General features: G+C 43.1%; 3 protein-coding genes across 4 annotated transcripts; all 3 read right to left on the bottom strand.

The window, feature by feature from the left end:
- Positions 1-7,172: 7,172 nt before the first annotated feature.
- On the bottom strand, positions 7,173-22,603 carry VXN (vexin). Its single transcript, XM_052703872.1, has 6 exons — positions 22,537-22,603; positions 19,094-19,149; positions 13,583-13,727; positions 9,728-9,789; positions 8,434-8,516; positions 7,173-8,195 (listed from the first exon to the last, which is right to left on the bottom strand). Exons 1-6 carry the CDS (start codon positions 22,601-22,603, stop codon positions 8,009-8,011), a joined length of 600 nt encoding a protein of 199 aa, XP_052559832.1. The 3' UTR covers positions 7,173-8,008.
- Positions 22,604-33,270: 10,667 nt separating this feature from the next.
- On the bottom strand, positions 33,271-49,598 carry ADHFE1 (alcohol dehydrogenase iron containing 1). 2 transcript variants are annotated; one of them, XM_052704109.1, is made up of 15 exons: positions 49,488-49,598; positions 49,240-49,277; positions 46,198-46,241; positions 45,972-46,025; positions 45,514-45,668; positions 45,157-45,353; positions 44,478-44,555; positions 43,283-43,388; positions 42,612-42,764; positions 41,485-41,583; positions 40,490-40,568; positions 40,237-40,333; positions 36,929-37,086; positions 35,005-35,131; positions 33,271-34,412 (listed from the first exon to the last, which is right to left on the bottom strand). In XM_052704109.1, exons 1-14 carry the CDS (start codon positions 49,541-49,543, stop codon positions 35,048-35,050), a joined length of 1,398 nt encoding a protein of 465 aa, XP_052560069.1. In that variant the 5' UTR covers positions 49,544-49,598; the 3' UTR covers positions 33,271-34,412; positions 35,005-35,047. The 2 variants fall into 2 exon arrangements, with proteins under 2 accessions (XP_052560069.1, XP_052560068.1); XM_052704108.1 differs by lacking the exon at positions 33,271-34,412 and having other exon boundaries at positions 34,698-35,131.
- A 958-nt stretch (positions 49,599-50,556) lies between these two features.
- Positions 50,557-51,830, bottom strand: RRS1 (ribosome biogenesis regulator 1 homolog). The gene has a single exon (XM_052703932.1). It carries the CDS (start codon positions 51,762-51,764, stop codon positions 50,694-50,696), a length of 1,071 nt encoding a protein of 356 aa, XP_052559892.1. The 5' UTR covers positions 51,765-51,830; the 3' UTR covers positions 50,557-50,693.
- Between the last annotated feature and the right edge of the window lie 15,163 nt (positions 51,831-66,993).

Genomic DNA, 66,993 nt, shown 5'->3' with positions numbered 1-66,993 from the left:
TGCACCCAGTCCTGACAGCAGCTTGGTTTACCAGTGGGTCCATTGGCCTGCAGCAGTTCTGGCCCCCTGCATCTGCCCCATTCAGACTCCTGGAGACAGACAGCATTCACAGCAAAGGCATGTGCTGCAGAGTTGCTTGGAGCCAGCTTAAGTAGTCAGGAATTAAAATAATATAAGAAGCTGAAGAAAAAATACAATGAGCATGTAAGGTAATAGGATGGGAAAAAGGATAATATTAATTTAAGTCTGCAGAGTTAAATGAGCAAAGTCAGTGGCATACTTTGATGCTGGTGTCACTGTATAGCTCCAAAATGCTGCTAGCTGCAAGGGCATGGATCTGCCTGCTGGGGAGAGTTCTTAGGTTTGAAGCCAAATCTATGTACACCGGCCCACCAGACTCAGGTGGTGGCTGGTCATGAGTACTTTCTGTTGTCCCCTGGTATCTTTTCCACCTTTGACTAGCGTTTTATGTTGAGAACTCAGTGAGGGTACTTGGGAGATATGTGTTGCAGCTCAGAACAGAACATTTGCAGACAGTGCTTGTTGTGAGATTTAGGTTTGCAAAGCGATAGATAGACAGGATGGAAGTGATTGTGTTGCAGTATGGATTTTGGGCCTTGGTGTTTCTCCTGTGAATAGCCTCAGAATACACTCTTTGCTGAATGTGAATAAAGCTGTTGATTTACTTAAGCAGTATGAGGGCTGCAAAGCAGACCCCAAAATCTGCTAACTGTGGCCACCTGGCAAGCTTGGCTATATAGCACCAGCCTGCATTGGGTGGGATGGCTGCCAGTCACGTTGCTGCTCAGGACTGCCTGGCTGTGGCAATGTCTCATCTTTCCCCCAAAGCCCAACCCTTTTTACCAAGTAATACTCAGACAGTGATGCTGAAAACCTCTGTTTAGGCCTGAGATAAGTGGAAAAAGTGAGGGATCCATAAGAGCAGGCATGAGCAGAACAGTGAAAGGGGGAAGTTCTTTACAGAGAGAGTGGTGAGGTGCTGGAACAGGCTGCCAGAGAGGTTGTGGATGCCCCGTCCCTGGAGGTGTTCAGGGCCAGGTTGGATGGGGCCCTGGGCAGCCTGGTCTGGTATTGAATGTGGAGGTTGGTGGCCCTGCATGTGGCAGGGGGGTTGGAGCTTCATGATCCTTGAGGTATCTTCCAACCTTGGCCATTCTGTGATTCTGTAACACACCAAGGGCTTGGGAGCTCAGTCTTCCCCTGGCCACCAGCGCTGGGACTTGTCTGCGTTTTTCCCTCTCCTGTGGCACTGGTGATGTCAAGGCTCCCATGGCCTTGCGTGAGCTGTGTGTGGCTGAGCTGGGTAGCACCACTGACAAGGAGAGCACTTTCCTGCTTCACTTTGGGTGGTGTGGAGTAGTATTTGTCCAGGTGTCCAGCTGGGACGTGTATGGAACAGTTGTAGTGTAATGCCCTTTGGATGCTTTGCATGACTATTTCTGTGGAGAGCCATTTTGTTTCAGGACCCCTATTGCTGTGTCCGTTACCAGAGTGTGGTACAACTTGACAGCTGTGTGAGTCTGCTCTGACTGGATGGACATCAACATGCTTTCTTGTGGTAAATAAAGGGAAATACAGTAACGACATTTGCAGTGTATGGTGGTGACTGGGTGATAGGATCGATCAGGGTGCCCCAGCTGTGACAGGGTTTGTGCATGTGCTGCTTTCCAAAACGCTCTGCTTAAAACAGCGCTGCATAACTAGATGTGAGGGAGCTGAGCTGCGAGTTTTCCCTCCATTGTGGGGCCTGTGGGAAAACCTGTGAAGGGATTCTTGCTGCCAACCTGATGCCTGAGGTTTCTAGAGACAAAAGTGGCCACAGTAGCCATCTGACCTGGCACCGTGGCCTAATTTATGTTTAGCTTCACCATACACTTCTCTTACATGCTTCATTCAAACGCATGGAAAAGAAGATTGGAAAGCAGAGGGTGTGGCTCCTTTGCACGTCAGATGCTGGAGGAAGGATGTGTCCAAGTCATCTTGAGGTTCCTCCAAAACCACTGCATTTCATGGAAAGTTGCAGATGTCTTTTTTTCTGGCACTGACTGTAGTTACATGCCTGCTGTGCACAAGCGGTGGGCACCAGGAACTTTGTGTTAGCATTTATACCCAGGATTTTGAATTTGCCTTTTCTCTGTCTGTTATTAATAGTCATCATTGGGTCCTGAGTGAATGGCCTCTGTTCTGGCCAGCAGGTAGGATGGAGTTGGGACAGTTTAGGTGCTGGTGCAGCAGCAATCTGCAAACTGCTTTGCAAGATGTGGCTTGGTGAGTCCTCAATCACACTGGAGGAGTTCATTTTACATCCTTAGGAGAGAAAAGGCATCTCCTGAGGTGCTGCGTGGCCTCTGTGCATCTTTGCTTCCCACTTGGTGGTGAGCACCCCATCAGAGACACAGCCACCTTAGTGTGCTGCTAGCACAAGGAGTGGAAATTTTCCCAAACTTCTTGTCTGTCTATTAGTAAAATCCTGGGGAGACTTTGTCTTTTCTGCCAAAGGGCCTGCCCATTGAGGAGAATATTAGAGGCTTATTTCTTAATTTTTCTTTTCTGTTATATTTCTGTCTTTTCCACTATTGAGATAACCCACCTCAAACATGCTGTAGTCAGCTAAATAGCTTGACATTTCTATTTATGACACAAATTAATAAAAGTAAAGCTTTGATATTAGCTGTCACCATCTCAATTAAAACAGGCACTGAAAGAGCCAGAGCACTGGTCAGCACCATTTTTAAGGGTTCATTATAAACAAATCTTCCACCAACTTGCTTCAAATCTGGTTGGTAAATCTACTTGCATCCTAGCTTACAGAGACAAATGCCAGATATACAGTGTCAACAGAACTCTGGGCAGGAGTTACAGAGGAGCAGAGCTGCAGTTTTCACAGGAAAGGCTGTCTTTACTCCAAAAAGTCCCTTGCAGGGCTTTGTGCCGTCTGACAATTGTGGATAGCCTTGCTATGATTAGTGCAGAACTTCAGGCTGAAGTACCTTGAGATTGAGGCAGTTTTTGCTTTGTAATTTTGTTTTGTTTGACAGCCTTTGTTGCTGGGACGACTGCTTTGATGACGGCATCGTTGCTTCCTGACCCCTGCCTCGCCCTCCATGGCACAGAGCAGCAGCAGCAGCAGGCTCTGCAGCTCAGGGTTTTGCAGCGTCAGCTCTCAGCACGACTGCGCCTGAGCGGGTATGACTGTGCTGAGGGCTGGCTTTACCCAAAAGTGCCCGCTCAGTTGCACAGGGAGGCACCGGGCACGTTGCAGGGCCTTTTGCATGTCTTTTCTGCTTTATGGTCCAGTGCGTGCCCCTCACACAAAGGGGAGCATCAGGCAAACTGACTACATGCTGTCTTTTGCTATTTCACCGCTATGCAAAACGTGACTGTGCAAGTAGGAAAACGTTGGTCTAAAATAAAACAGAGTAAGCTGTGAGGCAGGTGGGTTTTTGGGTGTGGGGCTGGGCCCCATGTGCAGAGTGCCTGGCCTAGGTTGGCGTCAGTGGGGTGTCAGGGCCCCTTCTCTGCCTTTGCATCAGTCTTATTTGTAAGGCTGCTAAAAATGTTGCTGGAGGGGGAGCCAGCCTGACCTCTGAAAGGAGGGACATCCAGTTCATGCTGATTTGTTCTTGTTTGAGCTCAGCTGCTAGCTTTATTCTTCTGGGCCTTCAACTAACTTTATTAAACATTCAGCTCTCTTTTCCTTCTAAACTCTAAGCTCTGTTTTTAATTTTAGCAATCTATGTACCCATTCATTTAAATGATAGTTCTGCCACTTAAAAAGAAAAGAAAGAAAAATGAATTATAGAGTTGTGCTGCTCACTTGCGAATATCTACAGAGTTCATGTTGAGTTTTTAAAAATCTCTCATAAAATATGTATGGTTATTTGGCATCTGTATCATTTATGGAGTTTGCATAGAGCTTTGTGAGCTGGGATTTCGTCTGAGAAATCTGATTTGTTCCATTTTTGTTTGTGTGTGAGAGTCGAGATGTCGTAACTCTTTTGGCTGGCTAACTTAGAGATGTGAAGTTTGTCATGCAAATACCAGTGTTCCATTTAAAAATGTTTTCTGTAAAAAGTGTATCCCCTAAATCAAAGACGTCTGTGAGTGGCACTTCTGGTAAATCCCTTTGCTACACAGTCTGAAGAGTGAATGCAAAAGGGGAAGGAAGGCAGGCAAAGTATATCTGAGATTTTTTTATGCATCAGTAAGAATTATTGTATATAGTAGCCTCGCTTTAAATTCACTACAGTTTATTTAAATGAAGTGGTATGCAAATAATTGATGGATATTTTAAGGAGTAGCTCTGTCGCAAAGATGTTTTTGAAGCGGTGAGCAGAAATTAGAAGCTATTTTTGGAAATGAAATACAAATTACTGCAAGCATGATGCTAAATGTAGTGGGCTATCCTCATGCTATTTTAGTCATATGCATGCCCCAGTTTGAATCTCTGCAGTGCTGGGGAACCAAAAAAATTGTGAAATGACAAGAAACGTGTCTGAAAAATGCATCCTCCCATAGATGTTGTGAAGTGTGACAGCATGCATATGCCAGGCAGTGCCAGCAGCCATGCCCTGAGCTGCTTTTCTGTCTTTGGGCAAAATGGCACGGTTTGCTTACTTCATGATCACTATTTCCCATTTTTCTTATGATGTGCTGGAGCTCATCCAACATTGTTTTCTGTATGGGTTCATCTGGAAATGACACTGCCCTGCCCACATCCCGTACCCACTACATATCCTGTGCCCTGCTCATGCTGCTGGTTTTATAGGCTGACAGAGTGTCCAAAGTCCAGGTTGGTGAACGATGCCAATCCCATGCATTTTCTTTTCCTACTGTTTCGTGAGGTCTTTCCCTTCACAGGCTTGAGTCAGCTCCTCCAGCCTGAGCTCTGGTGCCCCTGTGTCACCCACCTCATCTTGGGCCTTGTATTTTCCGAGGTGCAGTGTATGATTTCCAAATGCTGTGCTCCAAGGTAAGCTGAGTGAATTTGCTGAAAATAGAGAGCACTTGGTTTTAGTTTCTACTAGAGCCTTAAATACCCTTGAAGAGAGTCTCTTCTGATGCTTTCATCTAATGGGAGGCAGGTGATGCTGCTCACCTCCCATTGCCATGGAAACTAGGAAACTAGAGGAAACTACATACCATGTCCATGGTGCACTTGGATCATATGAGCAAATGTCTGTGTAATCACAGAGTTACAGGAGTTGGAAGGGACTTCAAGAGACCATTGAGTCCAACCCCCCTGCTAGCATAGGTACCCTACAATAGGTTGCACAGGTAGGCATCCAGCCAGGTCTTGAATATCTCCATAAAAGAAGACTCCACAACCTCCTTGGGCAATCTGTTCCAATGCTCCATCACCCTTACCATAAAGAAGTTCTGCATGTAACATCTAACTCTAGGCAGCGCCAGGGCTGTTCTCTGAGTATCTAATAAAGAATGATGACTTCTCCACTAGTACAATACTGGATCTGTTCACAAATGCACACTTTTGGGCTCTTCCTTGGGAGGAATGAATTTTGCATTCTTTGCCATGAGCTGTGTGTGTTCCTCAGTATCACAAAACCTGCCTTTATTTCCAACTAAACCCTTCCCAATAATCATTGAGACACATATGTTACCTTTTTGGTTTTATTGTTTGTTTGTTTTGTATGAACAGGACATATTTTATTTAAATCAATAAAATAGTAGCTATTACAATGCATGAAATCTTCACAGCAGTTCCTGCAATACAGAGAAATTTTGTCCTGTAAAATCTTTCTTCCACTTGCAGACCCAAGTTATAAATTAAATAAATAAGGAAACCATAAATACACATGTCAAGATACAGCAAGTGTGACATAGAAACATCAATTATTTCTTCTCCATCATTGTACTACTTAACGCTATTAATTAACAGGATGAACTACTAAGATACAGTTCTCAGCAGACAAAACTCTTGCTGCCCTGGACTATGCTCTTCAGGTCACGTTAGCTACATGGGCAGGTATCACGAATGCTTAATCTTAACTATCCCAAATACAGCGAATGGGCACTTCCCTCTGTCTGCTTTTTAGTTTTGCTTTGCTTGGGGAATGAGACCAGTTATTACCATCTTCCTTACTCCTTGTCTATAGTGTCTATAGTGCTGTGCAAGTGAATAGTCCCACTGAATTTACTCAGCTTACCTGTTCACATTAAAAATAGTAGGTGCCTACAGGCTGCTGACAGGATTTCAGGTTGATATTTATAAAAGACATTTCAGGAAAATCTTGGGGTGGCTGCAGCGCTGTTCAGCTGTGGAGGGCTTGATGTTGGCAGGGTTACACATTCCAGACTATTGCACAGGGGCAGTGGGTCGGGCTCCAAGGTAAAGGTGTGGTGAACCCCTGTGATGGGATAATTGTAGTTAAAGAGGAGCTGCGTGCTGCTCTGCTCCCAGGAGAATGCAAGGAAGCAGGAGAGGAGCTCATCGCTCTGGGCTGTCTCTGTCAGGCTGCTGGGCCAGAGCAGGACTTCTGCCTTTGGTAAGAAGAAGGGGAGAGGTGGTGTGCCTTCTAGCCATGGTGCTGTCTGATGGGCAGCTGACGTAGTTTATGAAAGCCTAATTCCTCACTCCTCTTGGCAACCTTTAGACTGAGAGACTGGAGCTGGCATGGTATGTTGTTAAACAAAGCCTTCTTGCCTGTCCCAGTACCTTTTCCAGCATATGCCTGCTGGGTGTGTGTGCTCTCTAAGGCAACCTGGGTACCAGACTGCTGCAGTTGCATTCACATCACACAGACTTTGCTTTCTTAGGTTATCAAGCTGTGAACCTTTCCTGTGCACCTCTCCCCACTACACAGAATAAAGCCAATGGACCTGGTTGCTTTTGCAGCCTTTTCTTCCTGCCCAGGCTGCAACCTCTGGTTTGGTGGCCCCTGGCTGTGGATCCCTGTAAAAGTCTGTAGGCTTAGGCAAACCAAAATCCTGTGCACTAAGTGCAGGGGAGCACTCGTGGGACAAGTATTGTTCCTGACTAATATAATATTGTCTGTAGTACTGGTGAAATCGTTTTATATGATCTTCTTTTGAAAGAAAAAAAAAAACCACGGAACTGTAATCAGTAATTTCTAAATTAAAAAAAAAAGAAAAAAAAAGGATGAGATTGAAATTCTATTAAATCCACCAGTTCATAAACAAAGATCTCCTATGAGCAAATATTTCATATTTCATATGTAGTTGTTTAGTTGCATCATTTATGTATTTTCTACCATCATTTGTGCACTTTTAGAAATACTCGGTACCACACAGACAGTAAGTTGCTGATTTAGTATATGTGTTCTATGGAAGAATGTATTTGTTGAGGTTATTCAGTTCTCATAGTTTGATCTGGTAGGGCACTAAAACACCAATCTCTGGCCATGTAGATAAGTTTGGTAAGTGCAAACTTACTCAGTTCTGACTCACCCATTCTTTTAAAATTTTTCCATCTTTTACTCCTTGAAACATCAAAACTGAAGGAAAAATATGTTTAGCATATGTTGTTGATCCAAGCATATCGTGTTTTTTATCTCATATCTCTAAAGAGTGGATATGTGAAGGGGAAGGAGGACTAAAGTGGTACACAGTGAGCAAAGCCCTGGCACTTAGTGGCACTCAATAACAAAAAGAGAACTGCAACCTTACAGAAGAACACAAACATCTTGGTTGGCTTCTCTTGTGTGTCTGAGACGATTCAGACAGGATGCATACAATAGGTCAGCAATAGTTTCAGCATCGCTGAGTCGAGATGTGAATGTGGTGAGATATTTGGGATTCTAGTGTATTGTAACAAAGAAAGGCTGACACTTTGCATCATACTCACCGTTTTGACTTAATTAGCCTTTCTTTCTCCTACCATTCTGAGGCAGTGGCATCAAGTAATGAAAAGGATAGGGAGCTGTGCTGAGTCTGTTCCTTCATCAATCCTAGAGCACCTCGTCCTAGCTAAAGGAACTTTTGTCTTTTTGAGTGATGCTGAGACTTATCAGTCTGCCTCAAAGGCACTGTTTGTTGCCCCCAGGTACTCCGACTTCTTCTTGTGCTTCATCCACATCTTCCTCAGCAAGCTGGGTGTCCCATACAGGCTGCCTCCCGTCAGTGGCAGAGAAGCTTCTGCTCCTGGTGTCATGTTCAAGTCATACTCTGCCATCTTCCTCAAGCGCTGCCTACGGCTGGCAAATAAAGCACAGGAGGCTGGCATAAACCATTTATCTCCGTGGCTTGTGCCCATCTTTACAATCATCAACCACTGAAACACAATGGTTATCACTGTCCCTGTGACACTGTCGCAATGAGTTCAAATGTCACCCAGACCCACTCCTGAGTTAACTGTCTACTGATGAGATGCATTTACACTATGGTCAAACTGTCCCTTAATTACGTTTTAGAGAGAAAATGGCATGGACTCACTCTTCTGCAAGTGGGTGGTCATCCGTGCTTGATCCTATGAGAGCCGGCTTCGCTGTGATGGGGAGGGCTAGCGATGTCGGAGGCTGCTGGAGGGAAAAGCAACAGCACTGATGAGTGGAAAACCAGCATTAGTCTGAGGAAAGAGGCTGTTTTTTACAACAGTGAACAAATACTGTACATCTCTTAGCAGGAGAGCAAAGATTAGATCCTGACTGCTGTACCCTTGTCCACACAAACACTGTTTGCTCATGTGAATGGTCACCGCAGCTTCGACACAGTGCTTGTATGAGCATGAATTTCTCCTACCAGAATACAGTGGGAGCCTTGCAGAGATTTATATTCCTTATTTTTTATGCCCGGGTTCCTGAGGAACTGAGGCTTTCATACGGTTCTCTAGGGCTGGGCAGGAAGCAGCTTTCCCAGCCATCACCATTTCTTGAGCCGTAATGGACATTTCCCCTGAACTGGATACTTTTCGGTGTGCTCTGTAAGTATTTCAGGACTTCAAGATATTTGAAATCACTATTGCAAACATCCTTGGAAATTTGACCAGGATGATTGTTGTGAGGTGCAATTAGTTTAATTGCACAGAATGCTGTTAATTTTGACCATCCTACAATATTGAACAGCCATTTTCCTTGTGCATAGCCAGCTACAGGCTAGCTCATACATTGTAACCATCTGAAAGGGCATTTTAAGGCATAAACTTTCTATAGTTGGTCAGAAACTTTTCAGAAGACTATTTTCTGCTTGAAAATCTGTGTTTTGTTTTTAAATGAGGGCTTTTGAAAATTGTTTCTGTAAGGAAAAGAGGAGGGGAGGAAAATATTTTACTGAAGCTGAGTCATTCTGAGCCAAAACATTTTCTCATTACTAAAAAACAAATTTTCAGATTTTGTACAATGATTTTCCCATTGATGTTTTCAATTGGTCTGTTCATCTTTTCAGCATTACATTCTGCAGAGTATGAATTGTTTGATACTTCTCCATCCTAGAAATCCATGTTGTCCCAATTCATGTGATTCCCTGAGAAGCAAGAAGCTGATTCCTCCCAGGTCTTGCAGGTGGCTAGGCATGCAGCAAGGCAGCCTGCCTGCTCCCCCCCCACAGGGCAGCTGTCCTGCTCCCAGCTGTGCAGCCCCTGGCATCAGTCACCTTTCAAGGCTGTAAAGAAGTCGGGGAAACCTGCAAGTGCTGATGTAAACCAACACACCGTTACTGTCGGACGTGTTAACAGGTGTTAGGCTTTAAGATCCATCAGACAGTGGTATTTCACATTGCTATATTTACTTACCAAAGGTTTCCCATTTGACTGGTGATTACAAGGTTTGGATGTTTCTCGTTCAGTTATTCCCACTGTCAAACATAAGAAGCAGGGTATTATCAGTATATCAGTAAGTATCCCATTGGCACAGCTGGTATTAAAAGCATCCTTCCACGTACTTATGTCAAGCATGAAAACAGCCAAGATTCAGATTATAGTCCGACCAGATTTGATTATAGCCAAAGGTGCAAAAATTTTCTTTTTTTCTGATCATGTACTGTGATGTCAAAATGAGTGATATTGAAACTGCTTAGTAATTACAGAAAATCATTTAGCTGCCCCTAGACTTTTCAAATGAGACAAGGAACTGTGCTTAGACCAATTGGAAGCTCTCCCCTGCTGCTAACACTTAATGTATGTTGCATATGTATGTGTACACATATGTATGTATTGGACTCAATGTTCTTTAAGGTCTTTTCCAACCTCAGTGATTCTATGATTCTATGATTCTGTGTATGCACTTTTTTACATATGTATATATAAAGTGTGCACTGTGAAGCTCCTCACCAGGTTGTCCTGTGTAGGAGCAAGGGGTCATTCTCCTTTCTGAATTGATCCAAGCAGTCACAGACAGCAGGCTGTGTTACATCCAGCACATCACGGGGAGGGATTTTAACCTCTCTGTCTGCCTGTTGCTGAGCGGGAAATCTCTGCTGTCCTCAAGCCTGGAGGTTAACTTGCTGTCAGAGCGAGCACCCAGCCAAGAACTTATCCACGTGGAAATGTTCACTGCTATTCCTGCTAGTTGTGCCAAGGAAATAAATCAAGGAGGGATTCCAGACTTCTTCCCGTGGAGCCAAATTCTCCCACGTGGCTGTGGGACTGTGGATTGCTTTTTTTCTCCTCTTTTTTTCTATTCCTGGCCATTTTGAGTTGTCTGCTCTTTTTTAAAAATAGTATTCAAGTAAGAAAAGAGTGGGGATTTTCAGAAACACCAGGATTCACCAAGACAGACAATGCAATGAGACTCACATTTGCTGCTACCAATGGAGTATAAACAATGACTGGAAGCATGAGAAATAATAAAGATGATGCTTATAGCACTGTCCCCAGCATGACTTAACAGTCACAATTGTCTTGTCCTTCCGGGGGCAATAGTTGACTGTGATAAACATCTTAGCTAACCTTTCTCCTCCCACTTTCCCCCACCAGTAATTCCATTAGGTACCTAATTCCATTAGGTACCGTATCCCTCACATCAAATTTTAATTCAATAGCTTCCTCTCATCTTGTGTATTGGGTACTAACAGTATTCAGAAAGTGGCTCCAGGCATCAGTGCTCCAGCTTTTTGTTTATTTGTTTTATATTATCTGATTCTTCCCCTCAGCATTTCATTTTTATTAGACCCAGAAAAATGTCCTGGCCAAGTTTTGCAAAATATTTAAGCAAAAGTAAAGCCTTGTGGCTTCTGTTTGGTAAGTGCTCATCAGGACAGTGGTGGCGGGGTGCATTGTGAATGCCACTTCCAGAAGGTGCTATGGAAAGCCAAAGCACGGGACGAGGGATTTCCACCACTTCTACTCTGACTTTGCTCTATATTTCCAAGATGAGCACCGGTACAAAACAGAGTGTTTTTTCCCTGTAAAACAAATGCATGTAAACACATATGTAATTATTTAATCAATAACCATGTGAAGTAAAGCACAGCTTTGGGTCCTGTAAGGAGTTTATTGTTCTGGCCTTCTACTCTTGGCTTCCTGCATGCTAGAATAGAGTGTCCTTCTGCTTTTATTTTTGTATGTTGTTACTAATGCTAGCAACAAGCATGCTGGTGTTCTCATCTGTGCTGTTTGCACATTTCTCACTTACCGTGAAAAACTGTTCACTCTATTACCCAGATATCAATTTGTACTTCACTAAGTCTGAAGTCTCCTTATATTCAATACTCTCTATTTTGGGACCAGAAGCCATCTTTCCACAGACATTCTGCCTCATCCAGTGCATCGTACAGTGTTCACTCAGAAAGTAGCTAGTTATCCTTGGCCTTTTTCATTGCTCAACACACAGTCCTATACCTTGTTTCTCCACTAGTGAATCTCCAAGGGCAGGACAAGTAATATTTTCATGGGCTTTTCTGTATTGCAGGCCATTGTGGCCATCATCTTCACCAGTATTAAAACAAACAAACATACAAACAACCACAGAGAACTGTTTTGTAGCCTCCTGGAGGATAAAAGGTTGTAGTTGGGGAAACAGAATACTGAGTTTAAGGTTAGAAATTCCCAGGATGAAGCTTTCAGAAGACTACTGTGGGATGCAGCCCTTCTTCCACACAGTTTTTGTGGCAGCTAGAAATGAGTGCTTCTGGGTGTCACAATCTGAATTGTGAAATGGGCACCCAGAAAAAAGGATATGTCAGCTGTACCAGCTGTATGTGCATCACTGGGGATGGTGACGGACAGAGCTTAAGGAGCTAGTACAGGAACCTGGAGATTCACTGCTGAGTTCCCTGAGTACCTTCTGGGCCAGGATCCTACAACTAACTACAGTATGCTACACACACTTAGGGAGACCTGGAGGAGCTCTCGTGCCTTGAGCTCCTGATGAAATTGTCTTATCCCATGCTCCTTGCTTCCTTCTTCCACTCCTCCAGCAAACCTCTTTGCCTCCCTTTTGTTCTCAGATCTCTTTTGCTGAACACAGTCTAACTTATTTTCAGATTCTTCCCATTTCATGTTTGGTATCCCAGTTTCTTTGCCCAGTCACAACTTTCTCCTATTATGAGAACTGTTTCCTTAATTTTTCACTTTTATTTTTTGATCCCTCCATCCTTTCTCCCATTGGTGCCTATCTGTCACCTATTCCCCGTTGCTTCCCCTCACAACAGACAACTTCTTCCTCCCTCGGTACCTCTCTGCCACCTGCTGCTCCTCAGGCACTCCTTCTCCACCCCCACCCTCTCTCCCCTCACCCCAGGTTGTTGTTCAGTCACATTTAGGCTCTGTTCCTGGTTTCAAATCTTTCTCCATGGTTCCAAACTCAGTTTGTTCCTTCGCAGTCATGCAGGCCCTGCTCATGTCTACTCTGTTCAGAGCAAGTGCCTTACAAGCATGGTGGATGCTTATCTGTGGTGTGAAGACTGTGCTCATTCATGGTAGAATCTGTTCTACACATTTAGCAACTTTTAACAGACAAACCAAACTTCCTATATCTCTACCGAACACATGCTATATGGGATTTTTCAAAGATTTATGGTTTAATTGCAGCTGGGTGGTTTTTCATGGGAGAAAAAAAGGTGTGGTTTTGATTAAAAGACCATCCCATGCCAAACTCCATGTCCTTGCTTGAGTTTCTCCTTCCAAGCATAACACATCAGCTTTGAGCATACTGAACAAGCAGCCTGTGTTTGTTCATTTCCTTGTTTTTGCATTGGCAAATCCTATTTTTTCTTTCACAGGTTCTCACAGATATGATGAACAAGTTTTGGTTGAAAAAACCAAATCATGTCTGTGGCTGACATCCAGAATCTAAAAATTCATCTCAAATAATTATGTTCTGGCAAATTTTAAGTATCTGATCAGGAATCTTAAATAAAAAGATGAGTCAGGCAAGCCCAGTTATAAGCAGTCTATCATCTCTACAATACTGTCAGCTCTTAGAAAGGGAGAGTTTATGCATTTGAATAAAGCAAGCACTGCTTTATTAGCTTGCTTTTGCAGGCAGCAGGGCTCTGCAATGCCATGGTCTTAAATTCCACTGAGCGTTTTAAGCATGGAAATATTTTTCTATACGTAACAAGTCTGCTTTGATGCAGACCAGAAGACTGCAATATCTAAAATTGTTCTGAAGCAGTGCAGACCGCAAAGCCATCACTGAGGACTTACCGTGCTTGGGGCTGCAGGGTCCCTGCTGCCCACCCTGGCCCAAGCTGTGCACCTCTTCTTCTCTGTAGAGCACCTGGAAGAGGTCGCCGTGGTGGGGCTGCAGCTTGTCTGGCCGGTGGGGGCGACAGTCAGACACTGCTACCACCTGTGGTGAAGATGCAAAACCATCTTGTTACAGCTGGCCAGGGAGCAGGCCGCAAGCTGTCATTGTTAAAGGCACCTGGAGTCAACCCGGGTGAGAGCAGTGCAACACTTGTTCTTCTGATTGCTTTCCAGTCACTTGAGGGGAGTTTGTTGCTTGGGATTCATTGGGTGCACGTATGTCAACATTAGGCTCTGTGTAACTTGAACAGCATTCCTGAAAATGAGTCTGAACAAAATCAGATACTTTTCTACGTTGTTGAGTGCAGTGCCCCAGGTAATGAATGGGGGAGGCTGGAGCTAACGTGATCGTAAGGAAAACAGGGTAGTCACCAAGCAGATGGACCCACTGGTGACTGTTATCCAAGATGGTCCACAAACAACTTTCTCGAGAAGATTAAAGTCCTTAAATCAGTGAAAGAGAGGTTTAAGCTTTGTTTCTTACATCCTTCCCTGAAGACCTGCTGCTGTCATTCAGAGAAGTTAAAGGAAGCAAAGATCCAAAGCTGTGAGGAAACAAGATGCATGGCAAACCTTCAGACTGGTATCAGATGTGCACCTGCTGACTGATAGTTGCCCTATACCTGTTTTATGTATAAATACAGTTATTTTGTTTTTATGACGACTTAGACCAGCAAATTTACCAGCTTGCTACTGACAAGGAGCAGAAGGCCTTGTTCCATCTACTGGTCTGCCTTCTAATATTCACTCGAGATAAAAACAAAACTGCATTCCGCTATGTCACCTTGCGTTCATAAAATTGTTCATTTTCTTCAAATAAGTTTGAATTCAGTTTACTATCAATGTGCCACATTCTGTGCATGATTTTCCAGGCAGATTTAAAAACTCATGCAAACAGATGTTTCCCAAAGTAGGAAAAAAAGCCCAAATCCGATGATATTTTACTTTTTTGATTCCACGTGTGCTTAGGAGCCTGGAAACCACCTATCTAGATCCCACCAACTGTCAGGACAAGGAGCAGGAAGGGCTCAACAGAAGGCAAAAATGCTGCTGAAAAGGTGTGGTGAGGTAACCAAAGCCTAATCTGAGCCCTAAGAGGGGTTTTCTTCCAGTTCGGCGAATCTTGGCACACAGCCTAACGCAGCGCTTTCTCTGTAAGCTACTTAAGGATGTGCCCAATGTTAAGTTAAAGGCAAAGGCACCGCTGATGTCCTTGAAGATGAACATGTGCGAGAGGTGGGCCCAGCTCTACTGACTGTGAATCTGGCGATGCTAGATAGGGCCAGGCTTCAGCCCTTCACTGGTCTTTCAGGAAGGAGGGGATGCTGGTGGTGGGAGGCCTGCAGGAGGCCAGGGAGGTGGCACCTGCACAAGCTCCCCATACAGCTCCTGTGCTGGGGTCTGGTCAGCAGCCCTCTGCATTGCCAAACCTTGTGAGCTGCTTAGCAGGGGCATCTCTCTGACACCACAGTGTCAGCAGTGGAGACACCTGTCCTCATTACAGGTATGGTGTGGCCATGACCAGAGGGGCGTTTTTCATGACGGCCCCACTGCCAGAAAGGCTGCCTGTGGAACCAAGCTCTTCTGGCTTTCAAGGAATGCTGCAAAGCTCAGCTTTCCCACCAACTCTGGAAACACATGCAGTACTTTTGCTCACACTCAATTTCCTTTGGCACATGATGGAAAAGTCTGCAGCCTTCTCCTAGCAAAATACAAGCTTTTGCTTGCATGGAAAGAGAATTTTTGGTAAGTAGGATGCTGGCAGCCGTATTCTCTATTCCTAAAAGTGCTTATTTGATTAGCATAAACCACTGATTTGAAACCTACCAATCTGCCTGTGCATTGCGAAGGATAACATTTAGTTTGAACTCTGTTACTTGCAGAATTATTTAGGCACATTATCTGTGTTTCTCCAGGTGTCTTGTTACATACCATTCACCTTCCAGCAAATTTCAATGCCATTTGCCATTACGGTCATGGACAGCAGCCCCATCTCCACAGCACATCTTCAGTTCACATTTCTGTTTGCAGCATTTGGCAGTAGTACACTTTGGGAGTTATTTATCTCCTAAGTCAAGACTTCACCGTGACTTTGACCACCTCACACATTACTATAATACATAAAGACTTATCTAGGTCAGGAATCTAAACCTGCTGCAGCACAGTTTTGATCTAAAGTAGAGCTGACATTTCTCTAGGGTACCTGGGGTGAGGCAGAAGGATCAGCGGGGAGTCACTTTTCTTTTCTAAATGTACCAGGAAATTCAAATCTTGTGTGAGTGGCAGAGTCATCCAAACTCTGCAGAATTAGAGAACTACTCTTAAAATAATTATCTGTTTAAATCTGTAAGTTGTTCATTCTGTTTGCAGGATGCTTATTCTGAATTCAGAGCTCAATGAAATATATTTTTATTTTCCAGTGCAGGACAGCGCAGAGGCTGCTCCAGCAACCCCATCAGCACTCCTGGAATCAAAGCCCCAGGAAGGTGACAATTAAACATCTCAATTTGGGTAAAACTGGGAAGCTTAGAGGCTGGACAGTGAGGTCATTTTCTTATTAATGGAGGAAATGTCAGATTTTTGGAGTTAGGCTCCTTCTGATGGGCTAATGCTAATCTCATTTTTAATGTGGCTGCACTGGGACCTGTAGAGGTATTTGCCAGTTTTCTGCAAAGCTTCCCTGTACTCGTGACAAAAGTGGTTTTAAAGTTCCAGCCATTGATTTGGAGGATAAGAGTGCAAGGAAATAAAAAGGAAGGATCTACTGGCGCTGGGAATAACTTTTTATAGGACAGTAGGAGCTGCAAATATCAATATTGGTGAAACAGTTTTTAAAAAGGTTTCCCCCTTTCACAGGCATGATTGTGCTCTTGGAATGGATTTTCAAATGTCATGGAAGTTACCTCCCAATGTCAGTCATTTGAATGTTAAATCACTTAATGCTACACCACTTGAGTATTTCTGTTGTGAAAAAAGCCTGGCAGATGTCCATGTTGCTAACTATTTCTGCCCTTCTCCAGGATTAAAGTCAAGTCCATTGCAGTCGCCAAAGCTCTCAAAGCAGAAGCTGAGGCATTTCTACAACACTGACTGCAGGTGCAAAAGTAAAAGTGAAAAATAAATAATCATTCTGCTACTCCAGTGATTTCTAGACCCACCAGTGTGGGTCTAGAAATTGGCAATCCCAATTTCCTTACAGGCATGTATATATTCCAGTATATGCAATTTATCTGAATGGTTGCACATTAGCTGCAAGCAGCTGTAAGCACTGAAAAAATAGAATGCACTCGGCAAAGAGTTGACTGTGCAAATTATGTTGGTTTGCAAGCCTTGTCTAGTTGGGTCTGCAAACCATTCCTTAGGCTTGGTGCTTCTGCTGCTAATAGGATGCTGTGTGCATCATGACTAAGGGCCAATCAAAGGATATCTGTAATTGAGGTCAGGAAAGCCCCAAAGGTAAAAAAAAATCACATCAAAATGCAGCAACAAAATGGGGACTTTCCTCTCTTATTTTCTTAGATCTTTGTGAGCATAGTGCTGCTACACTGATCCAACCCAATAAATATTACAGACTCCCACATGATGGAGAGAACTTTCTAAACATAACAGACCTATGGTTGTCCTAGCTTTTGATGAGAGCTAGCTGAGCTAGCTGAAGAATTTCCACCTGAACAGGATTATGAGAAAGTTCTGATTAGAAATCTGGTCATTTGGTTGTAAAAGTACTTTTTTTCTTTATAAAAATTTTTAAAAAAAAAGTTGGGGAGGGGGGAGGGAAAGAAGTCCTTATCTAAGCATTCTGTTTTATTTAGTCGTAATTGTTCTTTTTTTCTTTTGCATTCTTATGCTATTTTTACATTACGTGACAAAACATATTGAGGACATAGCAAATAAAAAAGGAGTATCTCAAAGTGGCTTATTTTGAGCATCACAAAGACATTAAATTTTGTCCTCTTTTGGGATGAAGAGTCATGTTGAAACCTCTGCTTGAGTGATGAAAATAAGATTCTCACAAACCGAGAAAATACATACATGTATGTTTTTCACTCAAACACCAGAGGTCTGTTACTGATTCTTCCGAGGTGCACTTGAGGCATTCTGAATTATCCTGTGATTTGCTTTGTTACCCAGGAGATGGGATTGAATATGGTAAGGTTTTTCCCAGTGCGCAGGTAAGTGTGATAAGCAGAGGGACCTACTGTGCCAAAGGGAGATTAGGGAATCTGGACTGTGAAGAGGAGTGTGTCTACAAATGGGGATCAGGCAGGGAATCAGAGCATGGGAAGAGGAAAGACCATGGAACAAAGTATTTCAACAAAGTGCTGGAGAACTGCCTGTGTCTGTAGGGAGAATACTTTGACAGAAGGGTCTTTCTGAAAGGTTTAAGAATTCTTGGAGAGGTGCATGGAGGTCTAAGAGGTATAAGAGTGCTTTGAGGTTATGAACGTGCAAGAAGTGTGGCTATCATACCTGTAAGATAGAGCTGTGATAAAAGGATCGTGGAATGAGTTGTATGTAGGCTAAATGCATTTAAGGAGGAAAAAATGGCTCTGAAGACAAGAAAACTTGAACTAAACTAACGTGTATGAATATCTAAACTTGGAGAATGTTTTCTCACTCTGTTCAGCTCTTTTTGTATTGCTGTTGTTGTCACATAATAATTATGCCCAGAAGATGTAATCAGGGGCAAAAAATATTTACAAACCTATTGGAAAGAAACATTCAGTGAAGGGAAAGTGGAGAAGAAAAAAGCTGGGATTGCATGGCAGAGGGCTGCAGGAAACGTTCAGCTGGTTTCCTTTCTTAGGCAGGAGTGAGCACTGTGCTGAGTGGTGGGTTGGAGAGACAGGAGAGGACCATATGCAGCTGCATGTTGCTGAGCTGCATAGGTGCCAGGTTATCCCTGTGCCACCAGGATCAAGGGGCAAGAATCCTCCTGTTGCTCTCTCAGAGCCATTTCTCTGGGAGGAGATTACAGCTCATTGCTTGCTGTTTTCCTCCCATATTCCCTGGGAAATGTGGTACTGGCTCCTTGATTGCATGTGCATTGCTACAATTTGCTTGCTGTCCCTCTGGCAGTGTTATTAGTGCTTTGTGGATAAGAATTAAGTCTGTGAGTCCCTCAGATGACCCGTGTTGATAAGCTATGTTCATTTTTACTAGCTCTGCACAAAGACCTTATTTTTTTAAGAGTTTCAAAGCGCTCGTGTGATAATCTGTAAGTACAGACTGAATCATCTGTAGCTGTACAGGAACTGCCCTTTCTGTTTCTCACCCCACTCCCTACACCAGATGCTGCAGCGTTTCTTTGCCCTGAAAGATCTGCTTCCCATTTCTCCATAGCATTTTGAAGGATAAGCTTAACCAACTAGAAAGAAAACAAAAGAGTGGGAGGGAAATTTTTCTTACGCTCTTTGTCAGGATGTGATGCGCGCTTTTGGCTCTCCTTCGGGCAGGACTACATGCTGTGAAAAGAACAACAGAAACATGGTCAGGGTTGGGCAGAAGTGGACAAACTCAAATAGCAACCAGAGCAGTGTCCATTGAAGGTAATGGGGAAGATCTTGCTGGTTTGTGGTGCTGGAAGACCAGTAGCAGGCTTTCCTGTCCTGCTGCAGGAGGGAATACAATGGGGAAGAGCCTTCAGAGAGGATCCTGGTGTCAGGCACTTGCTGGAGGCCCTGCACATGAGCCTGCTGGCTCTTCTGTTAGCTCCCATGAAGCCTGTGCTGGGTGGCAGAGAAAAGGTGAGGGCTGGAGACAGCTAGTGTGGGATAAATAATTGCTATTAAAAAAAACCAAGATACATTTCAGTATTTTTAAGCTGTTTCTCATTACTTTGAGATGCTGTAGCTGTGCTATAGTGGTAAGATTATGTCAAGTATGTCTCTGAAATGCTTCCATGGGGATTTATTGAGGGCGTGGTGGGAAGAAAGGAAGGATTTAAGGGAAATTCGAGCTGAAACAACCCAAAAGAAAGTCTTTTTCTTAATGTTACTTCAGAAATGATCTTCTGGCTATACAATAGACATTTGTGGGCATGGGGAAAGAGCCTTCCTGAAGTTCCTGTGCTTCTCCTATGGGTGTCCAGGAGGAATCTGCCATTTCCTACCTGAGGCTGTGACCGTGCCTCCTGCCTGATGGATGGGAGTCTTTGGTGGAAAGCTTCTCTTCCATCCAGTCAGCTTAGACCATGACTTGTACCTGCATTAACTTTGGAGAGACCAACCACTGTATCTAGATACAGACTTCCAGTAATATCAGACTGCTTCATTGTGTTATTCCAGATTGCTGCACTGTGTCCAAGGCACAACACACTTCATCCACTCCTTTTTTTCACTTGTCAGAATATCCCATTCACTTCATTAACTTTATGAGGCATTTTCCTTGAAGCTTTTTCTCAACTTTATTTCTTAAATCCATGAAGACACCAAAATCCCAGGCAAAACAGAAAGACTAGCTACAAGACACATGAGATACCTGGATCATAAGCCAGGTTTTTGACTGGACATTGCATTCAGACTGAAGTGATTGGTTTTGGATGATCATTTTTGGACACAGCAAGGGCTGATTAAACATTCTTCCAGTTTGACTTGAAAATTATTCTCCCAGCTCTCATTATATCTTACTCTTTGCGCTTTAAAATTAATTACCCTTCCTGTATGCAGAATACAGGTGTTATGACTATGGGATTTAGCAGCTGGTTACAAAAAACAACCTGCAAAAAAACCTACAAAATTTAGTTGTGTTTAATTCCAATTCTAAATGCTGACCCCGAGGGCAAGGCGTGTGAAGGGAGGCTTCCCTTTCAGGCTGTATTTATAGCCCACAGGCACTGAAGAGTCAGGAAAATGACTGTTGCTCTCTAAGTGAGTTTTCCTTTACATTTTTGGGATCCAGGAGCTGCCATGCTTAGTACTGCCATGCGTTAATATCTGTGAAGACTTTTGGAAATGTGGAAACAGCTGGATAGACTGAAGCTTCTCATTACTGCAGCTGCAGTGAAGCTGCAGAGAATTCCTGCCTTGAGATCTGAAGTTCTGAAGGACCTAGGTCTGCTGATCCTGCTATTCCTGCTACCTCTGGGGCATGGATGAGTGGTGGCAGTGGTGGCCTCCCCCATGCTAAGTACTGCTGCCCATGTCACAGCCTCTGTAATGGTGTGAAGAACAACTTCAGATGCCACAGTGAGGATGCAAGTACTGAGCAGTAGGACCCCATCAGACAGAAACAGAGTCTTGGCCAAGCTCTGCCGGTGAAGCAGGAAGTAACAGGAGGTGCCAGGTCTTGTCCAAGTCTCCTGCTGAAGTACAGTGTTTCCACACGTATCACAAGTGAGTTATTTGCCCTCACAAAGCTAGAGAATGTGCTAAGCTGTCAGCTTGATCGCAGTCTGCTCTGGGAGGTGACTCAAGGATCCTCAAGGATCCCCAGTGCCTTCTCCTGCATGAGCAGTTTTATATTTTAGAGCACTGCAAGTGTGGGGTTAAAACCATACAAACACGATGAAAGTTGTTTTCTGCAAATGTGTTCTATCTTGCTTTTGAAGCTGCCACAATGACTTTACTGGTGGTATTGCACTGTGTGCAGGCTAATATCACTAATTGTTCACGAGCACTTTAATTAAATCCAAGTGTAGAAAAGTTCAGTGACACAAAGGATCATCTTAATGATTTATGTATTTTACTGGTTAACGCGTGGAGCTCAGTTTCTGCATATTGTTACCAAAAGCAAGTGCTGTTGTGCTGCTATTGGCACCCAGGCTGGTGCACGACAAACTGTATATTAATGTGCCTAATGGCAATAAATGTTCATCTTTTCAGAGTACATACAATCCACAGACTGACTCACAGCTTGTCATCCACCAGCGTACGTGGTGAATGGCTTACATGGGCTGAAGAAAGGGAAGGCATCAAAGGGAAGTCACAGCACCAGCAAACACGCAATTACTTGAATAGCCATTGAAAGAAGAGTGAATCGCGGAGGTAGATGTAAGTGACCCACTTGCACAGGAATACAAAGGCAACAATGAAATCAGTGGGGTTGCAGGGCTCTCCCTGCAAACATGATTTTTCTGCAGGGAGTGGGAAGGCAAGGCTGAATTCTTGCAGATGCTGTTTCTGGATTTGCCTGCAAGAGGCTGTTTGTGTGTGCAGTCCAGATTTCAGGCAACAAAAACGATTACGGTGAGGGTTCACTTTGTCATTTCCACTTATATTCTGAAATTAAGCAGCTGAGAGTGCAGGCTTGCAGCTTGCAAGAAGAGATCTGATCTGCCCCCACAATTTGTTTTCCCTGCTTTTACCTGCTTTCTTCTTGTTGCTGAAATACGCAGCTATTGAGTTTAAACTAATTTGCTCAATCAAATGCAGACCGGACTTTGTCCGGTTCTTACTCTTCATTACAAGCAATTAATGTTAATCATGCATTCATTTTGAGGGCATGGCTTTGGAAATGTTCCACTTACTGAGCCAGCAGACTTAAATTCCACATTCATGCGGTTCACCCAGTTCATCCGAGCTGCTAACTGCTCCCAGAACTTCATTTTCTTTTCTATCACATAGAATAGCCACGCAGTTGCAAGCTGTCACTTTAGCAATTACCTCATAGGTGTGCGAACGCTGATTCCAAATCTCCCAGTTTTGTCTGTGCAAAGATTTTGCACAGCCACAATGTGGAGGCACCTGCACGGCTCAGCTCCAGCGAGAAGCAGGGAGCGCCGAGCTGGCAGCACAACGCAGCACAGAGAGCAGACAGATGAGCTGCTCCTTTAAAGGTTTCGCTAAGGATAACGCGCCCCGTCCATCCAAAAGACAACACCATCCCCGTTATTGCAGTTCTGATGTACTCACATTTGGATGAAATCACGGTGGTGAAAACTTCTAAATTTTCGTCGCTGCAGCTGTAAATCTGGTGCATTTTCCACCTCTCTCTCCTGACTGCCTTTCAGCTTCACGCAACTGCTCTGAACTTCTGGTAAATAGGTTTCACTAATCCAATCTGGCTCTGTGATCATTGTCCAGATCTACAAAGGACAGACTGATGCTGTGATCTCATCTCATTCCATATTCTTCATCGCAACATTTTCTGCTCCCATCTGCCTTTGTATGAATACTGTGAATGCAAAGATTTAATTTAGCTGTTACTTAAATCTCTGCCCAGATAGGAACATTTTGTCCTTTTACGGGTTTGGAGAATCCTCTGCAATAAACGGCTAATAACAAAGTCTGCTCTGTGCAGCCAGTGTATGGCAAGGAGACTTTATAGCAGTGCTGCAAGGAATTTTAAAACAAGTTGGGATACATTTGGTATAGTTCAACACATTTAGCATGAAATGTGGCTATTCCTATGTAATGAGGACTTGATTCTGTGTGTATTAAGGAAGGTGTTTTGTGCTCCACCTATAAGTTCATAAACTTGTACCTAAATACTGGGCATGTCAGTGTTAAATTTCAAACACAGATGTCTAAAGGAGGGCACATCAGGCAGGCATCCATAGGGCTGCACGAACATCCCTTGTGCTTTAATAGTTCTGGAGAGATGGCAGGTGGCCCAGTCATGGACTGGTTCCTATATAACTTGAAGGATTTGGGCCTCGTTCTACATTTATGCACTTCTAGAGGGGCTCCTGTCCAAGGGTTTCAAGTGCATTCCCTCATGCTGTCATCAGAAATTGTCCTTTTCCACATCTGTGGAAATGAGTCCCTTCAAGCTCTGCTGGCTTACTGCTGCCATGGGCATCTGAGCTCCAACATGTTGGCTTGCAGGCTTCGGCAACAGATGTAGCAGAAACACTTTTCAAGTGCTAACAATGATATTAAATTATATCAGCCCAATGAATAGCCATCATTACGAGCATGTGTGTGTAATTAGCACAAAAACCAGTGCTGTCTTCTCCCATAGAAGACTGCCACCAAGTCCCAGATGGACCGTGCCAGCAGACATGTGCTGTCACTGACATGTTTGTGTCATGTTTCTTTGAACAAATAAATATTGGTCAAATACGCATACTGAGCCTAGAAGTATTTTTCTTTCTTTTGGTTCTGTGGAAAGCGTCACTGTTTCAAGAAATAACTGACTGAAGAGAGGCTGCTATCACTTGTTACATCGCAGGGCAGCCTCCTGCTGTCCAAGGGCAGGAAATCTATTGCGGGGCCAGGGCATTGTTCCAGGAAGCCATGCAGTGCGTAGAATGGGCAGTGGGACAGCAATATAATCAAGCAAAAGTTCAATTAGTTTTTGATTTATTGTGCCACATGTTCTGCTTGTATGACTGATGTCATTAACATCAGGCTTGGCTGCCGTGTTCATCTGTCTCTGCCCAGCTCCCCAAACGTGCACGTGCTCAACAGATGGGGAGTTTCATGGGCTTGAATGGAATTGCTTATGCCACTATTGTTCTTGTGTCAAGCAATCAAACCAAATCCATTACCCACCAATAAAAAGATCAGCGCACCGTCCATTCAGTGGTGAATAGAGCAGAGGCGGTTATGCAGGGAGGATTTAATGCTTTAAAAAGGATAAAAAAAATAATGAAGAGCAACACTGAATAGTAGGAGGGAAAAAAAAAAAAAGTATAACACATCTAACCCTCCCCTTATCACACCTTTGGCTATTCAGACTTCTTATAAGAAGTACTCTGGATCTGGGTCATTCCTTTTCTGGTTGTAGGTATGATCTAGGGATAATTTTAAACCTCAGCTAGGGGTTAGCGTTAGAACCAGTGTTCAGCATTTCATTATGTTGAGGGGTGGCATGGATGTGGAAATTGAAGTGAGATTTAAGAGTAAAAATCTGGTCACTGCTTTACAGGCTAGGGTTTGAATAGGTAGCTTTGAACAACTGCCTCTGCAAGGGTGCTCTTGCTCTGGGAATAAGTCTGTACAGAGGGCTGAGAAAAGGTGCTTACAGCCCTTCCATACAGAAAACAGGACTGTGGAGGGCCAACATACTGCGTGTTTCATCTGAGATCATCACCTGGGAATGGATTTTCCTTATTTATGAAATGGAGCTGGGCATTTCATTCTGCCCAACAGGTAGTCAAGCAAGTGAATGCCTTGGGTTTTGCAGGATATCTTAATGTGTCATCAAGAAAAGGACCACAGCGCATCCTGAGTGACATTCTTCTAGCTCTTTGGGGATTATTCTGGACAAATTATCTTGGTTCATACAGCTGCAACAGACAAAATCTTTTGAAGAATAGCATGGCAGTAATTTAGACTTGGAGAAGACACCCATAACCCCAGTGTCCAACCTAAGAAGTGCATGTAGACTTACATCAGACAATTTCACACTACCTCCCTTTAACTCCTGGTGGACTTAGAAAGAGCTCAGTCTGTAGTGGGAGCAGAAAACCAAATGTGCCTACTGATTCTGTAGATCCTTTTTCTTTATCTCATTGACTTATATAAAATATCTAGAAACTAGGCTAAAATTTAGTTTCGCATTTGAGTGTCTCTCTGACTGAAGACTCCCATGCTGGCATTTGGAATCCAAGTGGTTCAAATTCCTGACTGTGGGCTGTGGTACATCTCTGTTTACCAAATACCTCAAATCCCAGCATTGTCAGCTCATGACAAAAACGTGCTGGTGGAAGAACCTGGTGACCAAAGGTGAGTGAGGACAACTGAAGAGGAGGAGGAGGAAGACACCTCAGGACATATCAACAGACATATGGCATCTGCCTAAACATCCACCTTACCTAATCTGCAGTCCTGAAACAGGGAAGGCATTTGATATTAGGATGTGGGCAAAAAGGAGGGCGCTGTCGGTAAGTCGAAGAGCCATGTGCTGAGGCAGAAACAATTAGTAATAACAACGTAAGCAGAAAATCCCATGGTGACACAGACGGTGTTGAAATGTCATGCTGGGGAAGCAGAAGGGTGCTTCTCCCAAGGACTGGATCTATTCAGGCACATCTAGAAGAAACAAGTGTAGATGCTTCTCCTGTTCACCAAGTTTGCTGTAGCTGGAAAACTTCAAACTAATAGAACAAAACTAATTTTTAATTAAAGTCACCAAAAAATTAATTAAAACTTGGAGTGATTTAAGACAAGTATTGAAACCTCTAGGCCTTACTTACACAGGCCTCTGAAAACAAACGAATGCCTTTCTAATACAGTACCTTTCCAGGGGAGCCAATGGGAAGCATCCCTGTATTTTCAGCATACACGGCACTGCCAAGGGATTCCCTGGCTGGCGGAGGACAGAGCTCTCCCCAGGTCAGGTCCCAGGGCTCCTGCTGGATCTTAGACCCTCTTGCGTAAGAGGCGAATCTAATCCGTACTGAGCCACTTGAGCCTATTTCTTACCGTTAGCTGGGCAATATGATAAGGACAAACCGCAGGTATTTTTGGAGTAGGATTGTGAAGGCAAAGGTATGCACAGTTAACCATTTAAAAATAAGATGGGATAATACTACACATGCCTGCTGCTGACGCTTACCCTAAAACACTTCTGCGTGATGCGGTGCACGCAGTAGATTCTGTGGCAAGAAAATAGCTTTGTTTGATCTTAAAGCCACAGAATCGCAACTGACAATGACAGAAAAGTAGAACCAACAGCAAGAGCACAATGTGAAGTTATTTTGTCATGCATAGCCTGCTATTTCCCTGTGAGTGAACGGAAAAGAGAGATGGCTTTGCTACCCACAGTTTCAGCTAAATCTTACCGCACTGTGCAAAACTAGTTCCAAATCAGGGTGTTGCTGTACATCTGAATGGTCTGCAGGTAACCGAAGAATTTTCAGAAGTAACATTTCCTTTTGCTGGCAGCTGCTAATGGCTGATTTTGTCCAGATGGGAATAAGAAGACTGGGGCGCTAACAAAACATTGTGAGCTTTACATTCACTACAGGGGATGAGGAAAGATGTCAATGTCTGCAATTTGAAAGGGCTGATGCATGGATACCTCCTCTGGTAACCAGGAAAGGAAAGAGCAACCAGACCTGGAAGCGGGCTGAAAGCATCCCCACTAGTTACAGAAAGATACTGCAGGATCCTGAGGAAACAACAACAAAACAGCCTGCTTGGTGCCTCCTGAAAAAGTTACATCCAGATAATTGGACATTCACAAATTTGCCCTAAGCTTGTAAAACACACTTGAGTAAGCCCATACAATGATTTGTAAGGAGCACAATGCCCAGCCCTGAAAAGTTCAAGTCTTGTGTAGCTTGTGCCAGCAGCAGGATTGCATTGAGCTAGCATTAATGCCAGGGCCAATGCTGTGTATCCCAGCTGACATGTGGAAGCTTACAAGCGTTCATATGCTGGTCTGGTGTAATCCACAGAAAGAATTAAAAATGCCACCAAACGAGGGATATGTTCAAATCAGGCTGTGATAACAGTTTATTAAGATGCTGAACTTCATTTCTATTCGTCCTTGATTTTTCAAGCTATTTTATCAACATTCTTTATTCCCTGATAAGGCACTATAAGGCACTATTCTTGGATGGGGCTTGTTCACTCCCATGTTTTCTCTTTCAAACATTTTAAGATTATTTTGACTACTGGCCCCTGATAAGAATATAGCCATATCTGGACAAACACACACCTTAATTAAAGCTTGTCACACAGTTTCGGGATTTGAGCAGTGGGAGCTCTCTTGCTACAACTGCAGAAAGTATCTCACATCCCACACTGCTTGGATAATTATGCAAAAACTGCTTGGGATTCCCCCCATGAATAAGTCCAAAAGAGTGAGGCAGCATGAACTGCCTCCTTATTTGTATCTACTGTGCCCTCATGAGCCGTCTGGCTTTTTCTGCTGTGTGTGTCACACATGCTCTGTGGGATGAAGGTCTTTGGTGTATATTGGATTGCAATCCCATCTCTAGAAGTTCCGTGTGAAAATGAGATTCGATTTAAAATGAGGAACATCACTGTGGGAACTAGAAAACAGGAATAGGAAATGCAAGGGGCTGCACTGAGGGTGGAAAGCGGGACTGAGCATAGGGAGCACTCTTCTGTGTAGATTTAAGCTATGGTGCCAGTGAGGATACATAGGAGATGGTACTGCGGCGGAGGAGGATTCAGAATGGGGTAAAAGCATTATAGAATGGTTGGCTCTTCCAAACGTGGGACTTCAGAGAAACTGTTGTGTGAGAACTGTACTAAATGGTCCTACGGCTTTGAATGTGGAAGGGGAAACTGGGGACATATCCTGGTAGCAATTATCCTAAAAGGCTTTTTGGGAGGATGAGGTGGGTTATCTGCTCTCCCTGCTGCTTTGGTCTTCGGCCTCTCTTCTGGCACTGCCAGCATAGGTGTCAAAGATCTTCTGCTTTAATACCTGACTTGTTTCTAGGAATCTGATTAAAGTAGATCACCTCAGATAACAAGAGGAATTAAAGCTGCAAATACAGAGGAGAGGATTTTCAAGCTCATAAGCTACATAGAGGTCAGTCATTTTCAAGTCATGCAGCCTCCAAGAATTCTGGTTTTCACAGAACTGATGATCTCTATTTGTCCTTTTCATCTTCCCTATTAGTCTTTACACTTCAATACTCAGTTAATTCAGTTTGGGTTGTAATCCATTCAGCTGCTTTGGCCACTACACAGCACGTGCTGGTGCAGAGGTGAGCTTAGGAGAGGGAAAACTAAATGGGAACTGGAAGAGTTATTGAGACTTCTCATGGAATCATGGAATATCCTGAGTGGGATCCACAAGGATCACTGAGTCCAGCTCCTGGCTCCACACAACACCACCCAAAACCAAACCCTATGTCTGAAAGCACTGTCCAAATGCTCACTGGACTCCATCACCTTGGTGCCATGCCCACCGCCCTGTGGCGCAGACCCTTCCCCTGACCCCCAGCTGCCCTCCCCTCACACAGCTCCATGCCGTTCCCTCCAGCCCTGTCGCTGTCACAGAGCTGAGCTCAGCGCTGCCCTCTGTTCCCTGTGAGGAGCTGCAGCTGCCGTCAGGCCTCCCCTCAGTTCCTCTGCTTTGGGCTGTGCAAACCCTCAGTTGCTCCTCACACACCTTGCCCTTCTTCAGCCTTCACCATCTCTGTTGCTCTCTTTTGGATGCTCTCTAATAGTTGTATGTATTCCTTATACTGTGGCCAAACTGCACCCAGTGCTCGAGGTGAGGCTACACATGGCAAACCTAGTAACTGCATAGTGCTTAAGCTCAGCTTAGGCATTCCCCTGCAGTCCAGCACTTCTATATCCTCTCATTCTGACCAAAAAGCAAGATACAGACTCCTCAGTTTCAGCCCTTTCTTTCAACTTTTTGTCCTCTGGTTGGTAACCACAGTTTTATAGTTAAGCTCAATGTCTCAGCTGTACTGTATACCTATGTCAGTACAAAGGTGAATTTACCAGTGCCTTGTTTGCTATGCAGATGCCTCCAGTGAAGCACAACACGCTGGGCCCTCCCCATCCACCAGCTGCCCCACACCATTGCTGAGCAGCGGTTGGTGCAGTTGGCTCAGCCCTGCTCAGCAGCTCCCTGAGCTGCCATTACTGCCGTTAGTCAGTGATATTATTCCTTCTGACACCAGAAGTCAGAAATGGTTACTGTACTACCAAAATCTGTCCCTGAGCTCTGTGCTCACTTTTTATAACGGAGTACTTCTAGTTTTAGAACTTCCATTTAAAATACAAATATAGCAGGTACGAATTGCATCAGCATGACTGTGCTGGGAACTGAACAGTGGAGATGGCTGCATGAAGGCCGAGGGATGTGCTGTTTGCTCTGCCAGGATGTCATCGCTGCTTCGCATGCTGACCTGGCAGCTCCAGAGCAAAGCCTTCCCTCCACAGCTCACGCCTGGAGCACAAACCACACCTCTGGACAGTGCACAGAGAGAAATGGGAGAGAGAAAAGCAGAGAGACAAGCCAGGAACGCAGCTGTGAGCGTGTCCTGACAGGACACTCTGCTCTGGGAGTGGGAGCAGAGGCTGAAGCCCTCCGGGAGGGGAAAGAGTGCCGCTGCTCACACACACAGCGTGGATGCTGCTTCAACCCTTCCCTGCTTGGAAAGGTGACTGTGGAGAAGGACTGAGACACTGAAACGAGTTAGGCAGCCTGTGAGACTTCAGTAGTGTGGAGGAAACGTGATTCAGGTGCCGCCTGTGGGAATTCCCATTTCTCACTGCTCTGATAAGCACACAGTGACAGCCACCGGTCTCTTGGAAAATGGATTACAGCCACCAACTCCTGCACACAAATGGCTGAACGGCCACTTCATGGTCACTGGAGACACACTGCAGGTCTGGGCTGGTGACCAGAGGGGAAAAGGCTTTCTTTGTCTGTCTGAATCCCTGCAGCACTCAGATCCGCAATCAGGGGCAAGTTCTGATCTAAATGACCATTAATCTTCCTTGGGGTGAAAAGGTCAGAACGGCAAGTTATTCAATGTTCACTGTTTTTTATGCCTGCAAAAAAGCTTCTTCTTTATTTCCAGTGTGGCCTTAGAACACAGAGCAACACTTAAACATCCCATCGCTTACAGGGATTTTTTGAAGGTGATGTCAGCTTTAGATAGATGACAAATTCCATAGAAAGTGTCAGCCCCCTACAGCTGTGTCCATAGGATACCAACAATGCCACACAATGCTGTCCTTAAATTGCTTTAAGGCAAGTGACAATGACACAGGATGAAGCAATAATGTATTGGAGCTGCTGACAATCGGTCTTTAACATGTGTTATCCATTTGACTGCAGGTGTAAATCAGCATTTCAATGTCAAGTTGCTAATTTAAGGCTGTATGGTCAAACACTCAGATAGCACACCCCATGAAAAACTCCAGCATATTGTTAAAGTGGGTCAAAGTCACTACAAGTCAGTGAACACAGAGAAGTTGTTCCACACCGATAAATTCGTGTTTGTGCTGTGATATATATTTCATGATACAGCAGTCTTAGATCAAATTAAACATGTAAGGGAGCTGAGCCCACAGTATGGTTCCTGTTGCTGCTGGATTGAGGCATTGGAACAGGCTGCTCAGCGAGGTGGTGGAGTTACCTGCCATTCCTGAAGGTGTTCAAGAAAAGGGTAGATGTTGCACTGAGCGATGTGGGTTAGTGAGCACGGTGCTGGTAGGTCGATGGCTGTAATTAGACGATCTTAGTGCTGTTTCCAACCTTAATGAATCTATGATTATATAGGTTGACCCGTGCTGCCCACATCGATAGCAGAAACAGGCTCTGCAATGTGATGTCAATGGCCAGCGCTCTTGAAAGGATATGCCACAATTCCTCTGCTTTTACCTGGCTGTGCCTCTTCATGAAGAATTTCCCTCTGCTATTAATAAGAAACCAGTTAACTTAAGGGCGTGAATAACCATTCCACTGAGCTGTGCCAAGATAATCCTTTATCTTACTGTTATTATTTGGCTGTATGATGTTTCTACTATCTTCCTTGTGATAGCCGTCTCAGCACAATGGTGAAAAGAGAAAATGGCTTTTTTTTTTGCCTAATGGAAACCCCAAATTGGCAAAATATAAAACTGCAGTCTGAAATGCTGCATTTAAGAGAACTTAAAGGAACTGAAGCTTTCATGGTGATATGTCTTTATTTTTCTTTCTTTTTTTTTTTTTTCTGTGTCAGTTTCACTGAGATATTCAGGGCAAAGGAGTAAGCTTCTGCTTGATCTCATGTACAACTTCATAGCCACAATCACTGTGACATATCATAGAGTCACAGAATTAATTACAGAATGCTTTGTGTTGAAAGGGGCCTCAAAGCCCACCCAGTCCCAGCCCCCGCCGTGGGCAGGGCGGCCACCCACCAGCTCAGTGCGCAGGGCCCCATCCAGCCTGGCCCTGAGTGCCTCCAGGAATGGGGCAGCACAGCTTCACTGGGCAGCTGTGCCAGCGCCTCACAACCTTTGAGTAAAGAATTTCCACCTAACAACTAACCTAAATTTCCCTTCTTTTCGTTTAAAACCATTTCTTGTCTTGTCACAACAGCTCTTGGAGACATGAGGAAAATGATCAGTATTCCCTATTCACTAGCTGGTGTTTTTTAATAACTATTTTGAATTTAAATCAAGTGCCTTTTTATTTAGAAAGTACACAGTGGTGGTCTGTGGCAAAATGCATACTACACTTTTAGGCTACTTTTAGGCTTTTGCTGTATTGTATCGTGTTGCCCTTTCTCTTCTCCACAGATGTACTGAACACAGTGACAGATTTATGAAGCTGGAGATGCTAAAGGCCAAAATGTACTGCACACGTCCTGTAGCTTTGTGATGCTTAAGCAGATTTACTTGTGGGTTATGGAAAGTGCCTAGAGATAGCTTTGCTGTGTGACTTTTAAGTAACATTCTACCTCATCCATTTTTCAGGTCTCAGGGGGATGGAAAACCAACCACAAGACAGAAGATGACAGCTTTGGCACATTGCCTCGAAGTGAGCACAGTGCAATGAGGTATGAGCATCCACACAGACTTACCTGCAGTTTTTTCCACTCTTATTCATACAGGAAAACTAAATGAGTTTTCAGAGATTTAGCCATACTAGTTACCTGTTTTTTGCTTTTTCTTCTTTTTGCTCTAACTGCTGGGACAATCAGCACTGAAATGGGAAGAGAGAAAGGACCAGGGCTGGACAAACTTTGTACCAACTGCCCCCATTTCTACTGACACCAAGCAGCAACTCTGCGAACTCTGAGTGCTCTGTGAGGCGAGTGTGCCTGCATGCCATACCTGTAAAAACCTGCACCAGTGGAGGCAATCCTCTGTCACTGTCACCACTGCTGAAATACACCACCGACCGCCTCACTGTGCTCACTCACATCCACTGTTTGGTCTCCATAAATGTTCAGCAAGTGTCAATTAATGTCAGTGGGAGCATTTTTTTCTGCATGGAGGAATTCCACGGCACACCTTTGCTTCATATGCGCTTCCACATTAGACTTCATTTTGTCAGACCACCCCTCTGCTACCATCTCTCACACAACAACAACATGTAATGAAGTACTGGTGGGAACCTTCATCCTCTGCTGCCATACCACCAACATCTGCCTCTGATGGGTCAATATAAGGAAATAGGAGGCATTACTCTCAGAGCAGCCCTTGTAAATGCTGACAAATCCCATCGTGTATTTTTAGCTATATAAGACAGAAAGCACAACTGTGATTCCACAGGGAAGGGGAAGAAATCAATCATACTCTACTGCTAACAGGTATAACATACTATTTATATTTCATTATAATACTCCAAATCCTAGTATTTCCTGAAACTACATACTGACCACAAAGAGTAGAGCATACAGAAAGCTTCCTAAATGTCCAGAAAATTACAGTGCAGTGATTGGGGTATCTTGCCATTATTTCTGGAACTTCTCCAATATTCACCTCAGTAGTCATCTGTGGCTATGGACTGCTGAGTTCACCAAGCAGACAACGCAGTAGGAGGAGTCCCTGTGCACCTTGAAGCTAACTAAAGCTTATTTTTTTCTGAATGGTTCTTGTTCACAGTTGTTACTTTGTAAGACTGAAGTTAACATGACAGAGTCAAACTCACTCTCAAATGTTTCCAAATAATCTCATGTTTATAGCAAGCACAATAGTGTTCATTACTTGCATTCCAGTATCATCTCAAGGCAAAAATAGATGTATCCTATAGGCCTTCGACAGTCAGTCACTCAGGTGTCACACAAATGCCCAGCCATCACTGGGCCCTTATAGTTACAATTTCACCATCCATCCCTACAGAAATGACATGTTCATGTGCACAATACAGACATGTTCAAAGACAAAGACCAGATTTTCTCAGTGCAGAATAGTACAAATACAGCAGCTTTACAGAATACAATAAAATGAATCCCTTGCCACTTATTATGAAGGCAGCCTTTGTGATAGTTTCCTCTGGACAATTTCAGAGGACAAGATTCTGGAGGACATGGAAAGTACACATGCTTTCCAGAACAGGCTAAGGCATTTTGGCAGTGCAGTCTCTATGCCCACTAAATCCCTTTTACTGTTGTGAATATCTGTGGTCTTGGATCAGCAGCCACCCACCTGCTTTAACTGAACAGTGAAACAGACCTGATGCCAACATCCAGGATCTACTTGTCTTCAGATCCCAGGTTAGTGCTAAGATTAGCAGATCAACACAAAAGCACAAAAGGTGTATGTACAGAGCCTTCAGCTTCAACAGACAGACTGAAGAACTGCTCCCTTCCTAGCAGGCAGAAATGAGAACACCAGTGGTTATGGGGTTCTTGCATTTGCCTTGTGCTGCGCTCACTGCATGTATCTGATGCTGAAACGGTCCAACATAAAGCAGAACCTGATTTAAATGAATTGCACATGCAACCATGTACACTTAAAAATATATATATATATATATATAATATTAAAATTTTAGTTTTGTTTCTTCCTTTCCCACTTCCCTTTCTCAGTTGACAACCAACCAGCTGGTTAACTGCTCTGAACACGCACACTCATTCCCACATCTAACCAGCACTCCCAGCGGGGCACTCACAGCCACATGCTACACCACCACTTGTTAATAGTGAACCACAGCACAGTGCCACTTCCTCAAGCTGGTGGCTGTGCTCTGAATGGCAGCATCTGCAGAAGCTCAGCAGAAGCAATTCTTTCCCACAGAAGCAAGATACGGTTGGTAGTTTCTTTCCACAGAACGCAGCAGGAAAGGGGAACACAGACAAAATGACTGTGATGGATGATGTCTTGCTGTTACGTGGTTCCCGCTGAGTGTGCAACCTTGCTTCATTCTGTATTTGCTCCTTCTCTGCATGCTTTAGATAGATCTTTAAAGAAAAGACAAATAACTGAAAATAATTTTCAAAACTTTAACCCAAAGCAAACTCTCTGGAAGCCTCTTCCAAATGTGTAATAAGTACGTATGTTTTTCCTTATCAACAGCAAAGTAGCCCCTTCAAAAGTCATCCTGGTGAAGCAAGATGGTAAAAAGATGATAAAGTGGTCCAGAATATGGCAAGTTGACATTTTCTGCAAGAGAACTGATCCTCCTTAATTAAAGTGATCCCACCTATTTCTTAAGTAGCATGGCTTCCTAGTAAAATTACAGACAATTGAAATAAAAACAGTATTTTATTAAATGTTTTGGAATACCCTTTAAGAACAATTTTCACCTTTAACCACCTCTGAAGCACAAGAAAGCTTTCAGTAAAGCTAGATGTCCAATTCAACCTTTATGCAAGTAATACCACAGCCTACTGAGCAAGGAAAAACACAACCAAGCCTTCACTTCTAAGTGTGGTTTAGTTAAAGATGAATTCCTTGATTTTTTGGCAGTGCACAAAGGAACAGAAGTGGAAGACACCCAAGTTCTTCCATTCTCTAAAAAAAAATTAAATCTCCCTATCTGTAAGAAATTACCTTCGTGTTAGAAAAGAGCACACATCTGAGCGTAGTATTTAAGCTAATAAAGCTTCATGGAGGCCTCAAAGAGGGCAGATAAGTCTTCTTCCGTTTGGGGACGTGGTGACAGTTTAGTCACTCTCTCCTGCAAGATGAAAGAAAAATGGAATTAGGGAAGGTTGTCAACAAATTGAATCAAAGAGCAGCTAAGTGTGTGGCTGAATGATGTGTCTTTGTGCTTGTGCCCTTCACAGAGAATAACAAAATCTTGCAAGTAAGTAATCAAGTAATTAAGGTTGAAGCATCATCAATTGTATCGTACTTTCAAGAATCTATTAAACAAAAATTGCTTGCAATTAAACACATAGAAGCAAGATTAAAAAGCAATTCAGCTGCAAAGTCAAGTTCTTCAAACATGGGTCTTGCCTGTCACAGGCCCATATACACTGCTGGGAGGTATTCAGTGAATAGAGTCCATTTTAAAAGTCATTTGCCAGATTGGAATGAGGAGATCAATCTTTAGGGACTGATATTTTCAAATTACAACATGTCTTAAAGACCAGGGAGCTGTATGGTTATGATTAGTAACTTTATGCTTTCAATAGTCAATGAATTTAACGTTTCCAGAAGCACTGGGGAGATCTACAGCCACCTGCATAGACACAGCAGGAAGGCACTGTTTCTCAGCAAAGCAGTCTCTAGGTGAATGCTGTGACTTTGGCAAAAAGGAGTTTCTCCTGCTACAACCTGTTTTGCTATCTGCCTAGTGGATCCATCCCTGCAAGCACACTGATTTTTCTCAGGTGAGACCAGCCAGCACACTGTGAGGTTACTATCTGCAATGCTGGGCCACCATGGAGAAGAAGTCACCTCTGAGGTACAGCTGGTAACCACCATGACTAGCACGAGCTGTGATGAGTCTGAAAAGTGTAGCTTTGTGCACACACCTCTACCTACAACAGTAACTTTGCAGGTACAGTCGACATCTCTTTCCTCATCCCTGGTCAGCACAGAGCACCAGCACTGCCTCCACACAAGCCTGCTATGCACCGATGCCCAGACAGCGAGGCCTCGCCTCCTCCCTTCTGACTCAGGGAAGTCTGGTACAGTGCCAGCCATGAGCGACTCCGTGCCAACAGTGCCCCAATCTGTGGGTCAGCAACCCTTCAGCTGCCACTGCCAGGTTTGCGGGGCTAGGTGGGCTACGCTGCTACCTCCTGCTTTCAGCTTTCCTCACCTCCCTCTCAAATCCCACACAGAACCAGCCACATTTTCCACCCTGGGACATGATGTTCTTTGCTAGTTAGACTCACTACTGTGTTGTGAATAGGATCAGTTTCAGCAAATTCACTTAGAAAGGAAAACAAATTTCTGTTCTAACTTGGAGTACAGATGTTTGTCCCAACACAGTTCCCAGCCTGCAGCCTGCAATTCACAGCATGGAATGGATCCTGCAGATTTATTAGCAGCACCAGTTGTGCTGCCTGATCAACGTGAATGGGTGGGTGCTGCTTCTGAAGAAAGCCTACTGCAAGATGAAAGGAAAATTTATCAAAGACTGACCTGTATGGACTACCTGTGTGGGTATTAATGAACACAAATACATCTGCATTGTGGTACATCCCATATCCAAAAATGAGGTTTGAGAAACTACCAGGTCATCTTGTTTTACAAAGCACAATTAATCAGAGCAGTGAGAGGACAGTAAATGAAATACAAGTCCATTTGAGACCAAATCCGTGCAAAGAACAGAATGCAGCATGCACTCCATCTCACCAAAAATTAAAAACTTCAACTATGCAGAGGAAAGACTACGCCTCATTTTCTCCACTGCAGCTGTTTTCATGTAGGATTAGAAATCACATTTGCTTGGAAAGAAACACTCCTGTTTTTCAAAAAATCTATTTTATTTGACAAGTAAAACTTTTACTCTCTGTCTTACCTGAGGCAGAGTGCCTTTGACTAATGCAGGGATGTCTGCTTTAGAATAACCGATTGCAGCTAAGCCATCATCAACATTCAGATCAAACAGGAATTTCCGGAGCGTGTCTGCCAAAATCAACCCCGCATCTTTGATTCTGGCAGTGCGGATGTCAGCTCCTAAAATAAGACATAATGCCTTGACTGTAGGGTGGAGAGAGAGGAGGAAGCCTGTTCTGGACTTAATTTAATCATAATATCAGCTGAATACATATCCATACATTACAGTCGCTGCTCTAAAAGTAACACGTAGTAAGAAGACGAATCAGTCTTCATTTGGAAGCTGGAATAATCAGTAAAAAGTAAAATAGAACAAGAGCGGGAGAAGCAGGTAACTGCTGCCAAAAGGAGTAACTGCCACATGAAGTTAACTTCCTCTCCCTCTGTGTTCACAGGGAGAAGCACTTTTCAGGCTGACTAACTGCTGGGAGGAAAGCAGCTAGCACAGGAACGTCAGCGGTGTTTATTTTTATGGACAGTGCGCCAAATGCTACTTTTATTTCAGCCCTTGAGTTTGCTGACATCTAGAGGATGGGGGAACTGCTGACAAGCAATTTTCTACTCCCTATTCTGTTCTATTATGCTTTCAAAGAGAGGATAAGAGTGTGTGGGCTGAAAAAACCAGGAGATGGCAGGGCAATGTTTAATGGCTTAAATCAATCCTAAAGTTTGAATGTGCGCTGATGTGCAGAGCAATGCAGAACTGAAGAGGAGGAACTGGCATATTCGAAACATCTGCTGAACAGCAATGGAAGCTTCAATATAAAATGAAAGGTTATTGGTATTTCTTACGGAATAGCTTGCCTAGCCTGCCCCCCTTTCTGCAGTGAATGGTCAGGACTGTATTAAATTAAAAAATTATATGTCCAGATAGAAGACAGCTTCCTCCATATGTCTTCTTTCCCAAGCAAGACGAGCCAAATTTATTCTCTGCATAACCTCAATGATGTTACACAAGAACTATGCTGGGTCCAAGCACCACACTGAGAGAATGAGTAAGAACACAGCATAGCTACAGCAAAAATATTTTCTGTGATCCTCAGGCAGTTCAAGAGTGACTAAGGGAACAGGACAGTAACAAGCTCATCTGAGTAGCTCAAATGTTTGGGTAGCAGTAGTGGCAGTACTGCAGTATAGACTGTCTGGGAGAACTTGATAAATAACATACAGCACAGTCTGGTACGAAGACTTAGCTACTGGAATTATGCCATGCTACCTGAGTTTACCCCGGGTTTTGCTGTAGAGGAGTAATTAGAACACAAAAGCAATCCAGTATTCTTCAGATAGTAAAGTGTAAAGGGAAAGGAACAGAGGCAAAAAGTAGCTGTGAAGGAAAATTTCAAAACACTGCTATAGTTCTGTTTCTTTCTTTTTTGATCATCCTGAAGGACCCATCAGCCTTTGATGGCACTCTGCAAATACCTGGCCACACACACGTCTACTTCAACTGTTTAAGAATCCTCCCAGGGGGGCATTAAGCTTTCTCTGGTTGTACCCAAACTCACAGCTGCACATTCATACAACGTAACTATTTAGTAATCTTCTCCACGTTATAAAATACTTTCTTAGTCACTGTATTTGGCTATGTGACAGATCTGAATTAGCTACTGGAGTCAGTTAGATTCCAGACTTGAATAAAAAGTAAACAGCCCAGGTGGGAATTAACAAGTTCATTTCCATGTGTCATCTCAGCAAAGTCAGTCACTTTATAGCACGGCAGGCACTAACATAGTTCAAATTTCTATTGAGGAAATTAATGGAGCTTTTAGAGGCAGAATTTCTGGCAGCCGTTTATACCACAAAACCTAAAGGAACTGCTTTTTCACTCCTACTTTTAAAATCAGTGAGGCAGAGATCAAATCCTCTGATGTGCACTGTGCAGACCAGTTTTCCAACAACATTTTCTTAGTCTGCTTTATGTGAGCTGAATGTCATTGCTATAGGAGCACAGGCATTTTGTAGCTTTGCATATGATTCCAACTACGTCTGCATTCTGTGTCTGACCACAGACAGGACTGTGTACTGCAGAGGAAGGCTGAACAAACTTCATAATGCACAATTAAAAAATAATCTGAATTAATCCCTCCCCACCAATCTATTTTTTCTGACCATCTTTCACATCTCATGTCCTCTTTAATGTGACAGTGATATTTTCATTCTCTATACAGAAGTCCCACTCTATGATGAAAGCCACGATGCCTTCAGATTACTCGTACAGGGAAGTTGCACACGTGACTGGATTGCTGTGGCTTGCATGCAGAAGGCTGACCATACAAGGGATTGAATACAAATTTTCCAGATACCAGGAGAGTTGCCCTACCCACTTTCTCCCTGCTGTCTACACTGCTGTGCATGTGACTGTGATTGCTCACTGCTTAAGATAGCAAGCACGGGTATTAGCAGCAGTTCAGCTACAATACAGAATGTAGCACAGGCAGAAAAGCCGACCTCAGATACAAATAAAACAGCCCTCGGGAGAGCCATGCTGCCTCAGCTAGACTGGAAACAGCTCCAGGAATACACAGCTGAAGGCTAGTTTATTATACACAGTAACACTGAGGGCGCAATGAAGAGTATCTCATCTCCAGGACACCTTCGAGCACAGATTGACAAAGAGCTGTATGAAAATGTATTTTTTACATGTGCTGTCAGCTTGCAACATTTACTTTTATTACGGTAGGAAGCAGAAAAGCCCTCTTCTGAGCCACCACAGATGTGACAGCAGAACAGCTACGCAGTGCTTTCCCTTGAAGTTGTCCACTCAGAAATTCTATCACCTACAAATAAGCTTAGGCCTACGTTAGAAGGACTGACAGCCACAGTTACAGTTTGATCTCAGAAAGAACGGGAGTGATCCAGAACATCACTGTCCTAATTCATTGCAACAGGAGGGAATTTGTTAGGCAAAATACTTTCTTTTAGGTAACAGATGCACTTGAGTACCAGTTTGTTTTATGGCATCAACACTACAGTAACTTCTCTCCATAAAGCACAATCACAGTTATGCTCTGTTGATTTACACAATTATCTATAGTTCATGTCAGCTTTCCAGTTTTCTAGCCAAGAAGCAGAGTTCTCCAGTTTTCTTCTCTAATTATATTATTCAATACAAAAAAATGAGACTCCAGAAACCAACATTTGTTTTTTAAACAGAAAAACTCCACAACAGCCACTACAATTGCTTCCACACTCTTTTATTTTCCTGCCCCAAAAGACATTTTGGAACAATTTTTGTAAATATGAGTAAGTTGAATCGATAGAGATCCTTACCTAATATCTCTGCAGCTTCCAAGTGCCGCTCAGGATTTACCTGTGCTGTGAAAGCAAACACTGCTGGGGATGTCAGCACCACAGAAAGGCCATGTGGCTGGAAAAAATAAAAAATATATGTATATATATATGTATATATAAACACATCAATAGCACATCCATTTGCATTTTCAATGTGCTCTGGCACTCATTAATGTGAGATGATGAGGAATTGAAATGTATGATAAGAAAGCAAAAATGAATCAAGTTTTACCACTAAAGAGTGATCCACATTATAATCCTTTGGTTTATAAGTTTTCACCAAACCAGAAATAGGGTAAGACATTCCATGGCTGGAACAGAGAACAGAGAGAAAGAAATTAGGGCAACTTGCCTGGTATTTGGAAAATGTATGTTCAGCCCCTTGTGCAGTCAGCCTTCTGTATGCAAGTCTCTCAGGCACAGACACACAAAGGATGTTAGGCACAGATACAGTATGGATGTTGGCTACAGATAACCCTCACTTTCTGCACCGTAGCAACCCAGCTGTGAACACAGCAAGAGCAGCAGCTCCTTGCACTGTGAGTGTGAAGTTCTTGTATCACTCCACTGACTCGATGAAAAGATGCTCAAATATTAAAGTAATGCAAACATGCCAAAATTAACAAATTTTACACCCCCACCTGATCACCCTGCATAAGAAAAATAAACTATGTTGTTAAAATATAACTAAAGAGTGGACTTGCTCAACCAAAAGAAATGAAAGAAAATAATAATTCAGGCTTCAACTTTGCTTGTCTGAGATTTTCATCCACAGGAAACTCGTTTACATTACAATGTTACTACAGCTCCTTTCAACCTGCTGAACCTGCCCCATGGGCAAATTCTGCCAATTGCAGCAGTTGAGGAATGGCACAAGGCTACCCAGTGCTGCCTGACTGCAAAGCAGCTGATAAAGAATTCAACATTTTAGCTGTCCTCGATTCTTTTTCTCCAATCACAGTTTTTACTCTTATGGAGTAAGAGTATTCTATGCTCTTCACTCAGGAAAGGTAAAGAGGGCCACGTTTTGGAAATCTCACAAGACTGGACTGGAGTATCACAAGCCAGAATACACAACCTTCATACATGTACACGCCAAGAACTATCAACGTCTCACAACATATGGCTCTCCCTGAGATAAGCAGCAATATGCAACAGTGTCTTATCATATACCCTGGAAAAAAGGGCAGCAGTGTCTGTGAAGGGATTAACATCTCCTGTACTTACCAGAGATGAACACCAGCGTTGCCAAAGCCAATACCAGCAAAAGCACTTGCAAGGTGCATGTTGGCTCTTGCTTCACGATCTTCAGGGTTTCTGATGGCTCTGCACAACATGGAGACAATGGTACCAGTGAATTCCCATATGGAAATGGTGGAAAATCAGGACAGAGAAGGGAAAAAAGTTTTTTTACAGATTTAGAAAAAATCTTCCAGATAAGCTGAGAGAAAAATGCTGGAAATGGGATCAGTTTGTCACTTCAGCCAAAGAGCAATCCTGATCAGAAGATCAAACTGCTTCAGTGAAGGCCATTTCCTTTCACTTTGCTAAAACTGAGTAAATAGAGTGAAATTAGCTGTATCCAATTTAGTGGTGGTTTCAACAATTCTGTCAAAGAATTTAGACAACCCCATGTGCAGATCCAGGACTATCTCAGTAGGTGCTGCTCTGAATCCTACCATCTGTCAAACTTCCCTGCCTTCCCTCACATCAGGCTGCTTGTAGAGGTGAACAACATGGATAAAAAGTCTCAGGAATAGATTCCATAGAACAACAGAAAACATTTAGAATGGCCAGGTATTGTAAAAAGTCTTTAACAAAGTAACATAGTGATCTTTAACATAAACTTACATTGTATATAAAAATTTTATACAGACCAAAACTTCATTGGTAAGGATCAAATCCAACTCCCAGTAAAGTCAAAACTTCATTTAAACTGAAGGCATTAACTGTTTTCAGTAAAAACATAACTTTGCACATATTTATGTGAATTCTCTTCTACACGGTTATCTTCTCAATGGATGCATGTGTATACTAATTTACACTAAAAGCCATGAAAATGACACCAGCATTATCTTACTCAGTTTGTTACATATTCCCCTTACAATGTCTCTTCAAAACAACATGATTTTTTCTCTCATGGTAACTGAGTGACTATGAATACTTTTTATTGAGGACTTCTAAAATAGATCCATAGAAGCATTAAAAAGCTAACTCTACAGGAGTAATCCTAATTCAGGAGGAATTAAATGTAGAAAATGTAGGTTTAATACATTACTTCAAACTCAAATCCTTCTTTTTGAGCGCTGAAGACTAAATATTCTGTGAGGAGGGATGGCTGCTAAAGGTATTACCTTTTCAAATATTTAGCTACAATGCGTAGAGCATGAAGAGCCCAGACATCACTGATGGGGTTGCTGCCTTGGTAAGCTGGTCTGTTGATTGGATTTGAAGGGCAGGGACTGCGCATCTTGTACGGAAGAGCGGTGTATGACTCAAGAGCATGGCTAAAAGAAAGATCAAACCATGAATTATTTAAGGGGGAGAGCCCACTGCCAAAGGTCTTATTTCCCAGATACTCATAAACCTGGTTACATGAAGTGTACTGCCTACATTGCTACACTTAGAGGTACCAACTACAGACAGCACATCTTTATTTACAAAGAAATGCCGTTGGTCATTGTAGCTCAGAACAACTCACCAAGCTTGAGAAGTCACACAGTTTCCTTATGCATCTATTACTCTAATGCACGCAGCACCCAGAAGCAAGGCAAGTTCTGACTCCCAGAATATAAACTTCTGTGTACTCTGAGCAGTTAGAAGCTGTAGGTTAAAGCTGAGGTTAGTTTTCCAACAAGTGAAAAGCACATGAAGAGAAAAGTGTAACAGAGATCACCTTAATAAGAACAAGAGAGGAAGAAAAAAAGATCATTTTCTACTCCTCAAGTACACTTCTTCTACAACCACTGTAGCAAAAATGGAAAATTGCAATAAAATCAAGGAGTAGCCTACACAGAAAACTCACCAAAGCACATCAAAGCCACTGTTGGCCACTATTCGCTCAGGCATAGACAGTGTGTGCAAAGGATCAATGAGGCCCAGTGTTGGCTTGATGGCTCTTGAAGCAATACCTGCAATATATTTGAGGCAAATGAGTTTTTACAACAAAACAGGACCACACAAGTTTAATGTTCAATACATAAAGAAGGAAAATGATTTGAAAATACACAGAGAAAAGCAAAGGGAGAGAAGTGAGAGCAAGATCTATGAATCTAAATCTTACTGAAGTCCCCATAAGAGACTGTTGCCTGAAGTAAATTATGCCAGTGTTCTCTGTCACTCTCCTTGAGCAGACTGTACTTTTAAAACATCTGTGCTGAATGACATCTGCAACATCACTCTTAAATTTGTATCTCTTGTGAACAGCTCTAGGAATCAGAGGAGCACTGGTTTGTTTCCACCATACATTGATATTTATCATATCTCAGATCTGTAATCTCTGCCTTCATACCATGGTTAAGGTGACACAGATGTAGCTTTGAGAGACAGAGAGAGCCATGCAGACAGACTGACTGACTGACTACATATAGATTACAAAACTCTGAGCTACAGTCACAATTTCTTAGCACACACGTTTGGGTCCCAGCCACTGCAGACATAGCATATAAAATCCACATGTTTTGAAATAAAACCTCAAAATAGCTGTGAAGCTTAAGATGACATTTTAGCTGTAATTCTTGTTTTCCAGGGATGAAAAGGTCAAAGGAAGACAGTGCCCTTTATTTGCACAGCATCTCAGGCCCAAGGTTTCAGAAGTCAGGAAAGGGAACATTTGGTTGCAATTACAAAACAAAGAAGCATAAGTCTTAAAAACAGACAGAAAAATACAGAGGAAATAAGGAACAGTTGGTTGACCTTGAATGTAAGTATAAATTTCCTTTGCCATTAACATTTTCTGCCACTTAAAGACTTGAAGGATTTTAGTATCCTGGTTTGCCTTCAAATTGTAATCCACTGTATTGCACAGGCATTTCATTATGTTAATATGCTATAAATTTAATTTGAGGAGGAAACCTTTAAGCTTCAAATTTGTCTGTGGCAGTTGAATCAAATGAAATGACATCTGAAATGACAGGCAGTATCCCTCTTGTTCAAGACGAGGAAATGATGAAGACATTGGGACACAAAAATTGTTTGGAATAGCAAACAAAAAGTCTCACCAGTTTTTACTTTAAGCTCTTTGAAGTCAAAAATGGCAACACCAGTGGTTTCGCTTCCAGTTCCAGCTGTTGTCGGCACTTCACAAAAAGAACAAGGACAGTAACATATAATAAATAATACTCATTAACACAAAATACAAAATAAATCATGGAATCATAGAACGGTTTCGGTTGGAAGGGACCTTTAAGATCGTGTAGTTCCAACCCCTGTTTTAGGCAGGGACACCTCCCACTAGACAAGGTTGCTCAAAGCCCCATCCAGCCTGGCCTTGAATGCTTCCAGGGAGGAGGCACTCACAACCAATAAATAAAAACAAATAATTAATAGATAACAAATATTCACAACAAGTAAATAAAAATACAATAATAGTGCCACCACAAGTGCAAGATCCAAGAAATACTGGAAGTATTCTTGATTGGAAGCCAATGGGTCAAAAAATAGCCTCTTTGATTGCTTTTCTTGGTAAAGGGTTGTCACACTCAGCTCAACAAGACCAATTAATGACAAAATCTGTGAAGCAAACAGCAGATTTACTGCTGAATACAGCTAAAGGAAAAGTAAGCCCAAAGGGAGGGGAAAAGAAGACAGCAAACTGATTTCAGTAGAAATATGTGCAGACCACAGAACTGATCCTTTTCTCTTCTCCCTCACCCCCCACACTCGCCTCCACTGCTTTACCTGCAATGAGTGGCTTAAGGGGCACAGTGACAGCCTTTCCCTTCCCTATAGGAGCGTTGACATAATCCAAGAAGTCTGACGTAGGGCTGGAGGCATACAGGTTGGCAGCCTTACAGGTATCTATCACAGACCCACCTCCAACGGCAACATAGGCATCAAATTCCCCCTTTTTAGCAAATTCGATGGCATCCAGGAAACTTGGGAAACAAGGAAAGCTTTCCAATTAGTCATGGGAATAACAGCACAGGGGAAGCAATTAAGGGTGGTTTACAGGTCACAAAGAGGTGTTGAAATAGCTGCAAGGCACGCTGAAAAGCCTCAGCGCCCCTTCAAAAAACATGCTGTCAGAAGCAATACCTCTGGTCTGTTGGCTCCACCCGGACGTTATCATACATCTGAAAGTTTATACCAGATGTTGTCAAGGAATTCAACACTGCATCTACAGGAGGGAGTTGGGAGAGGTTTCTATCTGTCATCAAACAAACTCTTTTAGCCCCCAGATTCTGCAGGTCCTACAATAACAATGAAATTAAAACAAACAGTTGGTGTGGAATCACACACTGACCTATTTAAATTCTACACCGAAACAGCTGAATCATTTAGTGAAACCTTGAGAAGCAGTTGCTTCTTGTAAGACTTTTGAAACAATAATAGCTAAAGAAGAGAGGAGTTGCAGATACTTACATATATGGGCATACAGTGGAGGTTCAGATACACAATATATGAGCTTTCACATATTAAATGGACTGTCAGCACCAGCAGCCTTTTGGAAAATAACTCTTCCCCAGTGATGGATTTGCATTAACAATGCTTACCATGCCAATCTCTTTAGTGACTCCTTCTCCATATCGGATGTTTGAAATGGCCATCTGCAAAATAAAGAACGTAATTTTTCTGAGAAAAAGTGAAGATATGTCATCAAGCCCCAAGCAATCAAGATGAAATTTGAATATTTACTAATGTAAGCACTTGTTAAATGCCATACTTGATAGTAAAAAGCATATTATTTTAAAATCAAATTTACTTTATTATTAAATCTACCTCAAATGCATAGTCTGTATTTCTCAGGGTAGCCCGTTCAGGAACTGAAATGAAAATTAAACATTAAAATTAAGGAACAGATAGTGGCCTCAGTCTCTACAGCAATACTAAAAAGATAGATTTCTTTCATTTTAAAATCACCAAAACATTGGCACAGGTCATCTTTGCTTCTCTGGGTAACACCCATTTTGTGCTCAGCTGTTGGAGTGGTTAAATGATCTTAGTACTTAGAATCATAGAATCATTTGAGTTCTTTTGATTCATATGATTCAAAATAGTTTTTCATTCCTTAAGATTTCTTTCCTATACAACCTGAGTAAGTTAGCAGGAAATTTGCACAAGAACTTGTAATATGTATGAATATTTATGCATATTTGATAAATACAAGCAGCTGAGTATCTGCAGGGCATACAGAATGCTCCATACTGTTTCAGAGTTGTTACAAATGTGCAGGGCCTATGTGCTAACTTTCAAAACAACTTGCATGACAAAAACAAGAGACATCCTCCATACACCTCTGAATTGAAAGTGCCTTTTGCACGTGTGGAAACTGTTATGATAGGTGTTTATACTTCTTTTTACTTCCAACTGGTTCTGAACTTATAGGTGACACTTAACTGCTCGCTTGAAAATTAAGAAACTGCATGCATAGCTAATAATAGATAGAGCTTTTATATGAATCGATGTTACTACCAACATCATTTAGTACAAAAAATGTATGTGTAAGGACAGTATTTCAATAATATCTTCTCTTCGCTGTATCATTCCCACATGAACTTTCACAAAATTCTCTTTTGCATATCCTGACGCTGTCACAAAGTGAAACAAACCACATCAACTGAAACAGTCCATTCTTCTTCAAGAAAGGATCAGATGAGGCATTCTACTCTTCCAGCTGAAGTCATGCCTTAATTAATTGAAAAAAATGTGATTTGGATTCAGATCCAATGAGTGAAGCCATAATGAGTCTTACAGACACTCCAGGGTGCTCTGAAGCACTGACCCACAACAGTAACAGATAGATGTATTAAAGTCCTTTATGTGCATTCTATTCAAGCCCAGGCCAGCTGCTGTCCGCTCTTTCATTGCCATCTCTTGCCAGGCTGTACATGTTTGACCTCTCCTGAAGCATGGATGTGCTGCACTCCCAGTCATTAACTTAACTTGTCCAAGAGATTTACTCACTTGCTTCCTGATGTTATAATAGGTGACCTGCTGTTATTCTCCTGTGCAAAACCTAACTTACAGGAAGAATTTTGGTGAGTTCAAAAACTGCAGCATTTCCCTCAACACTGCCAACAATCACAATGAACAATATATATATATATATATATATATTTGCTAGTCACTGTTAAGCCAATTCCTGTTACTTACAAACATATGGAACTGATATCCTGTTGCTACTTTGAACAATCAATTTCTGCCTAAAACTTGGAGAGCATTCTTAATTAAGATTTCTAGTTACAAAGGTTTAGTTTGAACTGACTGAGGAAGTAATCAAGCAGAAAAAAATGAGATTGTATTTCTCAGCTGTGCTTTTGTCTTGCTTGCTTGGGCAAAATAATGACTTGAACGTATATTAGCTTTTCCACATGTAAAATGGCAATGATCATTCTTTAAAAAGTGTCTTCAATAAAGCACAAGAAACAAAGCCACTCAGAACCACTCATTACTGAAATTACAGCCCCAAATATCAATTCTTACAAAAATTATATCTATTGTATCTTGTATTGTACTCTTAGAGTATAAAGAGTGAAATGTGGGGAATGAGAACATATGGAAATTAAACAGCACATGGTTATTATCCTGGACTCCCAGAACAGAAGCTCCTGCAAAGGCACTTCCATCACCAGTGTGGCTTCTCCTGCTCGTGTTCCTTAAGCCTGATCTAAGTGACTCACCTCCTCTGGACCGACTGCATAAAAAGCCTGAGATGGCAATCCCCACATTAAAGCACACTTTTGTGAATAGCTCCTTTTTACTCACTTCATTTGATTCTTTTTAAAGCATAACAGACACACATTTTCCCGCTCAGATGCAGTTGTGAAGATGAGATGGCTCAGGTGACAGCAGAACTACTGTCCAGCTGTAGATACTGTACTTGCCAAAGGAGGTGGTCCAGCATGAGAAGCTTCAGAGAAATGCAGTAAGGGAGAGAAGAGCTCCGAACAGCATGTTGTGTGATCAAAGAAGATATGCAGGAGTTGTTCAGGCAAGAGAAGGGAGGGTTGGGAATGGAAAGCCCAACTTATGCCATGACAAATGGAAAAGAAGTAATAAACAAAAATGTAATAAACTGTTCTGAGTCTAGTACACATGGCAGACAACTATTAGAGAGAGTCCACAGGAGAGCTACAAAGATGCGGAAGCGTCTGGAAGGCAAGATATATGAGGATCACCTGAAGTGCCTTGGTTTGCCCAGCGCAGAGCAGAGGAGCTGAGGGGAGGCCTGATGGCAGCTGCAGCTCCTCAGGGAACAGAGGGCAGCGCTGAGCTCTGCTCTGTGACAGCGACAGGGCTCGAGGGAACGGCATGGAGCTGCGTGAGGGGAGGGGCAGCTGCTGTTAGGGAAAGGGTCTGCGCCACAGGGCGGTGGGCATGGAATGAGCTGCCCAGGGCACTGGGCATGGCCCCAAGCTGCCAGAGTTCAAAGAGCATTTGGACAGCACTCTCAGACTGAGGGCTTGATTTTTATGTGGCTCTGTGTAGTCAGGAGTTGGACTCAGTGATCTGTGTAGGTCCTCTCCAACTCAGGACACGCTGTGACTGTATGACTCTATGCCCAGCAGCAGCCAGCTTCTGTGCAGCCTTTTAGCAGGGGGAAAGAGGACAGGAGACCCTGGCTGCAGCTTACATGGAGACACGGGATCTCTCCAACAAAAATCTTTTTTATTGTACAGCTGCAAAATAAGAGGCTGCTCACCTTATGCTCTCACTGCTCTCTTTTCTACCTGTTACATGCACCCTCTACACAGGCAGTATGTGTAACTAATGGCCACGGTCTCATGCAGAATTATTTCAGACACACAATTTAAACCATACCTTGGGAATAAGTGTGGCTGTGAGTCGGGCACCGACATCTAGATAGCAGGAAAGAAAAAACAACAACAACAACCAAACAAAAAACACAAAACCAAAAGTGACATTTAAAAGGTATAACTAAAGCAGAAAACCCGCAAATTCCTCAGAGCCTCTTGCAGGTATTCGGCCACCCCGTCCGAACGCACGGTGCATGCCGCCCCCTGCTGCTCCCCGCCCGTCCCCTCGGCCCCCGGCCCGGCCGCACTCACGCCGCCCGCTGCAGCTGCCGCAGGAGGCGCACAGCCCTGTCCCGCCCTGCCGCCATCGCGCTGCGGGGACTGCTGGGACGGCCGCGCCGGGACCAACCGTGTGGCGCCGCTGGGCGGGACGCCGGGGCGTTTGGCTGCAGCGCTCACCGCTCAGCAGTAGTAATGTACTGAGAGCTCTTGTTTTGAATCGCTCAGGTTGGAAAAGACCTTAAAGATGGTCAAGTACAGCCGCAACCTAACCGTGCTACCCTAACAACGCGCTAAATCGCGTCCCTGAGCGCCATATCCAAATGGTTTTTAAACACATCCAGGGATGGTGACTCAACCGGGAAGCCTATTCCAGTGCTTAACCACCTTTCTGTAAATAAGTGTTTCCGGATACCCAACCTAAACCTCCCCTCGACTCGGGTGTGACTCGAGGCCATTTCCCCTCATCCTGTCACCTGTCACCGGTGAGAAGAAACCAACCCCACTCTCACTGTAAGCACCTTTCAGATATTGGAAGAGAACAATAAGGTCTCCCCTCAGCCTCCTTTTCCCCAGACTCAACAGCCTCAGTTCCTTCAGTCTCTCCCCGTAGGCCACATTCTCCAGGCCCTTCACCACCTTGTTGCCCTTTTTTGGACCTGCTCCAGCACCTCAGTATCCTTTCTGTACTGAGGCGCCCAAAACTGAACACAGTACTCGAGGTGAGGCCTCACCAGTGCTGAGTACAGGGGCAGGATGACATCCCCAGTCCTGAATACCACACCATTCCGGATACAAGCCAGGATGCCGCTGGCCTTCTTGGCCACCTGGTCACACTGCTGGCTTATATTCAGCCATCAAGTACACCAAGGTCCCTTTCCCTCAGGCAGCTTTCCAGCCACTCCTCCCTAAGCCTGTAGGGCTGCCTGGGGTTGTTGCAACTAAAATGCAGAACCCAACGCTTGGCCCACTTCAACTACATCTGCTATCAGTCTGACAACATGGACAGCTCAGGCTGCACCCTGCTGCCGAGCCCTGTTCTCCCCATTGCTGGGCATGGGAGCTGCCACCCGGCCATCCCACAGGAGCCACGCACAAGACATTTTACAAAGACCAAAGGGTGTTTATTGACAGAGGTGTGTGCCGCACAGCGGCAGAGCTGTCCCTTCGCACCCCTCGCACGCAGTCGCTCAGTGCCTGCAGCGCCGATCCCTTGGTGGCCCGCAGGCCGGCAGTCCCTCAAGCCTTCTTCCTCCTCCCACCACCTCCGGCAGGTCGCTGCTGCCTGCGGGCCGCGCCGCCCTTCTTGCCTCCGCCGCTCCTCTTCCCGGGCCGCTGCTGCTGCCGGCGGCCCCGCTTGCCACGCTGCGCCCGCTTCTTGCCCTTGGCGGCGGCCGCCTCGGCGTCCTCCTCGCGAAGCTGCTTATTGACGGCGCGGGTGATGTCCAGAGCCGGCTTCTTGGCGCTCATGCCCCGCAGCAGCTCCAGCTGCCGCCCGCGCTCGGCAGCCAAGTCACCCAGCAGCGGCCCGAAGCGCCGTTTCTTGCCGCCGTCGCGGGAGGGCGGCTCGGCCGGCTCCTTGGGCAGCCGCGGCTGGAAGCGGCCGAGCGAGGCGGTGGAGACGCGGGCCACGCGCGCGGCCAGGCCCAGCTCCTGGCGGCTCTGGTGGCCCGTGGGGTGCAGCGGAGCGGCAGCGGCGGAGCGGTGCGCCCGGGCCAGGTTCCGCAGCCGGTTGAGCTCGTTACGGGCCACCCGCTCGCGCTTAGCGCGCCGCAGCTTGGCGAGCTGGTCCTCCTCCGGGTCGGCGCCCGCCGGCACCTCCGCCAGCCAGGCGCGGCCGGGGTCGCCGCCCGCCCGCCGGTACCCCCAGCGCCTCCGCCACTCCTTGGCCTGCTCGTCCCACACCAGCGAGGTCCGCTTGCGGCGCCGGATGCCCTTCAGCCGGGCGAACTGCTCCCAGCGCGTGGGGGGCTTCGGGCGCGGCGGCGGCTTCTCCCGCGGCAGGCGGAAGGCGGGCTCGGGCAGCCGCGCCACCAGCGGCCCCGCCGCCCCGTCCGCCCGCTCGGCCGGCAGCTCCCACAGCCGCGCCGCCAGCAGCTGCGCGTTGTCCCGGGCCAGCGCCCGCAGCTGCGACTCCCGCCGCGGCCCGGCCCCGCGCAGCGCCGCGGCCGGCGGTGGGTTGGGGTCCAGCGCCAGCAGGTTGCCCAGGTCGAACTCCAGCTCCAGCTCCTTCTCCACCTGCAGGCTCCGCGGCTGCTGCTGCTCTTGGGCCGCCGCCGCCAGCACCTCCTCCACGCGCACGGCCGCCATGGTGGCGGGCCGCGTGTGGCCGCCCGAGCGCAGGAAGCGCGGCGCGGCCCTTTCGAGTCAGCGCGACGGAACTACGTGCGGCGCCCGGCCTGCCGGGAGCTGTAGGCCTGCCCGCCTACGGGCCTGCAGTGACTGCCGGGAGCTGTTCGCCACCCTGCTGCTCCTTCTGTTCCCCGAGGGCTTCCGTAACCCCTCGCCCGGTTGTGTAATGGTTGCAAAACAGGCATTGCATTTAGCCCCAGCATGAGACAGGGTTAGTGTGAGGGGTGCTGAAACCCCAGGCAGGAGGAGTGCCTTAGGGAAAGGGACCTTGATGTACTTACTGATGGACAGTCAGCTGAATAAGAGCCAACAGTGTGCCCAGGTGGCCAAGAAGGCCAACGGCATCCTGGCTTGTATCAGGAATGGTGTGGGGAGCAGGACTGGGGAAGTCGTCCTGCCCCTGTACTCAGCACTGGTGAGGCCTCACCTCGAGTACTGTGTTCAGTTTTGGGCACCTCAGTACAGAAAGGATACTGAGGTGCTGGAGCAGGTCCAAAAAAGGGCAACAGGGTGGTGAAGGGCCTGGAGAATGTGGCCTACAGGGAGAGACTGAAGGAACTGAGGCTGTTGAGTCTGGGGAAAAGGAGGCTGAGGGGAGACCTTACTGCTCTCTTTCAATATCTGAAAGGTGCTTACAGTAAGAGTGGGGTTGGTTTCTTCTTACTGGTGACAGGATGAGGGGAAATGGCCTCTAGTTGCACCAGGGGAGGTTTAGGTTGGATATCAGGATATCAACCCTTCTTTGCAGAAAGGGTGGTTAAGCACTGGAATAGGCTTCCCGGTTGAGTCACCATCCCTGGATGTGTTTAAAAACCATTTGGATGTGGTGCTCAGGGACATGATTTAGTGGAGGATTGTTAGAGTTAGAGTACTATGGTTAGGTTGCAGTTGAACTTGACGATCTTTAAGTTTTTTTCCAACCTGAGCAATTCTATGATTGAGTGATTCTATGAAAGTCAGATGTTGCTGCCCTGTTGTTGCCCATCACAGAAGGCCACGGCTGTGACTGAGTATGCAGCATCCAGGGTGAGCAAACAGTCTTGCAGCTCTCCCTGCTGCTGTGGCTGGTGTGTGCATGTAAACACCAGGCAGATTTAAGATGCTCAGATATGTTAGTAATATATGTATCTTTTTCTGTAGCATAGATTTCCATAATATAACATACATAACATAACATAACATAGCATAGCATAGCATAGCATAGCATAGCATAGCATAACATAACATAACATAGCATAGCATAGCATAGCATAGCATAGCATAACATAACATAACATAACATAACATAACATAACATAACATAACATAACATTCAAGCATCCGCATCTCTGCGGCAAAGCCATGTTCTGTGTGTGCTAACAGCAGAACCAAAATTCAAGTCCCATATTTAAGCCCCATTAGGACCGACACTGGCCCTGAGGGCAGGGCTTTTGGCAAAGGAAGAAGGGGAGCAGCAATTGGAAGATGGGATCACCTGGCAGGTGCCTAGTGAAGCATAGTGAAAAGTGAGGTGATACTGCATGCACCCAAAGGTCGGCTGAGTCAGAGATGTTGCCATGCTATTTTTAAATAAATGAGGTATGGAAGGATCCTTTTACACTGATGTAGATTGCATAGCCATGACATTTTGAGCTGACTTGTGCCCTAAAAACAAGCTAAGGGGGAGGATCTATTTGTATCCAAGAAAATGATGGGAGTTTTTAAACAAGATACACGTTTCTACTAAGTTAATCACATCTCCATAGATACATTATGTCTGGAGTGATGGAAATAACTCTGAGTATAATAGCAGGGCAGTGTTTTGGAGAAAATGCTAGGATTGTAAATAAAGATGAATACACTTATAATTCTAAATGTGATAAAGTCTCCCTTTTTTCACCCCCAAGTCAACAATTATGGGTGTGGTTTGTGCACTGTGGAACAAATAGGAGCCAATGGTGCAGACCATTTCTCCATTTACCACAAGATGGCATTGCACTGGAGGATATGTTTTTTCTTGGACCTTGTTATTTTTTCACCTAGAATTACAGATAAAATTAACTTTAAAGATGTGTCTTTGAAGAGATGTACATGCACTATTAGATGAGATTCAGTCATACATCTGTACTTTTGAATGGCAGTCTGGTCAATACCTACTTGCTGATCCTTGTGCTCTCCTGAATTTTGTTCTTATGTGGTGAACTCTTTGAGTTCTTTTGGTTATTATTTGTACAAAATCCCAAAGCTTTCATATAAATGACTAGGAGTGGAAGGACACAATTGCTAATATTTCTTACACTTCCAAAGTTACCTTCAGAGTTTATTATTACTATGTATCAGAAAGAACAGCAGAAGGAGTACATACCAGGATTTGTTCCATTTCATCTGATAGCCTGAACTTGCTAAGAAAAGAAAAGAAAAGAAAAGAAAAGAAAAGAAAAGAAAAGAAAAGAAAAGAAAAGAAAAGAAAAGAAAAGAAAAGAAAAGAAAAGAAAAGAAAAGAAAAGAAAAGAAAAGAAAAGAAGGAAAGAAAGAAAGAAAGAAAGAAAGAAAGAAAGAAAGAAAGAAAGAAAGAAAGAAAGAAAGAAAGAAAGAAAGAAAGAAAGAAAGAAAGAAAGAAAGAAAGAAAGAAAGGAAGGAAGGAAGGAAGGAAGGAAGGAAGGAAAGGAAAGAAAGAAAGGAAGGAAGGAAGGAAGGAAGGAAGGAAGGAAGGAAGAAGAAAGAAAGAAAGAAAGAAAGAAAGAAAGAAAGAAGGAAAGAAAGGAAGAAAGAAAGAGAAGAAAGAAAGAAAGAAAGAAAGAAAGAAAGAAAGAAAGAAAGAAAGAAAGAAAGAAAGAAAGAAAGGAAAGAAAGGAAGGAAGAAAGGAAGAAGAAAGGAAGAAAGGAAGGAAGAGAAGGAAGAAAGGAAGAAAGGAAGAAAGGAAGAAAGAAGAAAGAAAGAAAGAAAGAAAGAAAGGAAGAAAGGAAGAAAGAAAGAAAGAAAGAAAGAAAGAAAGAAAGAAAGAAAGAAAGAAAGAAAGAAAGAAAGAAAGAAAGAAAGAAAGAAAGAAAGAAAGAAAGAAAGAAAGAAAGAAAGAAAGAAAAGAAAGAAAGAAAAGAAAGAAAAGCCAGTAATGTAGCAATTCACTTTCTGGGAACTGTTGTTTAGAGCTGAATTCCAGCTTTCTTATGTATTCCAGGAATTGTGATTTGCTATATGAGTGCTTGCAAATCAGTAAACAGGTCTGTTTGTTTGCTGCATGGGGATCATTGCCAGGAAACTCTACACTCAGTACACTTGGTCTGAAACTGAGTTCAAAGGTGAGTTTTTTAATGCCTTTTTTTTTTTTTTCTTTTTTTTTTTTTCTCCCTTTGCTGTACGTTTCATTGCTGGAGGCAAGGAATTGCTCCTGTGCACTTAGTCTCTATGCATGTGGTTGGAGAGTCATAATTAATAATAAACAGAAAAATTGTGATTTTTTTTTTTTCCTACTTATCAATATCACACTTTCATCAATCTAGGTAAGTCTTTGAAATTTGTCACAAGTAAACGTTATACACATTGTCAAAGCATAAAAAAAAAAACAACACCAACAAATCATTTAAATGCATTACTAGAGAATAAGACTGAAAGAGCTTCTTGCATCTTTTCAAAGACTCAGACTTCTAATGGGCATGAGTGAAACCCTGAGCAAGCTGAAGTCTTTGATGGTTTTGCTGCAGCTCTTGACAAAGCCAGATTTTACTTATCTTACACAGAATTTTCATAGTCTATGGATGTATAGATCTTCTGTTGTGTAGCAGAAGGAAATAATTTAGTTTACTGACAACACCAAACTTTTTGTCCTGTAAGCACTGAAAGACAGACATAACTGAAGAACTGAATTATGAGCTTCACTCTACTGTGCTTCATGTTTCCTAAGCACCGTGTTGTCTCCTACTGAAGTGTGACTACACAGTCACTAGAGCTGCACAAAGCGATGGCAGAGCACGGTGCGCTGCTGTGCAGAGTGATGGACAGGACATCTCTTGTGATTTCACAGTGTGGCTGGTAAAGTAGTCTGAAGAATGTCTGAATGGATTTGTATACAAAGCAGGATTTTAAGACGGGATCATGGGTATTTTGGGAGACTGATTGCAGAATTGGTTTCTGAGATTCTCACTGTAGTAATCAGAGTCACACTTGGAGCTTATGACCATTAATTCATAGCAGAGAATTACAAGCAGGCACACAGCTTCACTGAAGTGTATAGATGTGTGCAGTACTGAAAAGACCAATTGCAGAAATTGCATTTAGGAAATAAATACCTTGTGTTTGCTCCAGCTTTCCTAACAGCTTTTTGCAGTAATTTTTCTAAAGGATGAATTTTTAGAAATGTTTATTTATTTTGGTCATCCCCTCTTCTGGGCATCTGGTTTTAGAATCTGAAATACCACACTTCTCCAACCATGGCTGGATTTGGGAGTTCTCAGCACTCACTTAAAGAACTTGAAATCAGTTCTTCCTAGGCCTCCTAGACCTTCACAGTCTATGGATACTTGACCAGTTTCAGCCATACCCTTCTTACCCAACTTACTGTCTCCAGTGTGAATGACAGTAATACATAACTCAGTGTTTGTGTGCATGTGTACTTAATTCCTCAGTGCTTGCTTACTTTCTGTACAATAGATGTTCAGACAGAAGTTGGCTGCTGTGGCAGAGTGCAAGGTTTCTTTGTTGTGAGAAAAGCTTTGTTTTGTTTCTGTGTTTGTTTTTTCTTACTATAGTTGTGGCCTGCATGAACAGCATAAAGATGGCAGAGTGTAATCTGCAGGAGCACTTTGCCATAAGAGTAATAGAAAGCATAACACAGGATGCAACACACCAAAGGAACCACAACATCAATAAGCTATAATGTGTCTTAACCCTACTTAGCTGTTATTTTTATTACTTCTGTTCAGCTGGGATGCAACTTAAGCCTTGTGTTCCTTAGGAACTGCTCTAATACACAGTATTCACATCTTACTGTTCGTGGCAGAATTAACGTAGATCTACTCTTCAAACTTTTGCCGATTACCTCTGGATGGCACTAGATGTAGTTGCAAGACGATTCAAAGAATTCTTAAAACTGCTGAAAGGATCATTATGAAGAACGCTTTTATCAGGGAAACTCAAAGTGCTGGTAATTTTGGCAAATGGTAGAAAGTACCCTTGAAATGCACACACTGTTCCAAATGAGGCAGTGATCTCTTGATTTTGTTCAGTATGATTTAAAGTGAAATTTACGTGGTAGAATTTCTTCCTGTAAGGGAGAAGTTAGTTCACTGAAGCTAAACTGAGAACAACAGTTTGTAGATCTAATTTGCTACCCAATACGTTTTTTATCCTGATTTCGAAATGCGTGTTATTTCTTGGGATATGTAAGTGCTTTTGCAGTCCAAGTCCATCTAGGAGGAAAAACAACCTAGTTAAAGACTTTTTCCTGTTCACTAGTCCGTATAATGTGAAAAATAAATGTCACAATCAAGCACAATGCAGAGAACTAAGCCACTATCTTTTATCAGACGAGATGCTTTACTTCAGCAGTAAAAAAAAAAAAAAAGAAAAGCTTGGTGGTTACAATTTATGCTATTAAAGAAAGAGTTACGTTACCTGTTACAGATAATGGATAGTTCCTTCCCATGGTGTCACCAACATAAGGCCTTGAGCTAGGAACGGATTAAAGGACCTGCTTTATTATAAGCATGTGGATTGTTCCATTGAAGGAATTACCTGTACAGATGCAATTAAAAGCTTTTCTGCTCCATTTGTAATTTCTCCTATCAGATAATTTGACGTATTAGCAGAATGATGTATTTGTGAAAGAGGAGATTCGGGAGGCTGTAAATAAAGTTCTAAAACCTAAAACTGGGTAATGGGAAATACAGGTACAAGTGGATACCCTGAAGAGTCAGATTTTTGGTTCTGAAGCCAGATGTAGATGGCTGATGAGATAGCACTCAAATCTGGATGCCTAAAGGCCTTGTGGAAAGTGATTGGTAGCTCATAATCTGTTTTGATCTGCTGACTGGCTGTGATTGTGTGGTTTCATTGAACTGATTTTGGGTAAACAAAACGTAAGCTGAGCTAATTTAAGGCCTTCCCAAGTGCATGATGCCTATCTTGCTATGCATTAGGGAACCAAGCTGAAATTTGATTGTGACATGTTTTTCTTTTTTATGAGCTTTACAGTGACCTGATTTTTTGAGAAAGTTTTCTTGTAGCGTGGTTTTAGTACGAGAAATCACAGCGATGGTGTGACTTTCTTTTGTTAGATGTGTTTTAGGAGAATTGAAAGAACCGAGTGGGAGCTTTATCAGACAGTGATGAGAAGAATGGCAGTGTAGTAACATATTCTTTTTCCAGGGTCAGTCTTTCTTATCACCTTTCTAAAGTATGCCTACTCTTTGGCATAAGATTGTTTCTGCAAGTTCTTTTAAAAACACTGAACAGATTTCCTACTGTCATGCACTGAAATTTGTCCTGGATTGAGTTTACATTTGCAACCAGAAGAACAAAAACAGTTCCTCTGTTCTTGTGTGGGGCTTGTGGCAGGAAATGTCTCCAATAGCTGGAGTGATAAGGTGTATGTAAATTATATTCATGATACAAAAGGTGTGCCATAGTCACTACTGACTTTTGTGGCAGAGGGAAGGCAAATCAAATGGACATGAAGGTTCAATACCACGTATCTGAGATTAGCATAAACCTATCTATGCTCGCTGAGAGTGACTGTGGCAGCTCCTATGTTTTAATGCTTTCTGAGTCAGAAGCCACCCATTTTCCAGCAGTTGTGTGAAAAGAGGGTTCTTGGGCAACATTTTTGATAGTGAACCTCGGCCTTTTATGTGCATGTAGAAATACCGCATACATGTCATTAAATTTATGTGGATAATAGCATTTACGTGAGCAAGATAGATTGAATATTGATTTTTACCAAAGGAAGAAGGGTGAGACCTTATCTCAAGGCAAAACAGTGCAATGCATTTAGGATCATGACTCTTCAGTGACCTATTGGGAACCTCCAGCATGGGGCTAGTTGTAAATTCAAGCACCATTTCATATGCATGCCACAACTATTTAATACAGGACGACCATCCCAGTTGCAGGATGACATGGAGATGTATGTTGAGACGCTGCTTCTCAAAGTTATCTGCAAAGCCATGGCTCTCAGCAAGGAAAGGGCTCTCCATACAAAGTTTATAACTATATCCTCCACATTTCCATTCATCTGGGAGGCTGATCAGTCAGGATGGTGTTTTGTTTTCCACTTGTTTTCAGACTGTTTTGTTTCTAAAGCTACCTTTGACACCAGCGTGATGAAATACACATTGAAGATGGTGTGATCAGGTGTGGGGAATATGCATGCAGGTCCTGCCACGAAACAGCAGAAATGTTTGTGTGTGTGACTATGCCTCCTACAAGGTACTTTGATAATGTACCCTGTAGGTGTCCAAGTAAACGATACTAAGTGCTGTGTTTCAAATCTGATGTTTCAATTACATTGGTTTCACTCACTTCAAGGTCTTGCTAACACATATTCAGTTGACAGTTATCAATGAAAGGGGAAAAAATCTTGCTTTAGATGTTTTTACACACAGGAAAATGGTACTTTGATAAGTATAATCCAAGGTATTAGGGAGGTTTTCAAACACATGTAACCACAGGTGACTCATGTAAGACAAGAATCATCTATAAAATTATGTAAGCTTGTACCTAGAATGTATGTTGTAGTTCAGAGTAAATTAGAACAATTTCTGTTGAACAAATATTTTTCATTTGAAAGGCCCTGCAACCTAGGAGTGGGACTGTATGTCTTATCCAGTGATAAATGATTTGTCTGAAATAGTTCTTGTCATGAAAAAGAAACCCTAGAGATTAACAGAGTCAATTTATTGGTTTTTCAGACCATGGTCAGGATCTCAGGGAAGTGAGGGGTTAACTGAGAGCAGCAATGACATTGGCCATCCCAAGGTAACTTCTCTACCGCTGCTGGATCATAACCCTCAGATCTGGGCAAGGAAATTCCCTGTCCTAATCTGCAGTCAGAGCCCCCAGGTCCTTGGAGGGGATGAGAAAGCTTCTGAGCTGCATGGTGCCCCCCTTGTGCCACTACATAACCAAATCAGCAGTTCTATGCAGCGTATCCTTGTTCTTTTAGTTTTATGCAGCATACTTCTGTTCATCAGCTGCTGTGCTACAAGTATAGCAGCAAACCGGTAAAATGGAACAGAATCTCAGCAACACAATAAAAATCATTAATTATTTGCACATTTACACAACTGAAAATATTTGTTTCTGTGTCAAAGGTTGCATGAATGGCTTAATCTACAGTACTGTTAACTCTTGATTTCAAATGTGCAGGTATTTCATACAGTTTGTTTTCTGTCTTTGCTACTGAGACTACCTTGTGCTTTCAGTGCAGGAAAAGTGTTAGTTCCAAACTTTATTGTGATTGGGTTTTTTTTTGTGGAAACAGAGTGTTTGTTGAGCTGTGTTGCTACTCCTTGTCACTTTCTTGTATTCACATTCACAATCACATTCACGTTCTCTTCCTATCCAAATGTCTCAGATTCTGACAAAGGATACTTTTCTTTTCTCTTGAAGATGATCCTGTACTTGCCTGCTCTCTGGGCTTCTGGAAACTTGCCTCATTCCCTAAAGACCCATTCAGAGTGCCTTGGAGATGCTCCACGTAATCCATCATTTGGAGCCTTGATTTCCTGCCATCCATTTCATTTCTGTCACTAGTTCCTCCTTCTTCATTAATGCAGGTTCCTCAGCTACATCCCTCTTATTTCTGCTGTGTTTTCTTATTTGTTCCTGTTTTTTGAAGCTATTGTCTCTTTTTTACCCTGATCATGTTCTGTAATATTTCCAATTATTTCTGTGAGGCTAAAATTCACCTGATTTGTGGGGCAGCCTTGCTGCAGTCTGCAGTCTGTCTCTGGACTGTTTTTTCTGTGGACAGAATGGCTCTTTCCTATGCAAAGGTGTGCCAGACTTTGCATTTCAAGTGCATGTCTGCTTCTGGGCACCTGAAAAAAGTACCTACTGAATTGTGTAAGTAAGCTGGGATTAACTTTCCTCTAATGCACTGGTATAAATGGTGTGATAAGTTTGGATGGTGTGGCAAGGATGAGAAATAGTTGGAGGTAGGTTTGAGAAATAGTTGGGTTGTGAATAAAGCTTATGACTCAACCCCTGTTGATGTTACTAGTCAATTAGAGGATCATGGAAAATCCCAGCTGCACATGTAGTGTGGGCAGCCTTATGTAGTGGAAAAGCAATTGCCTTTCACTTAATTAATAAGGCCTTCCCTGGGCTTTGTATTCTACATCAATGAAAACACAGACACCTACAATTGTAGAGAGCAGAGGAAAGGAGAAGCTAAATGGAAAAATACTTCATGAGTTTTAGAGCACCAGTAGGGAAGAAAGAGATCAACATCTCTTTAAATGAGTGGTTCGAATGATTGCAGCTTTTTCTTCACTCCAATTTACTCAAGCTGTGCAAAACAGCTCTAGATAAAGCATATTCTCATTATGTTTCCACTGATTAGAGGAAGAGAGGAAGGAAAAAAACAGCAGTCGATGATTTAAGACTGGACTGAGGATATTCGCGAGTCTTGGAATATGCTCTTGTTCAGGTTGTGGGTTATCATGGTGAAAACATCTGACGCTAAACCTGGGTCTTCTAAATAATTCTAGAGTCAAAGAATTTGAACAAAAAGAGAGGTAGATGGATAACATCAAACTTCTTGTTTGCTAAAAGGTCTGGTTATGGATTGGAAATTTGTGTTTATTATTTCAGTGTATTCAGCAGCGGTCTTCAAGGTGGCAAATATTTATTTGAGGTACTGGAAAAATACACTTTGTGATATTCATTACTGTCCTCTGAAAAAATATAATATTGCCTTTATACCTTCATGTTTGAGTTTGCATTTTCCATTCAAAATACACTACTACACTGTTTAAAAATTACATATAAAGAGAAATAAAATATGCTTGTAAACCTGCCCTCCTATTCCTATTCAGCTGGGTACTCTTGTTCTGTAGACTAGCCACCTGCATTTTCTTTTGTTTGAATTTTGAAGCTGAAACCAAGGCAGATCAAACTAAGCATGAACTGAAGCTCTGAGCCCTTCCTCTGAGAAATCCACTGATTTCTTTTCATATACAGATTTGCTGGCACATGATCAAACAGGACATTGGTATGTTTCTGCCTTGATTTCATTATAATTTTGGAAAAATCAATAGATTGTTGTAAACTTGCTTTTTACAAAGTTCCTGGATGTACAAGTCTTCAAAACCATTTGAGATGCTTCTTTGTTCAACATTCCTTCAGGGTGGTATTATAACAAGTTTAAAAGGAAAAGTTTCTTTCTTCTGTCTGAAAATGAGTAGGATGGTGTAGATTTCAGAGCCTAAAAAACAACTTTTGACTTAAAATTCCTAGCAAACTTTTGTGGTGGCTGCACTAAAATCCCATCATAACACAGAGGTTTTTACTAGGGTACAGAAGAGCAAAATTTTGCTTATTTTGCCATATTTGAGTTGAGGGCAGCGAGTGGGACTTGTAAAGGTAAGGAGAGCTAATGCTAGGTGAGAGCTTGTTTGGATAAGCTAAAAATACACTAGCTGCTACCATAGCTTCATTTTTAACTTGTCTATGTGGAAAAGAGATTGACACAAGTTAAGTATTTAAACTGCAGCTTTTGAACACAAAATTCTCCAGCAGTGTATCTCAGTGAGCAGGAAATCTGAAGGCCCTGCACTCTCATCTGTTATATAAAAATGAAGGAGAGTAGCTTCAGCTGGATACTTGACTACTGAATATATATTTTGTTTAAATACACGCATCTTCTGACAGTTGTCCCACAAGGCAACTTTGTGTATCCATTGTCTGTCTGAATCTTAAAGAAAAAACCTGGAAGCGTGAAAATAGTTTATGTGGGTACTTAATGGCCCCTCCATGAAGCTAATAGAGTTTCTCTGAAATTTTTCTCTGCTAATAAGAGTATAACAGATTCCTTATGTAACTGCTGGCTGTGTAGATCACTTTATAAGAACTGACAAATGAAAGGCCAAATAATATGTTAATTACCTCTTGTTGAAATGTGCCATTGTGACCTTTTTCTGCACAGTATTAACTTTTTTTTTCTTTTTTTTTTTTTTTGTTAAGTCTCAGAGAAGTTATTTAAATGCATTATGAAAGCCATGCAGTGCTTGATCCTGAAAGCTTTTACTAACAAGTCTCCCCTTGTTGCAGTGCAGGTCTATAGCCTGACCCTTGGCTTGGCATTGCCTTTGGTTATGTCAGCTTTGCCAGCTATCTGCATTTACTTTGATGCAGAGACTATTAGTAGGACTATTTAGAGGGGCACAGCTTTACAGCCATCAGAGCATCAAGAGCTGCTCTGTATTGCTTTTTACTTTTTTTTATAGGGCACAGATTGAGGACAATCAATCAGGTACAAGAATGTTAACAACCGTCTGTACCTGCAAGATATGCTTAGCAGGGATACAATTAGGTTACCCTGTTGGAAAGGATATGTAAAGGGGAAAAGTTTATAAGACACTCAGACAATTCTTCTAATCTTTGTGACTTATATTGCATGCCTGCTCAGATGCAGTGGGTTAGCCCTGAGCAAGGTAGCTCTTCCTGATTATTCCCTCCAATTCCCTGGGATCTGTAAAAATTTCCCCAAAAGAACATGTTGGCGTGTGTGGGCTGGAAGGGTCAAAAGTCAAAATCACACTCCTACGGTGCAATACAATACGCTGCACAGTATACCCCAATATGCAACCAGTTTATTAAACAAAGAACTGTAAGCTGAACACCTTATCAGCATACTGATTCTTTGCAGTCCTGACCTACACGAGGTAACTAAGCCCTCATGACCGACAATCATCCTTTTGATGCCACACATGTACATAGTGTCAGAAGAATACTGAAAGTGTAGAACAAGTGAGGAACAAAATAGAAATAGAACAAGTGAAGCCATCTGAGTTCTTCACTCATAAGTGAAACTGGCAGGGAATTGGGAGGAATGATTGCAAAGCTTCAGGGTTTTCTAAGGTGCTGTGTAGAAATGACAGGGTGTGCGATCCTTCCCGCTGCCACCGACAGCAAGTCCTAGAGTACCGAGGGTGATCAACAACACTTTCTTGTGGAAGCATAAAGTAGACCACAAACTTCTTGACAAAGACATTTAGAAATGTCAAGAATGTTGCAATTGACAACAGAATGTCACTCGGAAAAAAGCACATCTTGACACAGAACCAGATGGCAGATGAGACAATTGAGCATTCTGTCACATAGCTGTATAACAAAGCCAAGACACATGAATTTGAACAGCCACCAACTTCATTAGCGATTTAATAATTTGCCTTCTAACATGCAGCCAGGTGAAAACACTGCACAGGAAACTGATCTACCATGAATAGTTCTGGCTGGCAGAACCTACTGGAAAACTGCTCTGCTCCTTTTTCATAAATTCAGAGCTGATATCGGAGCTGTCTTTCAAGAAGTCCTAAGCTGTCATATTTAAAAAGAGTTCATGAACAAAATCCCATACATGCTAACTTTACAAAGCATGCAGCCGTTTAAATATGAACACTAGTGTTCAATTCCTCTCATTAAGGTCTTCCTTATTGTGTTTTCCATTCATACACTCTGGTGGATTTAAATGGGTTTACTTTAGGGTAAACAAAATGGGAATTGGGACCATAAAACAGGAAAGAAAATTCTTTTGTGAAGGCTTGATTCTTGTTTAGTCAGACATCACTTTGCACTTCTCTAACTGTGCAAAAAAGTTGTGAGGTGAATGTGAATACAGTCTATTTGGCCATCAAGATGCAAAATAGATTTTGTATCAGAAAGCATCAAGGCTGAGAACAGCTTTGCTCCTTGGGACCTGAGCATAGATGTATTCATTTCTTCTCACGTTTCTGCTCTTATAATGAACCATAATTCAACTGAAAGCAGTTAGAATTGGAAATTAATGTATTTACATACACAGAAGGTTAGTAAAAAGAAAATGAGGTCCACCTAGTTCCAAAGTAATTTCTTTAAGGGTATCTTCCTTTGAGTTAGCCTTATTACGGCAAGTGCTTTATAAAACAAAGGTATTTTTTTTACAGAATACTGGGACATCTTTGATTTTATTAAAATTTGCCTTGAGTTTCATTTACACAGTAATTCATCTTTTGTGAAGCATTGTTGAGAGGCATTTCTCAGTGAAGATCTCTAAATATTTTAAAATTCAAGTACTGGAGAAAGTCTCATCACATTAGAAAGCAATCAGCTATTTTGAGACAGGTTCATAAAAACATCTTAAACTCATCTCAAAAGGCACTCTTGACCTCCATTATCAGGCACAGGACCCCTAATGATTCATTGATCAACATTTTCTCTGTTCAACAAAAATATCATAAGCCTAAAGATCACTTGAAACCAAATGAGAGATTTTTTCCAGTGTCACAAGTACATTTGACTGATGACCTTTAATCTTTCTTCCACATTAGTGAGATATTTAACACGGATAATGGAGATACATTTTTCACAATTCTTTGATGCACATGCTCACAGAACCTTCTCTTCTGAGTACCACACAGTAAACAGGTAAAAGAGTCTTGCTTCTGTAAATGCCTTCATTATAAAAAAGTGCACTATTTTCAGCTTTCCTCTTCCAGTGAAGTCATAAGATCTAAAAGCCTTTGAATGTTCATAGTTAACGTGATGCTTTTTCACAGGGAGATTGGGCATGTGTAGATGCATAAGAGGTTTTCAGTACAGATGTGTTGCTTGTTTACCTCCCTTCCATCCCATGTGTCAAGAACTCAACTTGTATTTCCAAAGTACTTCAGAGGTCCCATGTACTCAGCTTTTCAGTTTACACTTACACTGTCGTGCAATTCAAGGTGTAGACTAGGCTTGCCTGAGCTCACCTGAAATTTCTTGGCTTGGGTACAGATAACAAGGGAGCAGTGACGTTGTGGACATCAGCAGCCAAGTACTCACCCAGAGTGCTGGAGCGATTTGCACAGTCTGCAGAGAAATACTTGCTGTCAGCACCAGCACTGGACAGTTGAAGGTGACTCAAGTGTGCCTACAGAAGCTGCAATCATTCCTCTGGATCATTCCCTTTTTCACTGCTTCTCAGGGCCTTGCAAGTGCCTCATAATGAAACTGTCAAGCTAAGAGGTGTTGTGGAGGGCACAAGATTCCCCCAAAGCGGTAAAACAGCTATGTCACCCCAGAGCTCTCCATTAGTAAGACTTCACTGCCCATCACCACTTGTGTTGCTCTGTGAGTTGTAGGGTGGCTGCGCCACTCATTTAATAGCAGGAAGGTGCTTTGCAGCTTTTGCAGGCGTATGTGCAACTGTAGCTTTGACTCTTCTGTCTGTTTTACTGGTAATATCTGGAGTTATTGCACTGAGGTCAATGAGATTGAGAAATGTCTCCTTGTCTTTCTGAAGACAGTAGGGAAGAGGGGAGCAAGGAACGTTGTCCCATTAGAATGAGATGACACCCTTGAGCTCTGCAGGTGAGAAAGGGAAGAAAGCTGAGAAGTAGGCAGAATAGCATCAAAGAGCAGCTGGCAGAATATGAGCTCAAGATCTCTTGACTGTTGGCCCAAATCCATCAAAAACTCAGAAAGCCAGTGACTAGTCAGGCCAGCAGCTCATAAACAAAACAAAACAAAAGAACCCCCCAAAAAAACAAATCCAAGAAAAGAGTTGAGCAATGGCATTGTTCCGTAAGGATGTGAAGATTCTGCTTAGCACTCTTTGGAAGACCACCATGGACATAAACAGGGAGAGTCAACAATTCGTGGCCAAGCTTATCAGCGTGCGAGTTGAGCTGAGAGTCATTCTATAGAATCATAGAGTCACAGAATGGTTGAAGAGGGATGGGCCTTCTGGGTTCATTTGGCCCAACCTTCCACTCCAGCAGGGACTCCAGAGCAGGGGGCCCAGGCACAGGCCACTGTCCACATGGCTTTTGAAGATCTCCAAGGAGGAGACTCCACAGCTTCTGGGCAGCCTGTGCCAGTGCTCCATCACCCACACAGCACAGAACTGCTTCCTGGTGTGCAGAGAGTACCTCCTGTGTTGCAGTTTGTGCCCTCTGCCTCTTGTCATCTCACTGGACATGAGCTTGGCTCCATTCTCTTTAAATCCTTCCTTCAAGTATACACATT

Source organism: Tympanuchus pallidicinctus, unplaced genomic scaffold, assembly GCF_026119805.1.
Source record: "Tympanuchus pallidicinctus isolate F22 unplaced genomic scaffold, pur_lepc_1.0 scaffold5, whole genome shotgun sequence".
Lineage (NCBI taxonomy): Eukaryota > Metazoa > Chordata > Aves > Galliformes > Phasianidae > Tympanuchus > Tympanuchus pallidicinctus.
The sequence above is the reverse complement of the archived record's forward strand: the minus strand, read 5'-3'. Positions and strand labels throughout refer to the sequence as shown.

Excerpts from the sequence above, each read along its gene's own strand:
- VXN (XM_052703872.1), bottom strand. The coding sequence starts at position 22,603 with ATGCACCAGATTTACAGCTGCAGCGACGAAAATTTAGAAGTTTTCACC. Across the intron at positions 9,790-13,582 it reads ACCCTGCAGCCCCAAGCACG|TGGGAATAACTGAACGAGAA; the intron begins GTAAGTCCTCAG and ends TATGTTTGACAG. Across the intron at positions 8,196-8,433 it reads GACCACCCACTTGCAGAAGA|CCGTAGGCAGCGCTTGAGGA; the intron begins GTGAGTCCATGC and ends TTTATTTGCCAG.
- ADHFE1 (XM_052704109.1), bottom strand. The coding sequence starts at position 49,543 with ATGGCGGCAGGGCGGGACAGGGCTGTGCGCCTCCTGCGGCAGCTGCAG. Across the intron at positions 44,556-45,156 it reads CCTTAAGCCACTCATTGCAG|TGCCGACAACAGCTGGAACT; the intron begins GTAAAGCAGTGG and ends CTTTTTGTGAAG. Across the intron at positions 40,569-41,484 it reads AACGCTGGTGTTCATCTCTG|CCATGGAATGTCTTACCCTA; the intron begins GTAAGTACAGGA and ends TCTCTGTTCCAG.
- RRS1 (XM_052703932.1), bottom strand. The coding sequence starts at position 51,764 with ATGGCGGCCGTGCGCGTGGAGGAGGTGCTGGCGGCGGCGGCCCAAGAG.